Source organism: Hyperolius riggenbachi, chromosome 4, assembly GCF_040937935.1.
Source record: "Hyperolius riggenbachi isolate aHypRig1 chromosome 4, aHypRig1.pri, whole genome shotgun sequence".
NCBI lineage: Eukaryota > Metazoa > Chordata > Amphibia > Anura > Hyperoliidae > Hyperolius > Hyperolius riggenbachi.
In genome coordinates, this window is record NC_090649.1 from 37330708 (window position 1) to 37402796 (window position 72089).

Genomic DNA, 72089 nt, shown 5'->3' on the forward strand with positions numbered 1-72089 from the left:
CCCGCTGGGCTTCAAATACCACCTTATGCCGATGATACCCAAATCTATCTCCACACCCCCGATCTCTCCCCCTCCACTATGGACAAGGTCTCCTCCTGCCTATCAACCATCTCCTCCTGGATGTCAGCTAGGTTCCTGAAGCTTAACCTGGATAAAACTGAGCTCATAATTTTCCCGCCCACTCTGCACCACCCCTCCCAGATATTCACATCACTATCAACAGCACTACCATCGGCCCTACCTCCCAGGCCCGCTGCCTAGGCATCACCCTAGACTCTGCCCTCTCCTTCAGCCCACACATCCACAATGTTACCAGAACCTGCAACTTTCACCTTCAAAACATCTCCAAAATCCACCCATTTCTGACCCTGGACACTACCAAGCTTCTTATCCATGCCCTCATCATATCCCGCCTTGACTACTGCAATGCCGTACTATCTGGCCTCCCCTTAAAACGCATTGAACCCCTTCAATCAGTCATGAATGCAGCAGCTAGACTCATCCATCTTTCCCACCGCTCTGCTTCCATTTTTCCCCTATGTAAAGCCCTACACTGGCTCCCTCTCAGCTTCAGGATCAGTTTTAAGGTATTTTGCCTTACCTACAAATCTGTGCACAAGACCTGCCCAACTACATTTCAGAGCTCGGAAATGAACAGCGCTACTTAAAAACAGGCAAGTGCCTACCTGCAAAAGAGTGCAAGCACCACTTGTGGGATATAATACACACCGAGCATACACATGACCTGTCTACCACTGGAGGAGGATGTTAGTTTCCTGTAACAGCTTGCATGCAACCTATTAAGTACTCGTCCCTCCCACTGCGAAGAAGTCGATCCTCCATGGGAGGGGCCTAACACTAACTAAATCCTAACCTATGTATATGCATAGCCTGGGTGCGGCTAATCAAATAAAATTGAAAATTGTGCAAAAGGTGGATCAGCGCAACACCAGGCCCCCTTCGAATGGCCTCCAATCAGAGGTGCACTGAGCCCCCCCAGAAACTACAAACGCACCTTGAACCCAAACAGAAGCTCTGCATATACACCAAAAGCATGGCTGTCAAGTGGGAGCAGCTGACCAAAAACGAATTAAATTAGTACATAGCAAGGAAATGAACAGCGCTACTTAAAAACAGGCAAGTGCCTACCTGCAAAAGAGTGCAAGCCCCACTTGTGGGATATAATACACACCGAGCATACACATGACCTGTCTACCACTGGAGGAGGATGTTAGTTTCCTGTAACAGCTTGCATGCAACCTATTAAGTACTCATCCCTCCCACTGCGAAGAAGTCGATCCTCCATGGGAGGGACCTAACACTAACTAAATCCTAACCTATGTATATGCATAGCCTGGGTGCGGCTAATCAAATAAAATCGAAAATTGAACATTGCGCAAAAGGTGGATCAGCGCAACACCGGGCCGCCTCCGAATGGCCTCCAATCAGAGGTGCGCTGAGCCCCCCCAGAAACTACAAACGCACCTTGAACCCAAACAGAAGCTCTGCATATACACCAAAAGCATGGCTGTTAAGTGGGAGCAGCTGACCAAAAACGAAATAAATTAGTACATAGCAAGGAAATGAACAGCGCTACTTAAAAACAGGCAAGTGCCCACCTGCAAAAGAGTGCAAGCTCCACTTGTGGGATATAATACACACCTTTTGCGCAATGTTCAATTTTCAATTTTATTTGATTAGCCGCACCCAGGCTATGCATATACATAGGTTAGGATTTAGTTAGTGTTAGGCCCCTCCCATGGAGGATCGACTTCTTCGCAGTGGGAGGGACGAGTACTTAATAGGTTGCATGCAAGCTGTTACAGGAAACCAACATCCTCCAGTCGTAGACAGGTCATGTGTATGCTCGGTGTGTATTATATCCCACAAGTGGGGCTTGCACTCTTTTGCAGGTGGGCACTTGCCTGTTTTTAAGTAGCGCTGTTCATTTCCTTGCTATGTACTAATTTATTTCGTTTTTGGTCAGCTGCTTCCACTTAACAGCCATGCTTTTGGTGTATATGCAGAGCTTCTGTTTGGGTTCAAGGTGCGTTTGTAGTTTCTGGGGGGGCTCAGCGCACCTCTGATTGGAGGCCATTCTGAGGCGGCCTGGTGTTGCGCTGATCCACCTTTTGCGCAATGTTCAATTTTCGATTTTATTTGATTAGCCGCACCCAGGCTATGCATATACATAGGTTAGGATTTAGTTAGTGTTAGGCCCCTCCCATGGAGGATCGACTTCTTCGCAGTGGGAGGGACGAGTACTTAATAGGTTGCATGCAAGCTGTTACAGGAAACCAACATCCTCCAGTCGTAGACAGGTCATGTGTATGCTCGGTGTGTATTATCTCCCACAAGTGGGGCTTGCACTCTTTTGCAGGTGGGCACTTGCCTGTTTTTAAGTAGCGCTGTTCATTTCCTTGCTATGTACTAATTTATTTCGTTTTTGGTCAGCTGCTCCCACTTAACAGCCATGCTTTTGGTGTATATGCAGAGCTTCTGTTTGGGTTCAAGGTGCGTTTGTAGTTTCTGGGGGGGCTCAGCGCACCTCTGATTGGAGGCCATTCTGAGGCGGCCTGGTGTTGCGCTGATCCACCTTTTGCGCAATGTTCAATTTTCGATTTTATTTGATTAGCCGCACCCAGGCTATGCATATACATAGGTTAGGATTTAGTTAGTGTTAGGTCCTCCCATGGAGGATCGACTTCTTCGCAGTGGGAGGGACGAGTACTTAATAGGTTGCATGCAAGCTGTTACAGGAAACTAACATCCTCCTCCAGTGGTAGACAGGTCATGTGTATGCTCGGTGTGTATTATATCTAGTGTTGGGCGAACACCTGGATGTTCGGGTTCGCGAACGTTCGCCGAACATGGCCGCGATGTTCGGGTGTTCGCGCCAAACTCCGAACATAATGGAAGTCAATGGGGACCCGAACTTTCGTGCTTTGTAAAGCTTCCTTACATGCTACATACCCCAAATTTGCAGGGTATGTGCACCTTGGGAGTGGGTACAAAAGGAAAAAAAATATTTGAAAAAGAGCTTATAGTTTTTGAGAAAATTGATTGTAAAGTTTCAAAGGAAAAACTGTCTTTTAAATGCGGAAAATGTCATTTTTCTTTGCACAGGTAACATGCTTTTTGTCGCCATGCAGTCATAAATGTAATACAGATAAGAGGTTCCGTAAAAAGGGACCGGAAACGCTAACCCAGCAGCAGCACACGTGATGGAACAGGAGGAGGCGCAGGAGGAGAAGGCCACGCTTTGAGACACAACAACCCAGGCCTTGCATGAGGACAAGAAGCGTGCGGATAGCAATGCATTTTTCCGCCATGCAGTCATAAATGTAATACAGATAAGAGGTTCCGTAAAAAGGGACCGGCAACGCTAACCCAGCAGCAGCACACGTGATGGAACAGGACTCTTGCAGCAGTGGGTTCTGCAGCAGACTCATCTGTACTGCTGCTATCCCGACAGCAAGGTTGTACTCGATAATCCGGGTCTGTGTCCACATCGTCCAAAACCTCCCCTTCCATCTCCTCATCTGTGACTGTGTGTGTGTGCAGTGGACTAGAGCTCCCCAGAACACCCTCTGCGCATCTCACTCTCATGTCTTCAAGATGTTCTTGGTGGACCTCCTGCAATTCAAATTCCACATTGCTCAGGGATTTGGGTGTCTTCGTCCTCGCCTTGCATTTCAGTGCGTGGTGCATTTACCTCGCACAATGGTTGTGAATCCGGGCACAACATTTCTGGCTGTTCCATTGCTTGTGGGGGTAGGAGTGGGAATAGCTCCTCCGAAGAGGCCATTGTGTCCGGAAATAATTGTTCGGACTGGTTATTCGGCCATTGTGTGCATGGTGTAGCTGCTGGTTGTGTCACCTTTGTGCCCACTGGCTCCTTGTAACTGGCAGAGGACCTCGTGCGTGACAACAAGGATGTGCTGGTGCTGCTGCTGCTTAACCCGCTGCTGGACGCTTGAGAGGTCATCCAATTCATTATCCGTTCCTGCTCTTGTGGATCAGTGAGGGTTGTTTGTCTGGCACACATGGGTGGTATTGAGTGGGTTTTCTTAGGTGCTCCACTGCGGCCTCTACGTGAACCGTCAAGGGAAACACCTCTTCCCTTGCCCCTCCCTCTTTCACTGGATTTCTTCATTATGGTTGTACTGATCATTCCCAGCAGTACACGCACACTGACTGGCAGTACAGTGGCAATAGACAATGCTATATAGTATGTTATAAACTGGTGATGGACGGAAGTACTACTGATCCCAGCAGTACAGTGGCAATAGAAGACAATGCTATATACTATGTTATACACTGGTGATGGACGGAAGTACTACTGATCCCAGCAGTACAAACTGACTGGCAGTACAGTGGCAATAGAAGACAGTGCTATATACTATATTATACACTGGTGATAGACGGAAGTACTACTGATCCCAGCAGTACAGTGGCAATAGAAGACAGTGCTATATACTATGTTATACACTGGTGATGGACAGAAGTACTACTGATTCCAGCAGTACAGTGGCAATAGAAGACAATGCTATATACTATATTATACACTGGTGATGGACGGAAGTACTACTGATCCAAGCAGTACACGCTGACTGGCAGTACAGTGGCAATAGAAGACAATGCTATATACTATGCTATATACTGGTGACGTACGGAAGTACTACTGATCCCAGCAGTACAAGCTGACTGGCAGTACAGTGGTAATAGAAGACAATGCTATATACTATGTTATACACTGGTGATGGACGGAAGTACTACTGATCCCAGCAGTACAGTGGCAATAGAAGACAGTGCTATATACTATGTTATACACTGGTGATGGACGGAAGTACTACTGATTCCAGCAGTACAGTGGCAATAGAAGACAGTGCTATATACTATGTTATACACTGGTGATGGACGGAAGTACTACTGATTCCAGCAGTACAGTGGCAATAGAAGACAGTGCTATATACTATATTATACACTGGTGATGGACGGAAGTACTACTGATCCCAGCAGTACAGTGGCAATAGAAGACAGTGCTATATACTATATTATACACTGGTGATGGACGGAAGTACTACTGATCCCAGCAGTACAGTGGCAATAGAAGACAGTGCTATATACTATGTTATACACTGGTGATGGACGGAAGTACTACTGATCCCAGCAGTACAGTGGCAATAGAAGACAGTGCTATATACTATGTTATACACTGGTGATGGACGGAAGTACTACTGATTCCAGCAGTACATTGGCAATAGAAGACAGTGCTATATACTATATTATACACTGGTGATGGACGGAAGTACTACTGATCCCAGCAGTACAGTGGCAATAGAAGACAGTGCTATATACTATGTTATACACTGGTGAAAAACGGAAGTACTACTGATCCCAGCAGTACAAGCTGACTGGCAGTACAGTGGCAATATAAGACAATGCTATATACTATGTTATACACTGGTGATGGACGGAAGTACTACTGATCCCAGCAGTACAGTGGCAATAGAAGACAATGCTATATACTATATTATACACTGGTGATGGACGGAAGTACTACTGATCCCAGCAGTACAAGCTGACTGGCAGTACAGTGGCAATAGAAGACAATGCTATATACTATGTTATACACTGGTGATGAACGGAAGTACTACTGATCCCAGCAGTACAGTGGCAATAGAAGACAATGCTATATAGTATATTATACACTGGTGATGGACGGAAGTACTACTGATTCCAGCAGTACAGTGGCAATAGAAGACAGTGCTATATACTATGTTATACACTAGTGATGGACGGAAGTACTACTGATCCCAGCAGTACAGTGGCAATAGAAGACAATGCTATATAGTATATATATAGTATATTATACACTGGTGATGGACGGATGTACTACTGATCCCAGCAGTACACGCTGACTGGCAGTACAGTAGCAATAGAAGACAGTGCTATATACTATATTATACACTGGTGACGTACGGAAGTACTACTGATCCCAGCAGTACAAGCTGACTGGCAGTACAGTGGCAATAGAAGACAATGCTATATACTATGCTATATACTGGTGATGGACGGAAGTACTACTGATCCCAGCAGTAAACGCACGCTGAGCTGACTGGCACTACAGTGCAGTGGCAAATATAGTATAGGAGGCTGGGGGGCCCTGGCTAGCCTAGCTGGTGAGAGAGAGTCTAACCTGCCTGCCTACCCAAAGCTAAACCCAAACGCTAGTGGCGGAGAAATGACGCGGTTCAGGTATTTATTTACCCGAACCACGTGACCCGCTCGGCCAATCGCAGCGCGAGCCGCGTGTTCGTGCCCGAACCACGTGACCCGCTCGGCCAATCACAGCGTGAACCAAACGTTCGGGGAACGTTCGGCCATGCGCTGTCAGGCGGAACATACGTTCGACCGCATGGCCGAACACATGGCCGAACACCACGAGGTGTCCGGCGAAGCCCGAATCGAACTCGAACAGCCCGAAATCCGGGCGAACCCCAACAGTGGCGAACACTGTTCATCCAACACTAATTATATCCCACAAGTGGGGCTTGCACTCTTTTGCAGGTAGGCACTTGCCTGTTTTTAAGTAGCGCTGTTCATTTCCTTGCTATGTACTAATTTATTTCATTTTTTGGTCAGCTGCTCCCACTTAACAGCCATGCTTTTGGTGTATATGCAGAGCTTCTGTTTGGGTTCAAGGTGCGTTTGTAGTTTCTGGGGGGGCTCAGTGCACCTCTGATTGGAGGCCATTCGGAGGCAGCCTGGTGTTGCGCTGATCCACCTTTTGCGCAATGTTCAATTTTCGATTTTATTTGATTAGCCGCACCCAGGCTATGCATATACATAGGTTAGGATTTAGTTAGTGTTAGGCCCCTCCCATGGAGGATCGACTTCTTCGCAGTGGGAGGGACGAGGACTTAATAGGTTGCATGCAAGCTGTTACAGGAAACTAACATCCTCCTCTAGTGGTAGACAGGTCATGTGTATGCTCGGTGTGTATTATATACCACAAGTGGGGCTTGCACTCTTTTGCAGGTAGGCACTTGCCTGTTTTTAAGTAGCGCTGTTCATTTTCTTGCTATGTACTAATTTATTTCGTTTTTGGTCAGCTGCTCCCACTTAACAGCCATGCTTTTGGTGTATATGCAGAGCTTCTGTTTGGGTTCAAGGTGCGTTTGTAGTTTCTGGGGCCGTTCAGCCCACCTGTGATTGGAGGCCATTCGGAGGCGGCCTGGTGTTGCGCTGATCCACCTTTTGCCCAATGTTACATTTCAGAGCTCGTCAACAGATATATGCCTGCCCGTCCCCACCGCTCCTCCAATGATCTCCGCCTGACATCCCCATGCATTTCTCATTCCCATGCACGCTTACAAGACTTCTCAAGAGCTGCCCCCACCCTATGGAACTCCCTTCCACTCCCCCTCAGACTCGCTCCTTTCTTCAACACCTTTGAGCAAGCCCTCAAAACACATTTCTTTAAAATGACCTACCCCACATCTACCACACTCTAGCTCTCTCAGTCAATCACCTTTTCCATAGTCCTACCTTATGTGCCCCCCCCACCCTTTAGATTGTAAGCCTTTGGCAGGGCCTCACCCCTCCCTTAATGTGTCCTTCTTAATTTTACTACCCCAGCAATGACACCATTCTCATGGACTAACTCGTACTTGTTTCGCCAAACTTGTACAAAATTACTGCGCCCCACGCATAAACTCAATACATATAAATAGGGGATCGCAACTAATATAGAGACATCTACTCCAATGCAAGCATAAATCAATTACTTGTTGCGCATACACAGTCCAATCTCCGGCCGAGATATGACACCCTATAAAAAAGCAGAAAGAGAGCGCACATAGTGCTCAGCACTGTCTATGTACTGTACAATAAGCACTGCGTGCTGCACTCCAGAGGGATGTGCCTTCACCACTGGGACAGTAAAGAGACTCCCCCCTTCGTGAATCCACTCACTGACTGGCTACTTGATTCATTGCATATCTCACACACTGTAGCATCACCATCCATCGGCTAGGTATTCCAAACGATATCTTTATTAAAAGTAGGCAGTGACAACCATCAGAGGGAACAAACTCCAAGCCCTGGCCGCGGACACAGGGCAATCCATCCTCACTGGGTCTGCCAACACTTCCTGGATTCTCAGCATGCTGCCTGGCTCCACTGGGTCTCTGTAAAATGCATTTTATACCCTGATTGTATGTATAACCTTGTGCTATTTTGTATAACCGTTTGCTACCTCTCTGTCTGTCACCCCTTGTTGCATTGTATGCATCCCTATTTATTGTCCAGCACTGCGTAATATGTTGGCGCTTTATAAATACAATAAATAATAATAATAGAGACCTGTCCCAAATTGGCTACTGCACGAGTCAATGGGGACGTGGACCTGTTCGCCCACAGAGTAGTCAAGCGAACGGGCACGTTTTCCACCAAAAACTTGTGGAGTGCTGGGATGGCGTTCCTGGAAAAATAGTGGCGACTTGGGATTTGCCACTCGGGGATGCCAAATTGGAGCAGCGTCCGCATATCGCTCCCCTCCTGCACCAGGGAGTAGGGAAGGAGCTGTGATGCCATGGCCCGGGCCAGCAAGCCATTTAATTTCCAGATGCGCCTGTGGCTTGGAGGCAGAGGCTTGGTCAGACCCTGAAAGGTGAAGCTCAGCAGGGTCTGACGACGATGTGATGCAAGGTAAACAGAGGAGAATGACGACTGGCTGCCAACCTCAATGTCTGTGTCCTGAGTAGCCGAAGTGGAATAGCACTTGCATGCTATTGCTGCTGTGGCGGGGGATTCACGACCCTAAGGGAGGGATGATGCTGCTGCGGTGGTGTGCCTTGTGCTCTCCCCTGCTTGCAGTGCCTGCATCCTCTTGAACTCAGCATACTGAGGGCAGTGGGAGCTCTTCAGGTGGCCCTGGAGGGATGAGGTGAGGTACCCATTAGTGTTGGGCGAACACCTGGATGTTCGGGTTCGCGAACGTTCGCCGGACATGGCCGCGATGTTCGGGTGTACGCGCCGAACTCCGAACATAATGGAAGTCAATGGGGACCCGAACTTTCGTGCTTTGTAAAGCTTCCTTACATGCTACATACCCCAAATTTGCAGGGCATGTGCACCTTGGGAGTGGGTACAAGAGGAAAAAAAATATTTGAAAAAGAGCTTATAGTTTTTGAGAAAATTGATTGTAAAGTTTCAAAGGAAAAATTGTCTTTTAAATGTGGAAAATGTCATGTTTCTTTGCACAGGTAACATGCTTTTTACCGCCATGCAGTCATAAATGTAATACAGATAAGAGGTTCCAGGAAAAGGGACCGGTAACGCTAACCCAGCAGCAGCACATGTGATGGAACAGGAGGAGGGCGGCGCAGGAGGAGAAGGCCACGCTTTGAGACACAACAACCCAGGCCTTGCATGAGGACAAGAAGCGTGCGGATAGCAATGCCTTTTGCCGCCATGCAGTCATAAATGTAATACAGATGAGAGGTTCAGTAAACAGGGACCGGAAACGCTAACCCAGCAGCAGCACACGTGATGGAACAGGAGGAGGCGCAGGAGGAGAAGGCCACGCTTTGAGACACAACAACCCAGGCCTTGCATGAGGACAAGAAGCGTGCGGATAGCAATGCCTTTTGCCGCCATGCAGTCATAAATGTAATACAGATAAGAGGTTCTGTAAAAAGGGACCGGCAACGCTAACCCAGCAGCAGCACACGTGATGGAACAGGAGGAGGCGCAGGAGGAGAAGGCCACGCTTTGAGACACAACAACCCAGGCCTTGCATGAGAACAAGAAGCATGCGGATAGCAATGCCTTTTGCCGCCATGCAGTCATAAATGTAATACAGATGAGAGGTTCAATAAACAGAGTCCGGCAACGCTAACCCAGCAGCAGCACACGTGATGGAACAGGAGGAGGCGTAGGAGGAGAAGGCCACGCTTTGAGACACAACAACCCAGGCCTTGCATGAGGACAAGAAGCGTGCGGATAGCAATGCATTTTGCCGCCATGCAGTCATAAATGTAATACAGATGAGAGGTTCAATAAACAGGGACCGGCAACGCTAACCCAGCAGCAGCACACGTGATGGAACAGGAGGAGGGCGGCGCAGGAGGAGAAGGCCACGCTTTGAGACACAACAACCCAGGCCTTGCATGAGGACAAGAAGCGTGCGGATAGCAATGCATTTTGCCGCCATGCAGTCATAAATGTAATACAGATGAGAGGTTCCGTAAAATGGGACCGGCAACGCTAACCCAGCAGTAGTGTTGGGCGAACAGTGTTCGCCACTGTTCGGGTTCTGCAGAACATCACCCTGTTCGGGTGATGTTCGAGTTCGGCCGAACACCTGATGGTGTTCGGCCAAACCGTTTGGGTTCGCCCGAACTACTAAATGCCCAGCCGAACCCTGTTCGGCCGAATACCGCCCCCCTATGGGGTCGCAGGCATAAGGGGGGAGCATGCCCCGATTGCGGGGGGGGTCGGAAATTCCCCCCACCCCCTCCACTAGCGCTCCCCCCTCTGCCCGCTCTCCCATAAAAAAGTTGGCGTAAAGTTAAATATTACCGGTGGTGGCTGCTGCAGTGGCTGGCTGGCAGTGGTGTGAATGAGGAGGAGGAGTCCGAGTATGACGCGTTGAGGCCGGGCAGCGGGCGGTTCAGCGGTAGTACCCTTGTGGTACTTCCGCCCTTTCTCTGACCTCACGTCCTCTGCGTCACGCATACCCTCGTATGCATCATCACGTAGAGGACGTGAGGTCAGAGAAAGGGCGGAAGTACCACAAGGGTACTACCGCTGAACCGCCCGCTGCCCGGCCTCAACGCGTCATACTCGGACTCCTTCTCCTAGTCCTCACTCACACCACTGCCAGCCAGCCACTACAGCAGCCACCACCGGTAATATTTAACTTTACGCCAACTTTTTTATGGGGAAGCGGGCAGAGGGGGGAGCGCTAGCGGAGGGGGTGGGGGGAATTTCCGACCCCCCCCCCGCGATCGGGGCATGCTCCCCCCTTATGCCTGCGACCCCATAGGGGGGCCATATTGCGTCATGTTCGGGTCCCCATTGACTTGCATTGAGTTCGGGGTTCGGGCCGAACATGCCGAACATCTGGCCCATGTTCGGCCTGTTCGGCCCGAACCCGAACATCCAGGTGTTCGCCCATCACAACCCAGCAGCAGCACACATGATGGAACAGGAGGAGGACGGCGCAGGAGGAAAAGGCCACGCTTTGAGACACAACAACCCAGGCCTTGCATGAGGACAAGAAGCGTGCGAATAGCAATGCATTTTGCCGCCATGCAGTCATAAATGTAATACAGATAAGAGGTTCAATAAACAGGGACCGGAAACGCTAACCCATCACAGATGTTCACTGTTCATGTTACTTGGTTGGGGTCCGGGAGTGTTGCGTAGTCGTTTCCAATCCAGGATTGATTCATTTTAATTGGAGTCAGACGGTCTGCATTTTCTGTAGAGAGGCGGATACGCCGATCTGTGACGATGCCTCCGGCAGCACTGAAACAGCGTTCTGACATAACGCTGGCTGCCGGGCAAGCCAGCACCTCTATTGCGTACATTGCCAGTTCGTGCCAGGTGTGTAGCTTAGAGACCCAATAGTTGAAGGGTGCAGATGGATTGTTCAACACGGCTACGCCATCTGACATGTAGTCCTTGACCATCTTCTGCAGGCGAGCGGTGTTGTAGGTGGAACTGGGCGATTGCTGTTCTGTGGGCTGCTGCATGGGTGTCAGAAAATGTTGCCACTCCAAGGACACTGCCGATACCATTCCCTTGTGGGCACTAGCTGCAGCTTGCGTTCTTTGTTCCCCTCCTCGTCCTGGGTTTGCGGAAGTCAGTCTGTCGGCGTGGAACTGGCTAGAGGAGGAGGATGTCAATCTCCTCTCTAATGTCTCCACAAGGGCCTGCTGGTATTCTTCCATTTTGACCTGTCTGACAGTTTCTCCAATGAGTTTGGGAACATTGTCTTTGTACCGTGGATCCAGAAGGGTATAAACCCAGTAATCCACGTCGTCCAGAATTTGAACAACGCGCGGGTCGCGTTCAATGCAGTCTAGCATGAATTGAGCCATGCCTGCCACCTTCCTAACAGAATCCTCATCATGTTCTTCTGAGCTTGACGCACCCTCATCATCATCACCAGCATCACGCCGTCGCCCACCTTCTTCCTCGTCTTCTTCTGCTATCCATTCCCGCTGATTCATGGAAGTCCAACGTGCACCGCTCTGTCCCTCGGCAGTGGGGGCATCCAAGTCCTGCTCCAACTCCAGCTGTTCCTCGTCCTCTTCTTCAGCATAGCTGCCGGGAGGACCAGCGTTTCCTGAGGCAGATTGCGTGATGTTGGTATCATCATCACGCTGATCGTTGTCCTCTTGAGATTCCCCCACTTGCATCCTGACTGCGGCTTCCTTGATCTGCAGCATTGATTGTTTCAGCAAACACAGCAGTGGTATCGTAATGCTGAGTGAAGAGTTGTCACCGCTCACAAGCAACATGGATTGCTCAAAATTTTGGAGGACTTGGCAGAGGTCCAACATGGTGGCCAAATCAGATCCACAGAAGCTTGGTAGCTGTCCGGATGCGCCTCGGTATTGCGCCGTCATGTACTGGACCACTGCACTCTTCTGCTTGCAAAAGCGTGCTAGCATGTGCAGCGTCGAATTACAGCGCGTGGGTACGTCACACACCAAGCGATGGTTCGGTAGATTGAACCGCTCCTGCATCTTGGTGAGTCCCTCCGAAGCGGTACTGGACTTTCAGAAATATTTGGCCACTCGTCACACCTTCAGCAGAAGATCTGCCACGCCTGGGTATGTCCTCAGGAACCGCTGAACAACTAGGTTCATAACGTGTGCCAGGCAAGGGATGTGTCTCAGCTTAGCCAACTTTAAAGCGCGAATGAGATTGCTCCCATTGTCACACACAACCATGCCTGGTTTCAGGTCCAGCGGTGCCAGCCACAAATCGGTCTGTTCCTTGATTCCCTTCCAAATTTCTTCACCTGTGTGCTGCTTATCTCCAAGGCAGATCAGCTTCAGTAAGGCTTGCTGACACATGGCAACAGCTGTGCTGCACTGCTTCCACGACCCTATTGCTGGGTTACCGATGCCGGATGAGGTACCGCTTTGAGAGGCGTTGGAGGAGAAGGAGTCAGAGTCGAGGTAGGTGCTGCTGTTATCTCTGAGGGACGCCGGTCCAGCAGTTTGCGGCGTGGGCAACACCCGCGCCGTAGCCGGTGAGGAGTCGCTGCCAGGCTCCACAAGGTTCACCCAGTGCGCCGTCAGGGAGATGTATCGACCCTGTCCCTGGCCAAAGGCACTCGTCCAGGTGTCTGTGGTGAAGTGAACCTTGCAGGCATCGGCATTTTTCAAGCTTCTGGTTATTTTGCTAACCACGTGCTCATGTAACGCTGGCACTGCAGACCGCGCAAAATAGTATCGGCTGGGAACCACGTAACGTGGGATGGCCAGCGCCATCATGCGCTTAAAGCTGTTTGTCTCCACCACGCGATATAGCAGCATTTCGCAGGCCACAAACTTGGCTATGCTGGCTGTTAGTGCCACGGCCCGGGGGTCATTTTCTGGCAATTTTCTCTTGCGCTCTAACATCTCCAAGACAGACAACTGAACCGTAGGATCGCACACCGAAGGACAGTTGGTTGTTGTTGTCGTGGTCGTTGAAGACTGGGAAACATCGAGGACTGTTGCGGAAACTGACATCGTCGTCTACTACGGATGTTTGTGTACCACGTAATGGCTGGGCTGCTGCTGAGGAGGGTCTGGTGACAACGGAGGCAGTGTTGCTGGGGGCTGGAAGCGAGCCGCTACCCTGGCCTTGCGTGTTTGACCACAGAGTGCTATGTTTGGCTACCATGTGGCGGCGCATGCTGGTGGTGGAGAGGTTGTTGATATTTTTCCCCCTGCTCAGTCGGGTCCTGCACACCTTGCAAATCACCATGGTAACATCCTCCCTGCAGTCAGCGAAGAAAGCCCATACTTTTGAGCTCCTGCTTTGCTGGCGAGTTTCTTTCGTGCCTCTTTGGCGTCTCACTTCTACGGCTATGCCTGTTGTGTCCGAAATACCCCGCCCCCGCCTACTTTGTGGCACACGGCGAACTCTTGCAGCAGTGGGTTCTGCAGCAGACTCATCTGTACTGCTGCTATCCCGACAGCGAGGTTGTACTCGATAATCCGGGTCTGTGTCCACATCGTCCAAAACCTCCTCTTCCATCTCCTCATCTGTGACTGTGTGTGTGTGCAGTGGACTAGAGCTCCCCAGAACACCCTCTGCGCACCTCACTCCCATGTCTTCAAGATGTTCTTGGTGGACCTCCTGCAATTCAAATTCCTGCGCACATTGCTCAGGGATTTGGGTGTCTTCGTCCTCGCCTTGCATTTCAGTGCGTGGTGCATTTACCTCGCACAATGGTTGTGAATCCGGGCACAACATTTCTGGCTGTTCCATTGTTTGTGGGGGTAGGAGTGGGAATAGCTCCTCCGAAGAGGCCATTATGTCCGGAAATAATTGTTCGGACTGGTTATTCGGCCATTGTGTGCATGGTGTAGCTGCTGGTTGTGTCACCTTTGTGCCCACTGGCTCCTTGTAACTGGCAGAGGACCTCGTGCGTGACAACAAGGATGTGCTGGTGCTGCTGCTGCTTAACCCGCTGCTGGACTCTTGAGAGGTCATCCAATTCATTATCCGTTCCTGCTCTTGTGGATCAGTGAGGGTTGTTTGTCTGGCACACATGGGTGGTATTGAGTGGGTTTTCTTAGGTGCTCCACTGCGGCCTCTACGTGAACTGTCAGGGGAAACACCTCTTCCCTTGCCCCTCCCTCTTTCACTGGATTTCTTCATTATGGTTGTACTGATCCCAGCAGTACACGCACACTGACTGGCAGTACAGTGGCAATAGACAATGCTATATAGTATGTTATACACAAGTGATGGACGGAAGTACTACTGATCCCAGCAGTACAGTGGCAATAGAAGACAATGCTATATACTATGTTATACACTAGTGATGGACGGAAGTACTACTGATCCCAGCAGTACAGTGGCAATAGAAGACAATGCTATATACTATATTATACACTGGTGATGGACGGAAGTACTACTGATCCCAGCAGTACAAGCTGACTGGCAGTACAGTGGAAATAGAAGACAATGCTATATACTATGTTATACACTGGTGATGGACGGAAGTACTATTGATCCCAGCAGTACAGTGGCAATAGAAGACAGTGCTATATACTATGTTATACACTGGTGATGGACGGAAGTACTACTGATTCCAGCAGTACAGTGGCAATAGAAGACAGTGCTATATACTATATTATACACTGGTGATGGACGGAAGTACTACTGATCCCAGCAGTACAGTGGCAATAGAAGACAATGCTATATACTATGTTATACACTGGTGATGGACGGAAGTACTACTGATCCCAGCAGTACAAGCTGACTGGCAGTACAGTGGCAATAGAAGACAATGCTATCTATATATATAATAGACTAAGTGCCTCAACCTTCAAACAAGAAGAAGAAGTACTTTGCATGAGAAAATGTATGCGTGCTCAAACACCAAGTTTAAGGCCTCTTTTCCACGGACTGTTGAGCTGTTTGCTCAGCAAGCAGTTACCAGGCAGCAGTGAGCAGATACCAGGCAGCAACAAGCAGTTACCAGGCAGCAGCAAGCAGTTATCAGGCAGCAGTGAGCAGATACCAGGCAGCAGCAAGCAGTTACCAGGCAGCAGTGAGCAGATACCAGGCAGCAACAAGCAGTTACCAGGCAGCAGCAAGCCGTTACCAGGTAGCAGTGAGCAGATACCAGGCAGCAACAAGCAGTTACCAGGCAGCAACAAGCAGTTATCAGACAGCAGCAAGCAGTTACCAGGCAGCAGCGAGCAGATACCAGGCAGCAACAAGCAGTTACCAGGCAGCAGTGAGCAGATACCAGGCAGCAGCAAGCAGTTACCAGGCAGCAGCAAGCAGTTACCAGGCAGCAGCAAGCAGTTACCAGGCAGCAGCAAGCAGTTACCAGGCAGCAGCAAGCAGTTACCAGGCAGCAGCGAGCAGTTACCAGGCAGCAGCGAGCAGTTACCAGGCAGCAGCAAGCAGTTGTGAGAGTTTGAGAGCCATTTCACTGCCTATTCACAGTCCATGGAAAAGAGGCCTTACCCTAGCAAGTCTGACATTGCAAATCTGGCCTAATTGGCTATTCATGAGGCAATGCTCATGCAAATGCATGCACAAACCATTACCACAAAGCAGTCACCCTGCTACATGCTACATTAGCACTATCCGGCTTAGTGCACACCAGAGCGGTTCGGCAGCGTTTTGCGATCCACTTGCGGCTGCGGATACGCTTGGGTAATGTATTTCAATGGGCTGGTGCACACCAGAGCGGGAGGCGTTTTGCTGAAACGCATACTCCCGAGGTGAGGCATTTTTTGGATTGCGGAGGCGTTTCTGCCTCCAATGTAAAGTATAGGAAAACCGCAAACCGCTCTGAAAAATGGCAGTTCAGAGCGGTTTTGCAGGCGTTTTTGTTACAGAAGCTGTTCAGTAACAGCTTTACTGTAACAATATATGAAATCTACTACACCAAAAACGCTTTACAAAACCGCAAAATGCTAGGTGAAATGCTACAGAAAAATAAGAAAAAGCGTTTCAAAATCTGCTAGCATTTTGCGGATCTGCTAGCAGTTTTTGGTGTGCTCCAGGGCTCCAGGAGCGCCACGGGGAGGATTCCCAATGCCCCCTTTTTATACAACTGGGGGGACCGCAGGGTCTCAGGCTCTCTCACTGCCTGGAAACCACAGCTGCACCCCGGAGGGGGAGGCTGGGTGGCGTGGACGACCCCCCCCCCAAGTGTGGCCAGCGCCGGGGAGAGCCGTCTGCACCCACCTCCCAATATTAAAAACAGGCACTTACCTTAACGTCCATTGCGTTCTGCTACATGCGCATTAATTTGGGGGCACCACATGAGAAAGGAGAGAAGCATGGGTCACCCCGAGCTTTAGCGCTCAGGGCTGGCTCACATACAGCACTCCAGAGGGGGAGGGGGAGGACAGGCGCACTCACTCCAGGGTTCACACCACCGGAGCAAGCCATCCACCACCTGCCTCCAAAGGATACAAACTGCACAAAATGCTTTCCATGAGAAAATGAATGCGCATGTAGCAGAACCCAATGGACGTTAAGGTAAGTGGCTGTTTTTTTAATATTAGGAGGTGGGTGCGGACGGCTCTCCCCAGCGCTGGCCACGCTTGGGGGGGTGGCTGCGCCACCCAGCCTCCCACTCCGGGGTGCCGCTGTGGTTCCCAGGCAGCGAGAGAGCACTTTGCAGTATTGCTTTTTTGACCCTGCATAGTTTGGCATGCGAAAGCAAATGCATATTTGCATGAGCATTGCCTCATGAATAGCCAATTAGGCCAGATTTGGAAAGCCAGACTTGCTAGGGTTAAACTTGGTGTTTGAGCACGCAAAATTTTTCTCATGGAAAGCATTTTTTGCAATTGTATCCTTTGGAGGCAGGTGGTGGATGGCTTGCTCTGGTGGTGTGAGCCCTGGAGTGAGTTGTCTGCGCCTGTCCTCCCCCCACCCCGGAGTGTTGTATGTGAGCCAGCCCTGAGCTCTAAAGCTCGGGGTGACCCATGCTTCACTCCTTTCTCATGTGGTGCCCCCAAGTTAATGTGCAATGTTGTGCATGTTGCAGAACGCAATGGACGTTAAGGTAAGTGCCTGTTTTTATTATTGGGAGGTGGGTGCGGATGGCTCTCCCCGGCGCTGACCACACTTGGGGGGGGTGCAGCTGTGCCACCCAGCCTCCCCCTCTGGGGTGCCGCTGTGGTTCCCAGGCAGTAAGAGAGCCTGGGACCCCGCAGTCCCCCGGTTGTATGGGGGCATTCGGAATCCTCCCCGTGGCGCTCCTGGATAGTGCTAATGTAGCATGAACTAATACCCGCAGGGCGATCGCTTTGCGGTATTGGTTTTTGGACCCTGCATAGTTTGGCATGCGAAAGCAAATGCATATTTGCATGAGCATTGCCTCATGAATAGCCAATTAGGCCGGATTTGCAAAGCCAGACTTGCTAGGGTTAAACTTGGTGTTTGAGCACGCATACATTTTCTCATGGAAAGCCTACTTCTTCTTGCTTTAAGGTTGAGGCACGTACTCTATTAGATAGATAGATGCGGCGTATGCTACGACACGGGTTGGCTAGTATACTATGTTATACACTGGTGATGGACGGAAGTACTACTGATCCCAGCAGTACAGTGGCAATAGAAGACAGTGCTATATACTATGTTATACACTGGTGATGGACGGAAGTACTACTGATTCCAGCAGTACAGTGGCAATAGAAGACAGTGCTATATACTATGTTATACACTGGTGATGGACGGAAGTACTACTGATTCCAGCAGTACAGTGGCAATAGAAGACAGTGCTATATACTATGTTATACACTGGTGATGGACGGAAGTACTACTGATTCCAGCAGTACAGTGGCAATAGAAGACAGTGCTATATACTATGTTATACACTGGTGATGGACGGAAGTACTACTGATCCCAGCAGTACAGTGGCAATAGAAGACAGTGCTATATACTATGTTATACACTAGTGATGGACGGAAGTACTACTGATTCCAGCAGTACAGTGGCAATAGAAGACAGTGCTATATACTATGTTATACACTGGTGATGGACGGAAGTACTACTGATCCCAGCAGTACAGTGGCAATAGAAGACAATGCTATATACTATGTTATACACTGGTGATGGACGGAAGTACTACTGATCCCAGCAGTACAAGCTGACTGGCAGTACAGTGGCAATAGAAGACAATGCTATATACTATGTTATACACTGGTGATGGACGGAAGTACTACTGATCCCAGCAGTACAGTGGCAATAGAAGACAGTGCTATATACTATGTTATACACTGGTGATGGACGGAAGTACTACTGATTCCAGCAGTACAGTGGCAATAGAAGATAGTGCTATATACTATGTTATACACTAGTGATGGACGGAAGTACTACTGATCCCAGCAGTACAGTGGCAATAGAAGACAATGCTATATAGTATATTATACACTGGTGATGGACGGATGTACTACTGATCCCAGCAGTACACGCTGACCGGCAGTACAGTGGCAATAGAAGACAATGCTATATACTATGCTATATACTGGTGATGGACGGAAGTACTACTGATCCCAGCAGTAAACGCACGCTGAGCTGACTGGCACTACAGTGCAGTGGCAAATATAGTATAGGAGGCTGGGGGGCCCTGGCTAGCCTAGCTGGTGAGAGAGAGTCTAACCTGCCTGCCTACCCAAAGCTAAACCCAAACGCAAGTGGCGGAGAAATGACGCGGTTCGGGTATTTATTTACCCGAACCACGTGACCCGCTCGGCCAATCGCAGCGCGAGCCGCGTGTTCGTGCCCGAACCACGTGACCCGCTCGGCCAATCACAGCGCGAACCAAACGTTCGGGGAACGCAGTAAGAGAGCCTGGGACCCCGCAGTCCCCCGGTTGTATAGGGGCATTCGGAATCCTCCCCGTGGCGCTCCTGGATAGTGCTAATGTAGCATGAACTAATACCCGCAGGGCGATCGCTTTGCGGTATTGGTTTTTGGACCCTGCATAGTTTGGCATGCGAAAGCAAATGCATATTTGCATGAGCATTGCCTCATGAATAGCCAATTAGGCCGGATTTGCAAAGCCAGACTTGCTAGGGTTAAACTTGGTGTTTGAGCACGCATACATTTTCTCATGGAAAGCCTACTTCTTCTTGCTTTAAGGTTGAGGCACGTACTCTATTAGATAGATAGATGCGGCGTATGCTACGACACGGGTTGGCTAGTATACTATGTTATACACTGGTGATGGACGGAAGTACTACTGATCCCAGCAGTACAGTGGCAATAGAAGACAGTGCTATATACTATGTTATACACTGGTGATGGACGGAAGTACTACTGATTCCAGCAGTACAGTGGCAATAGAAGACAGTGCTATATACTATGTTATACACTGGTGATGGACGGAAGTACTACTGATCCCAGCAGTACAGTGGCAATAGAAGACAGTGCTATATACTATGTTATACACTAGTGATGGACGGAAGTACTACTGATTCCAGCAGTACAGTGGCAATAGAAGACAGTGCTATATACTATGTTATACACTGGTGATGGACGGAAGTACTACTGATCCCAGCAGTACAGTGGCAATAGAAGACAATGCTATATACTATGTTATACACTGGTGATGGACGGAAGTACTACTGATCCCAGCAGTACAAGCTGACTGGCAGTACAGTGGCAATAGAAGACAATGCTATATACTATGTTATACACTGGTGATGGACGGAAGTACTACTGATCCCAGCAGTACAGTGGCAATAGAAGACAGTGCTATATACTATGTTATACACTGGTGATGGACGGAAGTACTACTGATTCCAGCAGTACAGTGGCAATAGAAGATAGTGCTATATACTATGTTATACACTAGTGATGGACGGAAGTACTACTGATCCCAGCAGTACAGTGGCAATAGAAGACAATGCTATATAGTATATTATACACTGGTGATGGACGGATGTACTACTGATCCCAGCAGTACACGCTGACCGGCAGTACAGTGGCAATAGAAGACAATGCTATATACTATGCTATATACTGGTGATGGACGGAAGTACTACTGATCCCAGCAGTAAACGCACGCTGAGCTGACTGGCACTACAGTGCAGTGGCAAATATAGTATAGGAGGCTGGGGGGCCCTGGCTAGCCTAGCTGGTGAGAGAGAGTCTAACCTGCCTGCCTACCCAAAGCTAAACCCAAACGCAAGTGGCGGAGAAATGACGCGGTTCGGGTATTTATTTACCCGAACCACGTGACCCGCTCGGCCAATCGCAGCGCGAGCCGCGTGTTCGTGCCCGAACCACGTGACCCGCTTGGCCAATCACAGCGCGAACCAAACGTTCGGGGAACGTTCGGCCATGCGCTGTCAGGCCGAACATACGTTCGACCGCATGGCCGAACACATGGCCGAACACCACGAGGTGTCCGGCGAAGCCCGAATCGAACTCGAACAGCCCGAAATCCGGGCGAACTCGAACAGTGGCGAACACTGTTCGCCCAACACTAGTACCCATCTTGGACATATTTTTTCCACGGCTCAATTTTTTTCTGCATAAATTACAGACCACCAGTGGTGCTCAGCAGAGCTCGAATATTCGAGTAGCTCGAATATTCGAGCTCTTTCTCAGCTATTCGAGCTCGGTATTCGAGCTCCGAATAGCTAGAGCTATTCGAATGGGGTATTTGAGTACACTCGAATAGCCCATTCACTATTCGAGCTATTCGAGCAAAACGGCGCTATTCGAGCTCGGTACCGAGCTCGAATAGCGTCATAGCCCAGATTAATGTCCTTAGAGCCAATCAGAGGGCTCCCAGGCCCTCTGACGGCAGCCAATCACAGAGGGGGACCCTGGCCAGCCCCTACCCTATAAATAGCGGCCGCCATGTTAGGTTTCTCCGTGCTTGCCTGAGACTTGTACAGAGAGAGAGTTGCTCCTTTGTGCTTTGGCTTAGCAAGAGCTCTATTGTGGTCATTTACCTAGCGTTTTTGCTCACATACACCTCCTATATACACCTATATTGTTGTTAGTTAGATAGACATTGTATTTTAGTTAGTAGCTTTTGTGTTACATAGACAGAGACACAGCTGCTGCAGGCTTACACAGCTTTAGGCCTCAGGGCCTGCCTGTGTGGGCAGCTGTTCTCTCCTGTCCTCTGTTAGTATATTTCTCTCATCTATACCAGTATTTCTGCTGCTGTCCTTTACTACTGATTGATTCTGTATTTAGTATTGTAGTTAGGCTAGCCTAGGACACTCACTGTCACTGTTCATAGGCTAAGGCTAAGGCTACTAGCTCCTGCGTGTGTGCACTCACAGTCTTGTACACACACACTCTATTTCCTTCTGATTAGTGATTGATTATTGTAATTAGTTAGTTACTTACTGTTACTACTTGTTACTCTTACTGTACTAGGAGTCTAGGACACTCAGTCACTGTTCATCGGCTACTAGCTCCTGCGTGTGTGCACTCAGTGTCTGATTACACACTACACACACTCTATTTCCTTCTGATTACTGATTGATTATTGTAATTAGTTAGTTACTTACTGTTACTACTTATTACTCTTAGTGTACTAGGAGTCTAGGACACTCAGTCACTGTTCATAGGCTACTAGCTCCTGCGTGTGTGCACTCACTGTCTGAGTACACACTACACACACTCTATTTCCTTCTGATTACTGATTGATTATTGTAATTAGTTAGTTACTTACTGTTACTACTTGTTACTCTTACTGTACTAGGAGTCTAGGACACTCAGTCACTGTTCATAGGCTACTAGCTCCTGCGTGTGTGCACTCACTGTCTGAGTACACACTACACACACTCTATTTCCTTCTGATTACTGATTGATTATTGTAATTAGTTAGTTACTTACTGTTACTACTTGTTACTCTTACTGTACTAGGAGTCTAGGACACTCAGTCACTGTTCATAGGCTACTAGCTCCTGCGTGTGTGCACTCACTGTCTGAGTACACACTACACACACTCTATTTCCTTCTGATTAGTGATTGATTATTGTAATTAGTTAGTTACTTACTGTTACTACTTGTTACTCTTAGTGTACTAGGAGTCTAGGACACTCAGTCACTGTTCATCGGCTACTAGCTCCTGCGTGTGTGCACTCAGTGTCTGATTACACACTACACACACTCTATTTCCTTCTGATTACTGATTGATTATTGTAATTAGTTAGTTACTTACTGTTACTACTTGTTACTCTTAGTGTACTAGGAGTCTAGGACACTCAGTCACTGTTCATAGGCTACTAGCTCCTGCGTGTGTGCACTCACTGTCTGAGTACACACTACACACACTCTATTTCCTTCTGATTACTGATTGATTATTGTAATTAGTTAGTTACTTACTGTTACTACTTGTTACTCTTACTGTACTAGGAGTCTAGGACACTCAGTCACTGTTCATAGGCTACTAGCTCCTGCGTGTGTGCACTCACTGTCTGAGTACACACTACACACACTCTATTTCCTTCTGATTACTGATTGATTATTGTAATTAGTTAGTTACTTACTGTTACTACTTGTTACTCTTACTGTACTAGGAGTCTAGGACACTCAGTCACTGTTCATAGGCTACTAGCTCCTGCGTGTGTGCACTCACTGTCTGAGTACACACTACACACACTCTATTTCCTTCTGATTACTGATTGATTATTGTAATTAGTTAGTTACTTACTGTTACTACTTGTTACTCTTAGTGTACTAGGAGTCTAGGACACTCAGTCACTGTTCATAGGCTACTAGCTCCTGCGTGTGTGCACTCACTGTCTGAGTACACACTACACACACTCTATTTCCTTCTGATTACTGATTGATTATTGTAATTAGTTAGTTACTTACTGTTACTACTTGTTACTCTTACTGTACTAGGAGTCTAGGACACTCAGTCACTGTTCATAGGCTACTAGCTCCTGCGTGTGTGCACTCACTGTCTGAGTACACACTACACACACTCTATTTCCTTCTGATTACTGATTGATTATTGTAATTAGTTAGTTACTTACTGTTACTACTTGTTACTCTTACTGTACTAGGAGTCTAGGACACTCAGTCACTGTTCATAGGCTACTAGCTCCTGCGTGTGTGCACTCACTGTCTGAGTACACACTACACACACTCTATTTCCTTCTGATTACTGATTGATTATTGTAATTAGTTAGTTACTTACTGTTACTACTTGTTACTCTTAGTGTACTAGGAGTCTAGGACACTCAGTCACTGTTCATAGGCTACTAGCTCCTGCGTGTGTGCACTCACTGTCTGAGTACACACTACACACACTCTATTTCCTTCTGATTACTGATTGATTATTGTAATTAGTTAGTTACTTACTGTTACTACTTGTTACTCTTACTGTACTAGGAGTCTAGGACACTCAGTCACTGTTCATAGGCTACTAGCTCCTGCGTGTGTGCACTCACTGTCTGTGTACACACACTACACACACTCTATTTCCTTCTGATAACTGATTGTTTATTGTAATTAGTTAGTTGTACTTCCTGACTGTTACTACTTACTTACTGTACTAGGGACACTCACTCAGTCACCTCACCCACCAACCCACTCCATTAAAGTACCCCACTTTTCACCCGCCCTTTTAAAAAACTTTTGTCTATACGCCCAAAACATCGAAGATGTCTGGAAGTGGCAGCCAGCGCGGTTTGGGCAAGGGGAAGGGCAGCAAGGGAATCAGGAGGAGAGGGAGCAGCATTGTGGCAGGCCGCGGCCGCGCCACCATGCACAGTTCCGCAGCAGCAGCAGCAGCGTCAGTGGCTAACATTCCTCCCATAGCCACTGGCCGTGGACGCCTTGGGCGCCGCCCAGCAGGAGCATCTGCAACTCACGCTGCAGAGACACAGCAGCAGCAGCGTGTAGCACCTGCTCCGATTTTCCTCCAGCCGGGTCGGAAACGTCCCATTGAGGAAAAGCATGCAGACACTGTGGTGCAACTCATGACGGAGGATGAGCAGCCCGCCATCAGCTCTGCATCCGAGGCCTCCACCCTCACCACCACCACCCCTGTTCGCAGCAGCCGCCCAGCAGGGTCTGGGGAGGAGGCCAGTTCACCGTCACTCGCCGACCTGTCATTCAGCAGTCTTTTGACCCCAGGCATCATGAGTAAATTGTCTGCTGTTGTTGGCGATCTTGAGGAGGAGATGCTGATGGGCACTTTGGGGGATGAGGGATTGGACAGCAAGACTGTGGCGACAGTCAAGCAGCCCATCCATGCATCAGGAGAGGAGTTTGGGGGGTCATCATCCCAGCAGGACATGTTTCAGGAGGGGGAGGATGATGATGACCCGGTGACAGACAGAGACTGGGTGCCACCACCTCCAGGGGATGTCGTCCTCAGCAGCTCTGAGGAGGAGGAGGAGGAGGAGGATGCGCTTGTGGGCCTTGCAAGGAGGCGCATCATTGCAAGCATTGGCAGCAGTAGGCAGGTCCCACAGCCAGCTGGTGTCTCAGGCTCAGCAGCAGCAGCATCTGCCAGTACCACCACCAGCCGCACCCAAGCCCCCCCCCCCCCAACCACCACAGGGAGACAGGCAGCAGCGCTTCCATGCCGTAGGGGGATGTTTCTGTCACCAATCTGGCGATATTTCACCATGCCCACTGTGTACAGCAAGTACGCCACTTGCAACCACTGTCAGCGGAAGTTGAGCAGAGGTGCAGACCCCTTAAAGTTCAGCACCAGCTCGCTCATCAACCACCTTGCTGCGAAACATTTCCACCAGCATGAGGAGTTCCAGAGGCTGAAGGCATCTGGTGCTGGCAGTGGCACCACACCCATCACTGCACAGCCTTCAGCAGCAGCAGCAGCAGCAACAGCAGCCACCCGCCCTCCTGCTCCTCCAGCAGCACCAGCAGGAGTGCGGAAACGCACTGCTCCTCCCCCCTCTGCAACTCCTGCCGCCGACACTGAGGCCTGTTCTGGCAGCCAGTCCTCAGTGGCCTCCTCCGCTGTGTCTGCTGATTCCCGTGCCAGCAAAAGGCCACGCCAGAGCCTTTTGAGCGAGTCCTTCCAGGGGGTGGTTAGGGCTCTGCCTCCCAGCAGCCGTCGCGTGCGGCAGCTGAACGGCTTGCTGGCACGGGCCATGTGCTCCCAACTCCTGCCGTACACGCTCGTGCAGGAGGGGAGCGACATTCGTGCGCTGCTTGCTTGCGCAGCCCCAGACTGGCAGCTCCCCAGCAGACACTTTTTCTCCCGCAAGGCCATTCCTGCACTGCACCGCTTTGTGATGGCCAATGTGGAGAGAGGGCTGGAGCACGCGGTTGGTGAAAGGGTCCACGTCACCATGGACTCCTGGAGCAGCCGCTTCGGGACAGGCCGCTACCTGTCCTTCACTGTCCACTGGGTCAGCTTGGTGGAAGGGGTGAGGATGGGAGAGCAGCAGCGGGCACAGCAGCAGCAGCAACACAGTGGGTGGTGCCACCCCGCAGGGTCAGGGGAACTGCAGCAGGTTCCTCCGATCCTCTGCCATCCTCCGGCACACCTGGCCAAACCCCCCGCCTCAGCAGCAGCGTGAAGGCCCGCCACTGCCAAGCGCTGCTGCACTTGGTCAGCCTTGGGAAGACCAAGCTGACGGCAACCCATGTGTTGGCCAAACTCCAGGAGCAGGAGAGGATTTGGCTGACCCCCAGAGGCCTCAGAGTCGGAAAGGTGGTGGCCGACAATGGGGCCAATTTGGTTGCCGCAATAGACAGGGGAAACCTGACCCACATCCCCTGTCTTGCCCATGTGCTGAACCTGGTGGTGCAAAAGTTCTTGCGCACCTACCAGGGGATGGGCGAACTGCTGGAAACGGCAAGGAACGTTGTGCGTCACTTCCGGCGCTCGGCTGCAGCCTGTGCGAGCCTGGAAGACGTGCAAAAGGAGCTGGATCTGCCATGCCATCGGCTGATCCTTGACGTTCCGACTCGCTGGAACTCCACCCTGGCGATGTTGGAGCGTCTGGTTGAACAGAAGCACGCTGTCAACCAGTACCTTGCCCTGGCCACTGTTTCCGCCGCTCAGAGAAGGGACAAGACCAGCAACATCCCGTCCATCGTCCCCGATGATGACTGGAGGCACATGCAGCAGGTGTGCTTAGTGCTGGCTCCCTTTCTGCAGGCCACTAACATGGTGAGCAGGGACCATGCTATGGTCTGCGAGTGGGTGCCCCTGGTTTGTCAGCTGAACAGGGCCCTCGATGCTTTGCTGGAACAGGGAGCGGCAGCCTTGGACCAGAAGGAGCGGCAAGCAGCTGCACAGTCCACCTCTGAGGGGGAGGAGGAGGAGGACTTGGTGGAGGTCCCTGACCTTGCTGCTGATGAGGGGGAGCAGCACAGTGCAGCTGAGTTGGTGCGGGGGTGGAGAGAGGATGAGGCTGACGAGGCAGAGGAGGAGGATGAGGACAGCAGCACTGCCGTCGATGTGCCAGCAGACGTGGCCCGCCTCTTCCCAATGGCAGCGCACATGCTGACGTGCCTGCGCAGGGACCCCAGGGTGATCCAGATGAAGCAGAGGGAGGACATCTGGATCAGCATGATGTTGGACCCACGCCTCAAGGGGAAGTTGAGCCAGTTCCTGCCGCCTGCAGGAGGAGACCCAGCGCAACAAATAAGGAGCTTGCAGCAGGCCCTTGTTGAGCGCTTGGAGGAAGCCTTCCCCCAGCCTTCCACCCCCACTGTCCAGCAGCCAGCACAGAGGCAGCAGCAGGTGCCTGCATCCAGCAGCAGCAAGCGCCCCACAGACCTGCTGTCTCTCAGCCACGAGCTCTACAGGACTGTAGAGGCTCCGGCAGCAGTGACTAGAGAGGAGGTGCATGCAGCAGCATCCTCCTCCGGTCACAGCCAGCGCCTGACCCGCATGGTGGCTGACTACATGGGGTCCTACAGCGGGCTTGACAGCGATGCCCCTGTTGATCCCATGGAGTATTGGGTCAAGCGCCTGGAGATCTGGAGCGAGCTGGCGCAGTACGCCCTGGAAGTGCTGTCCTGCCCCCCTTCCAGCGTGCTGTCCGAGCGCTGCTTCAGTGCAGCTGGTGGCGTGGTCACCGAGAAACGCTCACGTCTGTCTCACAAGTCTGTGGACAGACTGACGTTTCTCAAGATGAACCAGGCGTGGGTGGAAGGCGAGTTCCTGGCCCCTGTTGTCGGCGAGAGGGGGACATGAACTGGCTAAGAACCATCGTTAATGTGCCTTACCACCCTTTACCACCTCCTGGCTCCTGCTCACTAAGCCAGCCTGGTTCACTTTGACTATTACGTCGCCTGCAGCCACACATTTTACACCTACAGTGGGCTGCTGTGTGCTGCTGCTGCTGTCTGTCTGTGTTTCCCACCGCCAGGGTACACAGATTTACCTTCTGCTGCCACTCTGCCACCAGCTATTACGTCAAACAATAGCTATATATCTGTGTAATTTCTTTTACAAACAAAACCAAAAAACCATTAAAAAAAAAAAAGGTTTAATTTTTCTGAGGTGCCCGGGTTGAAAACTGTGTTGTCCCAGTTGTGTATTGGACACAATGTGGGCTGCACGACCGCTGTCTGGGACCTCCTGTTGTGTTTATTTACGGCCTGGTATCACCGCTAGGTACCAGGGCTATTATGTCACGCTGTCTACCTGCTGCCACACTCACACTACTCCTCCATTACTCCTGCTGCTGCTGTCTGTCTGTGTTTCCCACCGCCAGGGTACACAGATTTACCTTCTGCTGCCACTCTGCCACCAGCTATTACGTCAAAAAATAGCTATATATCTGTGTAATTGGTTGTAAAACCAAAACTACAAAACCATTACAAAAAAAGGTTTAATTTTTCTGAGGTGCCCGGGTTGAAAACTGTGTTGTCCCAGTTGTGTATTGGACACAATGTGGGCTGCATGACCGCTGTCTGGGACCTCCTGTTGTGTTTATTTACGGCCTGGTATCACCGCTAGGTACCAGGGCTATTATGTCACGCTGTCTACCTGCTGCCACACTCACACTACTCCTCCATTACTCCTGCTGCTGCTGTCTGTCTGTGTTTCCCACTGCCAGGGTACACAGAATTACCTTCTGCTGCCACACTGCCACCAGCTATTACATCAAACAATAGCTGCTCACATAATTACTCCTCCATTCCTCCTCCTGCTGCTGCTGCTGTCTGTCTGTGTTTCCCACCGCCAGGGTACACAGATTTACCTTCTGCTGCCACTCTGCCACCAGCTATTACGTCAAAAAATAGCTATATATCTGTGTAATTGGTTGTAAAACCAAAACTACAAAACCATTACAAAAAAAGGTTTAATTTTTCTGAGGTGCCCGGGTTGAAAACTGTGTTGTCCCAGTTGTGTATTGGACACAATGTGGGCTGCACGACCGCTGTCTGGGACCTCCTGTTGTGTTTATTTACGGCCTGGTATCACCGCTAGGTACCAGGGCTATTATGTCACGCTGTCTACCTGCTGCCACACTCACACTACTCCTCCATTACTCCTGCTGCTGCTGTCTGTCTGTGTTTCCCACTGCCAGGGTACACAGAATTACCTTCTGCTGCCACACTGCCACCAGCTATTACGTCAAACAATAGCTGCTCACATAATTACTCCTCCATTCCTCCTCCTGCTGCTGCTGCTGTCTGTCTGTGTTTCCCACCGCCAGGGTACACAGATTTACCTTCTGCTGCCACTCTGCCACCAGCTATTACGTCAAAAAATAGCTATATATCTGTGTAATTGGTTGTAAAACCAAAACTACAAAACCATTACAAAAAAAGGTTTAATTTTTCTGAGGTGCCCGGGTTGAAAACTGTGTTGTCCCAGTTGTGTATTGGACACAATGTGGGCTGCACGACCGCTGTCTGGGACCTCCTGTTGTGTTTATTTACGCCCTGGTATCACCGCTAGGTACCAGGGCTATTATGTCACGCTGCCTACCTGCTGCCACACTCACACTACTCCTCCATTACTCCTGCTGCTGCTGTCTGTCTGTGTTTCCCACTGCCAGGGTACACAGAATTACCTTCTGCTGCCACACTGCCACCAGCTATTACGTCAAACAATAGCTGCTCACATAATTACTCCTCCTTTCCTCCTCCTGCTGCTGCTGCTGTCTGTCTGTGTTTCCCACCGCCAGGGTACACAGATTTACCTTCTGCTGCCACTCTGCCACCAGCTATTACGTCAAAAAATAGCTATATATCTGTGTAATTGGTTGTAAAACCAAAACTACAAAACCATTACAAAAAAAGGTTTAATTTTTCTGAGGTGCCCGGGTTGAAAACTGTGTTGTCCCAGTTGTGTATTGGACACAATGTGGGCTGCACGACCGCTGTCTGGGACCTCCTGTTGTGTTTATTTACGGCCTGGTATCACCGCTAGGTACCAGGGCTATTATGTCACGCTGTCTACCTGCTGCCACACTCACACTACTCCTCCATTACTCCTGCTGCTGCTGTCTGTCTGTGTTTCCCACTGCCAGGGTACACAGAATTACCTTCTGCTGCCACACTGCCACCAGCTATTACGTCAAACAATAGCTGCTCACATAATTACTCCTCCATTCCTCCTCCTGCTGCTGCTGCTGTCTGTCTGTGTTTCCCACCGCCAGGGTACACAGATTTACCTTCTGCTGCCACTCTGCCACCAGCTATTACGTCAAAAAATAGCTATATATCTGTGTAATTGGTAGTAAAACCAAAACTACAAAACCATTACAAAAAAAGGTTTAATTTTTCTGAGGTGCCCGGGTTGAAAACTGTGTTGTCCCAGTTGTGTATTGGACACAATGTGGGCTGCACGACCGCTGTCTGGGACCTCCTGTTGTGTTTATTTACAGCCCTGGTATCACCGCTAGGTACCAGGGCTATTATGTCACGCTGCCTGCCTCATTGACTGCATGCTGCCACACACTCATCCTCCTCCTCCTGCTGCTGAATTTACCTCCTGCTGTCTGTGTGTTTCCACTGCCAGGGAGCACATACAATGGCGCTTCCAACATGCGTGCGCCACCAGCTATTTGTTGTTACGCTCAAAAATAGCTGCATTTCTTTAAAAAAAAAAAATGAAAAGAGAAATAAGTGAAGAAGAAGAAGACGATATAGGAGAAGATGAAGAAGAAGAAGATGAAGAAGAAGAAGATGAAGAAGAAGAAGAAGAAGAAGAAGAAGAAGAAGAAGAAGAAGAAGAAGAAGAAGAAGAAGAAGAAGAAGAAGAAGAAGAAGAAGAAGAAGAAGAAGATGATGAAGAAGATGAAGAAGATGAAGATGAAGAAGAAGAAGAAGATGATGAAGAAGATGAAGAAGATGAAGATGAAGAAGAAGAAGAAGAAGATGAAGAAGATGAAGATGAAGAAGAAGAAGAAGAAGAAGAAGAAGATGAAGAAGATGAAGAAGATGAAGATGAAGAAGAAGATGAAGAAGATGAAGAAGAAGAAGATGAAGAAGATGAAGATGAAGAAGATGAAGAAGAAGATGAAGATGAAGAAGATGAAGAAGAAGATGAAGAAGATGAAGATGAAGAAGATGAAGAAGAAGAAGATGATGAAGAAGAAGATGATGAAGAAGAAGAAGAAGAAGAAGACAATATAGAAGAAGAAGAAGAAGAAGATATAGAAGAAGAAGAAGAAGATAAAGAAGAAGAAGAAGAAGAAGTATATACAGTACTGAACAAAATTCTGGACACAACTTCTCTTTTCACCTTTTTTTTTTTAAAGGAACATCCCCACATAATCACTTGCTGTTGTTACTTGGAAAAAAATATGTTTCTTGCATCATTCACCCTCAAAACAAGTGTTGGGAAGCTATTTAAGGCCAATTCGAATAGTCAGCTCGAATAATGAGCTCGAATACCGACTCGAATAGTGAGCTCGAAGTCCAAGGTCGAATCGAATAGTAAAATTTATTCGACTCGAATATTCGACTGACCTCGAATAATTTACTATTCGAATTCGACCAAACTCGAATTTTAAAAAGGGGTATTTGAGCACGTCCTGGCTTGACACCTCAAAAAAAGTTCCATACCGGTAACTTCAATTTACTGTGGCACTGGATTCTACCACTAGCAGAGGGTGCATTGGAAAAATCTTCTTGTTTATTGACTTCTAAATCATTCCAACTTGAGGCTATGTCAATATATGCAGCAGCGATAGATTGCCGCTAGTGATGGGCGAACACCTGGATGTTCGGGCCGAACAGGCCGAACATGGGCCAGATGTTCGGCATGTTCGGCCCGAACCCCGTACTCAGTGCAAGTCAATGGGGACCCGAACATGCCGCAATATGGCCCCCCTATGGGGTCACAGGCATAAGGGGGGAGCATGCCCCGATCGCGGGGGGGGTCAGAAATTCCCCCCACCCCCTCCGCTAGCGCTCCCCCCTCTGCCCGCTTCCCCATAAAAAAGTTGGCGTAAAGTTAAATATTACCGGTGGTGGCTGCTGCAGTGGCTGGCTGGCAGTGGTGTGAGTGAGGACTAGGAGAAGGAGTCCGAGTATGACGCGTTGAGGCCGGGCAGCGGGCGGTTCAGCGGTAGTACCCTTGTGGTACTTCCGCCCTTTCTCTGACCTCACGTCCTCTACGTGATGACGCATACGAGGGTACGCGTGACGCGTACCCTCGTATGCGTCATCACGTAGAGGACATGAGGTCAGAGAAAGGGCGGAAGTACCACAAGGGTACTACCGCTGAACCGCCCGCTGCCCGGCCTCAACGTGTCATACTCGGACTCCTCCTCCTCATTCACACCACTGCCAGCCAGCCACTGCAGCAGCCACCACCGGTAATATTTAACTTTACGCCAACTTTTTTATGGGGGAGCGGGCAGAGGTGGGAGCGCTAGCGGAGGGGGTGGGGGGAATTTCCGACCCCCTCCCGCAATTTGGGCATGCTCCCCCCTTATGCCTGCGACCCCATAGGGGGGCGGTATTCGGCCGAACAGGGCCCTGTTCGGCCGGGCATTTAGTAGTTCGGGCGAACCCGAACGGTTTGGCCGAACACCATCAGGTGTTCGGCCGAACTCGAACATCACCCGAACAGGGTGATGTTCTGCAGAACCCGAACAGTGGCGAACACTGTTCGCCCAACACTAATTGCCGCCTCCCTCCACCTGTTGGGCAGTGTTTAAGCAACTTAGAATGACTGATGGCCTCCGCTTTCTCCCTCCCCTCTGCGGCTGATTGGCTGATAGAAATGTGATTTTGTATGCTGTGTTTGCACAATGCATTTGTACCCTTTGCACTGTGCACTTTTCTCCTCTGATGAAGGCTCCAATTAAGGGGGGTAGAATATGTTAGATTGGTTGGGGATCTAATGTGAATAGTAGCATATCTATTTATTCAAGGGAACAGGGTCTGGTTTCACTATTCAATTCACTTTATTGTCATTGTGTAACACAACGAAATTACTTTTCATGACAGCCCCACGGTGCATATAGGGAACATAGTGATAGTAACAAGGAAGAGAAGAAATTATACAAGTATGCCAGGTATTACAGATGTTTAAACAATTTGTACACAGTGTTAATTATTTCAGAGAGGATTCAGAGTTTATCAAGTTTATGGCGGATGGGAAAAAGCTGTCTTTCAGTCTGTTTGTGTGTGTGTGGGTTGATCTAAAATGTTTACCTGATAGAAAGAGCTCAAACAAGGCATTTCCAGGGTGAGTGTTGTCCTTGATAATGTTTTTGGCCCTTCTCACGCTGCGAGTATTATACAAAAGTTCCAGTGGTGGTAGTTCAGTGCCAATAATGGCTTCTGCTGTTTTAACAACTCGCTGCAGGGCTTCTCTAGTAGCCTTCGTGCAGCTGTTGTACCAGGCCATCATGCAATTGGTCAGAACGCTTTCTATAGTGCATCTGTAGAAATTAACCAGCAGCTTCTGTGGGAGGTTAGCGCTCCTTAGTTTTCTCAGAAAGTAGAGGCGTTGTTGTGCTTTGCCAGTTAGAGCTAAAGCAATAGAAAAAGTAGCATGATTAAGGATTTTTACTTTTTGAAAAGCATGCTTATATACCATAGCTGGGATTTGAACCCAGGACACAGTGGGTAGTAGGTACCTGTCTTACCCTCTAGACCATGAACCACACTAGAAGAGAGCACCAATGTGGGTAGCATGAAGCCGCTGCGTCTGTGCGCGCCGCCATCATACTTGGTCTGGGCTGCAGATGATGGTTCTTGTGCTGCAGATGATGGTTCTTGTGCTGCAGATGATGTTGATCTCCAGAAGGGAGAGAGAGCAGAGGGATGTTACCTGCTTCACAGCCAGACAAGATATTATTTGAAGTGTACATACAAAAGTGACCTTATTACGTACATTTGACCCTGCACTTGAGAGGATACAATTGTTCTCTAGGAAATTGTTTGATATTTTTAATAACAATTCATTAAAGTGATGTTTTAATACTTAGCAGCTATTTCAATAGGGCTAATTTATGTGTGTTATGATCGCTGCTGCAGCAGGGATTGCTGGCAGTAGTAGTGCTGCAGCTCAGGCAGTTCTGATCTCTTTCCATGCAAGCTGCATAGCTTTGTCTGCCTTTCCCTGCTGTCAGCTTGTGACTGATTATCATTCACCTGTGTGGGAATCTGCATGTCTGCTCCCATTGGATGACCTCAGTATAAAGATCTGCTTCCTGCAGGGTTTCCTCGGGCTATCATAGTTTCAGTGTAAGCTAGTCTTGCTGTTGCTCAGCCCCAGACCGTGTTTCTTGTTCTAAAGATACTTTGCTGGTTTTGCATCATATATTGGTTCATTGCCCATATATATGCATACCAGCACGTTTATTATTTTCCTTGTATTCGTGTTACGTTGATACATCAGTGATGCTGATATATACGTACACAAACTGTTTATATCCTGTGTTCAGTTAGTCAGTTCCAGCACGGTTTGGTGGTTGCGCGTATCGTGATCACCCGTGCTGAGCTAGTTATCCTGTTCCTGGTCCTGTTTGTGGATTGCGTTCATCTCTGCGAAGAGATAGCGAATCCTTCTGAATCCTGTCCTGTTTCCGTTTGTGGATTGCGTTCATCTCTGCGAAGAGATAGCGAATCCTTCTGAGTCCTGTTCCCTGTATTGCTCCAGTTCTAGTCAGTGTTCCTGCTTATGTCATATATCGGTTCATTGCCGATATATACATATGTTAGTCAGACGTTACAAATAGTTTCATTGATAGCTGTAATTGTAATACGCTAGGAAAACATACTTATTGTATATTTATCTGTGTTATGTTCATCTATCTTGATCCTGCTATTTCCTGACTATCCTGTCCTGTCTTTGTGAGGCACGCCATCGCTGCAAACACATTGACTGCCTCATTCCAGTCTGTCTTGTTGTGGACGCTTGCTGTCACTAAGTAGTGGCTAGTTAAGCAAGCGTTCATTCTGTCTACCTGTCCTGATCTCCTCAGTTCTGGTTTATGCGCTCAGCGCTACTTTGCGCTGAGAGGTTTTCACGAAAATATTGTTTGTGGCTGTTCGGATCTGCATCGGCTCTGTGTGCCACAATCTCCTATTGGAGTCAGTCCTCCCCTCCACTAAACTGGGGATATCCTGATTCCTTGTGCTGGTGTGTGTACCCCCTTCACGTCAGCTTATGCATCGCGTGCTGACCGTGGAGAATACACCTCCAAGCGTGACATTATGATAGCCCCATTACCAATCCCCATTGTGGGGGGGATTTCCAGAAATTATGACACTGTTTGTCAGGGGTCCTGCTCCTTTAAGAAATTTGAAAAGCTTGGTCCTGAAGTTACAGACAAATTTATATCAGAATTGGTTAAAGTTCTGGCCAATCCCGATTTTCGGGCTTCTGCAATTTCTACCTGGTCTGATTGGATCATTTGTGCTCTTTTTAAGGGCAAACTTTTTGATTGGGCAATCGATGTCTTAGATCACACTCAGTTTAGACAAAGTCCTTTGCAATTTATAGCTTTTGTAATTCACAATTGGTTGCGCATAGATCCATTGCCTTTTCCTCTTAATGAACTCCTGGCAGCAAGCCAATCAGCTGCTCCTTCAATTGCTTGCAAAAATGATCAGCAAGCAGAGAGTGTTACTGATAATTTTCCTGCAGCTTTGAATAAATCACCAAAAACAGCAGGGTCTAAGGCAAAACGCAAATGTTCTAAGAAACGTGTCCAATCTGCAGAATCGTTATCTTTAGCGACTGCGCATCAGACCTGCAATGAGATTCTGCCATTAACAGATAATGAAATGCAATTGTCTTTCAGGGGAGTTAAATGGACTTATGAAACTACTAATGAACCTTCATCACTGGCTAGGGAAAATAAAGATTTTTGTTTAAAAGAATTATCTGAGTATGATTATGAGGATATATTACAGAGTATTGAACAAATCAATCTATTCGTGCAGCAAGGAAAATTTGCATACACTACAGTCCAACACTTGCTACAGGTATTGGAGATCCTTAGGAATAAGAAATCTGCCAATCACCTGCTAAATAACCCAATGCATGTTTCTGCCATAACCACATTTGCAAACTGTGATCAGCCTGTTAAGTATGCTTGGAATCCTCCATTTGAGAAAGGAGAGATGGAAGCCCTGGTCAATGAATGGAAGAATGATTCAAGTTCATTTTGTCAATTTTACAGTGCAAAGAGTGAATTAGTAGTGAATGCATGCATTAAGTCTGCCTATAACCTAATAAAAACTGGTGTGTGTGGGTATGACTTTGTGGCTCCATTGATCGATGTGTGGAAAATGATTTTGGACGATTTTTATGCGATTCAATCAGTTGATACCAGGGAAGACACACTGTTAATTGGAGATTGTCCCACTTCTCCAGTTACTGAGTCCCTGCCTTGTCTTGTGAATGTTCCTGTAACTCCACCCTGTACCATGGATAACTCAGTGTTACTTCCCAGTAGTGATGGGCGAACACCTGGATGTTCGGGTTCGGGAAAGTTCGCCGAAGATGACCAAGATGTTCGGCATGTTCGGGCCGAACCCCGAACTTTCCGAACATCCAGCTTTTGGGGGCCATATGGGGTCGCAGGCATAAGGGGGGAGCATGCCCCGATCGCGGGGGGGGGGTCGGAAATTCCCCCCACCCCCTCCGCTAGCGCTCCCCCCTCTGCCTGCTTCCCCATTCAAAAGTTTAAGCAAAGTACCTGTAGTGGATGGCCTGGCAGTGGGCGGCACTGTGGAGTGAGGAGGAGGAGTCCGGAGAGTGACGAGTTGAGGGAGGCCGGGCAGCGGGCGGTTCAGCGGAAGTACCCTTGTGGTACTTCCGCCCTTTCTCTGACCTCACGCCCGCTGCCCGGCCTCCCTCAACTCGTCACTCTCCGGACTCCTCCTCCTCACTCCACAGTGCCGCCCACTGCCAGGCCATCCACTACAGGTACTTTGCTTAAACTTTTGAATGGGGAAGCGGGCAGAGGGGGGAGCGCTAGCGGAGGGGGTGGGGGGAATTTCCGACCCCCCCCCCCCCGCGATCGGGGCATGCTCCCCCCTTATGCCTGCGACCCCATAGGGGGGCAGTATTCGGCCGAACAGGGCCCTGTTCGGCCGAACAGGGGCCCTGTTCGGCCCTGTTCGGCGGCCATTAGAAGTTCGGGGCGAACCCGAACTTAAAAGGCCGAACACCATCAGGTGTTCGGCCGAACGCGAACATCACCCGAACAGGGTGATGTTCTGCAGAACCCGAACAGTGGCGAACACTGTTCGCCCAACACTACTTCCCAGTAAAACAGAAGCCACTGATACTTTCTTAACCTTGCCCTGCACAAATTTCTCAGCAGAGAATCCAGAGGTCCTGCTGACTTCTGAGTCCAGCCTAGCTAGTACTCATGAGTCTTTGTTCAGTGAAACAGACACCAGAAAAATCTTGCCTGCCTCTGTAAACACTTCTGCAGAAATTACTTGTGTTAATAAAGTTCAACTCCTGTCTGATCCAGCAGATGCCAATAGATGCACTACATCAGTTTCCGAGTCCCAGCAATCCTGTCCAGAAACCTTAGAACCCCAGCATCTGAATTTTCCAATTTTACAATTGAATGGTGATTCAGATGCGCAAACATTGTGTTTTGATCTTCCTGTTTCTACACCTCGCTCTAGTTTCGTGAATAACTCAAAGCGTCTGCTATGTGAATCCGAAATCGCAGAATTATTACCGTGTTCAGAAAATGTTCCAGTAAATTTGCCCTGTACCATGAATTGTGCAGTAGATCTCTCCAATGAAACTCAGGTCACAGAGTCATTGTGCTGTCCAGCAGGTGCTTCCATGGTTTTGCCCTGCAATATGGACTGTCCAGTGATCCTGTCCAGTGAAGCTGTGGTTGCAGAGTCTTATGCTTCACCCAGTACTTTGGATACTTCAAACCCTCTAGCAGAGGAGTCTGAGGCACTGCTTACCTCAGTTGGTGTTGCAGTAATATTCACTTGTTTAGCAGCTGTTTTGGAATTACAGTCTGCTCTAATAAAACTTGATGAATTTCTGCCCAGTGAAGCAGAAGCCATTGAAATATTGTCCTCGTCAGCAAGTGTGTTAGATACCTTGTCCTGTACACAGTCTGATTTAACCAATGTTGTTGAGTCCCTCTCCAGTGTTGTAACAGCCGAGGAACTCCAGCCCTGTCCTCTGAATGTTTCAGAAGTCTTGCCCTGTAACATGGATAATTCTGATTCTCTGGTCAAAATAATAGAAATCTCAGAATTTCAGTCCGGTCTGATGAGTGTTCCTGAAACCCAGCCCTGTATCCTCAAAGATTCTGGTTCTCTGGCCGTTGTGGCAGAGGTTCCAGAGTCCCCTTCCTGTCCAGGGAATTCCTCAGTTTTGCCTAGTCCAGTGGGGGCTGCTGCAATACTGACTTGTTCTGCAGCCCCTCATGAGCTCCAATCCAGTGTATTAGATGAGTCTCTGTCCAGTCCAGAGGTAGTTGTGGAGTCCCTATCTGGTTCAGTGCGTACATCAGAAGATTTGTCCTGTCTTGTTAGTGCCCCTGAATCTGATTTGTTACTGACTTTGCTGGAATCAGCGACATCTAAGTCTGATCCTGCATTCTCGTGTAAAAGTCCAGTAGTTGCGAAGTCTAGTCATGATGATTTTTTTTGGCCAGTCCTGGTTTTGGTCCTGTCTTGGCTGACCCTGAGGCTCACAGTTCCTTGACATGCCCAGAGGTTTCTCTTGTGCCAGTGTGCCCAGATGTTCTTTGTGTGCCAGAATGCCCAAGTGTGTCTAAGGTGTTAGCGTGCTCTGATGCTTCCTTAGTGGGAACATGTTCTGATGTTGCCAGTCTGCCTGCATGCCCAGAGATGGTTCTGGTCCCTGAAAGCCCTGATCTTGATGTTTGTCCTTGTGGCCCTGACTCGGGAATTGCCCTAGGTTACATAGGGGTTCTTGATAGTTCTCCATGTGAGCCTAAGGGGCATTCTGACCTATGGGGATCTCTTTGGAGCTTCAAGGTGTTCTGGGAGATCTCTGAGGAAACTTGTCCTGGTGCCTTGGACTGGTTCAACAGTGGGTTTTGTGTTGGTAAAGACAGTCCCGGTGGGCATTGCAAAGGCTTTGGCGTTTTTGAACGGTTCCTGGAAGGCGGTGGGTATCGCTCAGGGAGTTTCGGAGGGCTTTCTTCTGGAAATCATGGTTCTGATGGGTGTCACACTGGGGCTTGTAGTACTGATGGGCATGGTTCTGTAGGTTCTGGTTCTGATGGGTCCAGTCTTGTGGGGCCTGATTCTGGAATTTGGTCTTGCCGGCCGGGTTGTCTCAGTCATCATGAATTATCAGACAGACTGTTTTGTTGAGAATTTCAGTTTTGAAAAGCGTCTGGAATCCGCTTTTAAGGGGGGGGGGGGGGGGGTACTGTTATGATCGCTGCTGCAGCAGGGATTGCTGGCAGTAGTAGTGCTGCAGCTCAGGCAGTTCTGATCTCTTTCCATGCAAGCTGCATAGCTTTGTCTGCCTTTCCCTGCTGTCAGCTTGTGACTGATTATCATTCACCTGTGTGGGAATCTGCATGTCTGCTCCCATTGGATGACCTCAGTATAAAGATCTGCTTCCTGCAGGGTTTCCTCGGGCTATCATAGTTTCAGTGTAAGCTAGTCTTGCTGTTGCTCAGCCCCAGACCGTGTTTCTTGTTTTAAAGATACTTTGCTGGTTTTGCATCATATATTGGTTAATTGCCCATATATATGCATACCAGCACGTTTATTATTTTCCTTGTATTCGTGCTACGTTGATACATCAGTGACGCTGATATATACGTACACGAACTGTTTATATCCTGTGTTCAGTTAGTCAGTTCCAGCACGTTTTGGTGGTTGCGCGTATCGTGATCACCCGTGCTGAGCTAGTTATCCTGTTCCTGGTCCTGTTTGTGGATTGCATTCATCTCTGCGAAGAGATAGCGAATCCTTCTGAATCCTGTCCTGTTTCCGTTTGTGGATTGCGTTCATCTCTGCGAAGAGATAGCGAATCCTTCTGAGTCCTGTTCCCTGTATTGCTCCAGTTCTAGTCAGTGTTCCTGCTTATGTTATATATCGGTTCATTGCCGATATATACATATGTTAGTCAGACGTTACAAATAGTTTCATTGATAGCTGTAATTGTAATACGCTAGGAAAACATACTTATTGTATATTTATCTGTGTTACATTCATCTATCTTGATCCTGCTATTTCCTGACTATCCTGTCCTGTCTTTGTGAGGCACGCCATCGCTGCAAACGCATTGGCTGCCTCATTCCAGTCTGTCTTGTTGTGGACGCTTGCTGTCACTAAGTAGTGGCTAGTTAAGCAAGCGTTCATTCTGTCTACCTGTCCTGATCTCCTCAGTTCTGGTTTATGCGCTCAGCGCTACTTTGCGCTGAGACGTTTTCACGAAAGTATTGTTTGTGGCTGTTCGGATCTGCATCGGCTCTGTGCGCCACAATCTCCTATTGGAGTCAGTCCTCCCCTCCACTAAACTGGGGATATCCTGATTCCTTGTGCTGGTGTGTGTACCCCCTTCACGTCAGCTTATGCATCGCGTGCTGACCGTGGAGAATACACCTCCAAGCGTGACAATGTGTTTAAATGAAAGTTCAGGATTTGTGGTTTCTAATATGTCCTTCCTGCTCAAGTTTAGAAGCATTTTTGTCTCGTTTCTGGTTTCAAATACTCATAATATGCCCCCTAAAAACCTTTCCAGAGTTCTCATAGCAGACAACGTATAATTGCCTGAATTTTCCATCTAAAAAGTTATAAATTTACTCGAAAGAAATATGTACTTGCCCTGGCTAAAGCATATTTGTATTCCATAGAAGGGCAGTAGAAAATCATCCCCACAATGGAATCATGTGTCATCTCTAATGAACAGTATCAGAGCTGTGGAGTTGGAGTCAGAGCAATTTTGGGTACCTGGAGTCGGAGGTTTCATAAACTGAGGAGTCAGTGGTGGATGATTTTTGTACCAACTTCACAGCCCTGGTAAGTATTAGACTAAGGAGTCGGAGTCAAGGAATCAGAGTAATTTTGGGTTAACAGGAGCCAGAGTCAGAGACGGTGGTTTCATAAACTGAGGAGTCAGAGTCGGATGATTTTTGAACCAATTCCACAACCCTGAACAGTATTAATAATAATAATCCGAACATTTGTATAGCGCTTTTCTCCTGTCGGACTCAAAGCGCTCATGAGCTGCAGCCACTGGGACGCGCTCAAGAGGCCACCCTGCAGTGTTAGGGAGTCTTGCCTTGAACTCCTTAATGAATAGGTACTTGACCCAGAGTATGTATGTTTTCCAATACTTTATTGATGTTGGCAATGGGACAAATCATTTAGAAGAAGATGGTTTCATTATTGCCTCATGAAACAGCATGCAAATCTTGAAATCTTTTAAACAGGCAGGCATGCGCCGGGGAGCACGCCGCCCCCATGGCCACACCCCTTCGCTGTCTGTAATAGCGATCCTCAAACAGAATAAAAAATGTTTTTAAGAACAAATTTCAGCATCTCCAACACAAATTCATTATGCATAGCTAGATCTACATAGTACCTCTCTAAGAACATCTTGATTGCCTTCAAGTCTACTCGATTAGGAATTGAAATATACAAGGATTCTACATCCAGACCAACGAGAATTGATTTTTCAGGCAAAAGCAAACCATTAATTTTATTCAAAAAATCCATAGTATCTAAGACAAAGGATGGGAGTTTTTTGTTAATTGGTTCAAGTTTTTGATCTATCCATTGTCCAATTTTTTTCCATTGGGCTACCCATAGCAGAAATTACAGGCCTCCCCGGGGGATTAGCCTTGTCTTTATGTACCTTTGGGAGGATATATATTGTAGGTATCACATATTCCTCAACTTTTAATGCTTTCAATTCATTCTCTGTGAGCACCTGATCCAGGTATCCACATTGTAGCTTATAATTAAGACGCTTAATTAAGCCCGGGAAGGGATTAACTCTAATTTTGTCATAACAATCAGCGTTATTAAGCTGTCTATATACCTCATCAATGTACATTTTCCTAGGCATAATCACAATGTTCCCCCCTTCATCACTTTTTTTAATTATAATTTCCTCATTGCTATTCAGTTTTTTCAAGAACCGGCGCTCCGCATGGGTAAGATTACTTGGGGCCTGAATTTTATCCTTCCAGTGTCGAATCTCGTCTTTGACCAATTCATTGAACAAAGACAGGGATCTATTTTGTTGTATGGAGGGGATAAATACAGACTTTGGTTTTATTTTTATACGGGCGGGTAATGTTTCAATTAAACCCAGCTCCTCTTCCTCCAACCCCTCTATCCGCTCAAAATCATCATTATCAGTGAAGCCTGCATCATCACTCCTAGAGAATGTCACCTCTGAATCATACATACTTCTCAATAAAACTTTTCTTAAGTATAGATGAAGGTCCTTGTACACTTCAAAATCACCCACCTCCCGTATGGGACAGAAAGTGAGTCCCCTATTTAATAGGGATAAATCATTAGCGTCAAGGACCACATTAGACAGATTTATGACATTCTCCGATCGGGAAATATCAGGCTCCACTACAGATACATATATCTGTTCATTCTGCTGTTGATTTTAGGCTTCTGTTGATGATGCAGGCTTCACTGCTATTGATGATTTTGAGTGGATAGAGGGGTTGGAGGAAGAGGAGCTGGGTTTATTGAAACATTACCCGCCCATACAAAAATAAAACCAAAGTCTGTATTTATCCCCTCCATACAACAAAATAGATCCCTGTCTTTGTTCAATGAATTGGTCAAAGACGAGATTCGACACTGGAAGGATAAAATTCAGGCCCCGAGTAATCTTACCCATATGGAGCGTCGGTCCTTGAAAAAAACTGAATAGCAATGAGGAAATTATGATTAAAAAAGTGATAAAGGGGGGAACATTGTGATTATGCCTAGGAAAATGTACATTGATGAGGTATATAGACAGCTTAATAACGCTGATTGTTATGAGAAAATTAGAGTTAATCCCTTCCTGGGCTTAATTGAGCGTCTTAATTATAAGCTTCAATGTGGATACCTGGATCAGGTGCTCACAGAGAATGCATTGAAAGCATTAAAAGTTGAGGAATATGTGATACCTACAATATATATCCTCCCAAAGGTACATAAAGACAAGGTTAATCCCCCGGGGAGGCCTATAATTTCTGCTATGGGTAGCCCAATGGAAAAAATTGGACAATGAATAGATCAAAAACTTAAACCAATTAACAAAAAACTCCCATCCTTTGTCTTAGATACTATGGATTTTTTGAATAAAATTAATGGTTTGCTTTTTCCTGAAAAATCAATTCTCGTTGGTCTGGATGTAGAATCCTTGTATACTTCAATTCCTAATCGAGTAGGCTTGAAGGCAATCAAGATGTTCTTAGAGAGGTACTATGTAGATCTAGATATGCATAATGAATTTGTGTTGGAGATGCTGAAATTTGTTTTTGAAAACAATTTTTATTTTGTTTGAGGATCGCTATTACAGACAGCGAAGGGGTGTGGCCATGGGGGCGGCGTGCTCCCTGGCGTATGCCTGCCTACACTTGGGTGCTTGGGAGGAGGAGGTAGTGTGGGAGGATAGTGCGTTTCGGGAGCATGCCGCCCTCTGGCTTCTATATGTGGACGATGTCTTCTTGGTATGGACTGGTACTGAGGCGGAATTGGTGTCTTTTATTGAGAGACTTAATTGAGATGATTATAATATTTCTCTGATGTATAAATACTCTGAGACGCAGCTTCAGTTTCTCGATGTGGATGTGAGGAGGGATAGAAATAATCTCATTACGTCCACATACAGAAAAGAGACAGCTAGGAATTTGTTGCTACACTATGAAAGTGCTCACCATCCTTCGCAGATACGGGCGGTCCCAGTGGGACAGTTCATGCATATTCGCAGGAACTGCTTCACTTTGGGGGAGTTTAAGAAAGAAGTCAAACAATTGAAGGAGAGGCTAAAATTGAGAGGGTATCCAAACGGTCTCATATAATCTGCATATCATAGAGCCCTAAATACAGACAGAGATAGCCTACTTGTGAAAAAAGCTGTTGGTACAGATCAGGAAGTAGAAGGCCCAAGAATGATCACCCCATATGGCCCACATTGGCCTCTGTTAATGGAAACTATGAATAGATATTGGCATGTCTTGACAAGAGATGAAAAAATCGCAAAAATAGTGGGGACAAAACCCAGGATTACTGCAAAACGCAATAAAAATCTGTCAAATTCTTTGCTTTGTTCTGAGTTACAATCGGGGAGGGGGTCCTGTTGGTTAAAACCAAAATGGGGAATGTATAAATGCAAGAAATGTTCGATCTGTGAATATGTTAGTGAGGAAAATATTTTTAGGAATGCAGATAATACTAAAGAATATGAACTACATGCCCACATTGACTGTAATAGTGAGTTTGTAATTTATCACTTGACCTGCCCATGTTTGAAACATTACGTGGGGAAAACCACTAGGGCACTAAAAGTGCGTATACAAGAACATATCAGGTGCATTTTGGAACATAAAAAACCTAAAGAGGAGAGGAAAAGAAAGCCAACTCCTGTATCCATGCATTCTGAAAAATTCCATGGGTCGGATCCTGCCGGACTGAGGCTCAGGGGTATTTATAGATTGATGCAAAATTTGAGACATTTTGACTTTGATACACAGCTTACTAAAAAAGAAAGTTATTGGATTTATGCCCTGGAGACCCTGAGTCCTGCAGGCTTAAACTCAGATATGAACCTAAACTTTTTTTGTAGAAAGGATTTTTGCATAATTAATTTTAAATTTTTATTTTTTGGAAGCGGGGGTATGTTTCTACCAATTAATGGTGACTTCGTGTTGGAATGTAGGAGATGTTTTTTGTAGTGGAGACATTGGCCATTGTGAAAGAAATGGGAGTGAATGGGCAAAATGAATATTACTGAAGGGTGGGTATTCTTCCCCTTCTTTGTATGCTCTGTGGAGGAGATATGATTCTTTGAAAAGCAGAAATTAAAATAACTGTGCGAGAAGTGAAATGGAGTGCAATCTAAAATATGTCCACAAGATGGCACTGGAAGCTAGTTATAATGGAAAAAGATCTTTAAATGAAGCTATCGCTTGAAAAAATCCTGATAAAAATGTGATGTCATACAAAAAACGGCCACAAAGATGTCACCAAGGAGATTGCCGAGGGAATACCACATGACTAGTGTTGGGCGAACAGTGTTCGCCGTTCGCCACTGTTCGGGTTCTGCAGAACATCACCCTGTTCGGGTGATGTTCGAGTTCGGCCGAACACCTGGTGGTGTTCGGCCAAACGTTCGGCCACATGGCCGAACTAAGAGCGCATGGCCGAACGTTCCCCGAACGTTCGGCTAGCGCTGTGATTGGCCGAATGGGTCACGTGGTTCGGAACCGAACGCGCTCTGATTGGCCGAACTGTCACGTGGTTCGGGTAAATAAATACCCGAACCACGTCATATCTCCGCCATTTATCTGTGGGTTTAGCTTTGGGTAGGCAGGCAGGGTAGTTCGCGCTCCAGCCACGCTAGCCAGGGTCCCCCCAGTCATTGTGTCGCTGCTGGGAATAGTAGTACACCGCTCGCTCAGCCACACTATATAGCATTCTGTTTACTGCCACTCTGTGTACCTCGCTCAGCCACACTATATAGCATTCTGTTTACTGTTCTGTGTCTGCTGGGAATAGTAGTACACCGCTCGCTCAGCCACACTATATAACATTCTGTTTACTGCCACTCTGTGTACTTCGCTCAGCCACACTATATAGCATTCTGTTTACTGTTCTGTGTCTGCTGGGAATAGTAGTACACCGCTCGCTCAGCCACACTATATAGCATTCTGTTTACTGCCACTCTGTGTACCTCGCTCAGCCACACTATATAGCATTCTGTTTACTGTTCTGTGTCTGCTGGGAATAGTAGTACACCGCTCGCTCAGCCACACTATATAGAATTCTGTTTACTGCCACTCTGTGTACCTCGCTCAGCCACACTATATAGCATTCTGTTTACTGTTCTGTGTCTGTTGGGAATAGTAGTACACCGCTCGCTCAGCCACACTATATAGCATTCTGTTTACTGCCACTCTGTACCTCGCTCAGCCACACAATATAGCATTCTGTTTACTGTTCTGTGTCTGCTGGGAATAGTAGTACACCGCTCGCTCAGCCACACTATATAGCATTCTGTTTACTGCCACTCTGTGTACCTCGCTCAGCCACACAATATAGCATTCTGTTTACTGTTCTGTGTCTGCTGGGAATAGTAGTACACCGCTCGCTCAGCCACACTATATAGCATTCTGTTTACTGCCACTCTGTGTACCTCGCTCAGCCACACAATATAGCATTCTGTTTACTGTTCTGTGTCTGCTGGGAATAGTAGTACACCGCTCGCTCAGCCACACTATATAGCATTCTGTTTACTGCCACTCTGTGTACCTCGCTCAGCCACACTATATAGCATTCTGTTTACTGTTCTGTGTCTGCTGGGAATAGTAGTACACCGTTTGCTCAGCCACACTATATAGCATTCTGTTTACTGCCACTCTGTGTACCTCGCTCAGCCACACTATATAGCATTCTGTTTACTGTTCTGTGTCTGCTGGGAATAGTAGTACACCGCTCGCTCAGCCACACTATATAGCATTCTGTTTACTGCCACTCTGTGTACCTCGCTCAGCCACACTATATAGCATTCTGTTTACTGTTCTGTGTCTGCTGGGAATAGTAGTACACCGCTCGCTCAGCCACACTATATAGCATTGTGTTTACTGCCACTCTATGTCTGCTGGGAATAGTAGTACACCGCTCGCTCAGCCACACTATATAGCATTCTGTTTACTGTTCTGTGTCTGCTGGGAAGAGTAGTACACAGCTCGCTCAGCCACACTATATAGCATTCTGTTTACTGCCACTCTGTGTACCTCGCTCAGCCACACTATATAGCATTCTGTTTACTGTTCTGTGTCTGCTGGGAATAGTAGTACACCGCTCGCTCAGCCACACTATATAGCATTCTGTTTACTGCCACTCTGTGTACCTCGCTCAGCCACACTATATAGCATTCTGTTTACTGTTCTGTGTCTGCTGGGAATAGTAGTACACCGCTCGCTCAGCCACACTATATAGCATTCTGTTTACTGCCACTCTGTGTACCTCGCTCAGCCACATTATATAGCATTCTGTTTACTGTTCTGTGTCTGCTGGGAATAGTAGTACACCGCTCGCTCAGCCACACTATATAGCATTCTGTTTACTGCCACTCTGTGTACCTCGCTCAGCCACACTATATAGCATTCTGTTTACTGTTCTGTGTCTGCTGGGAATAGTAGTACACCGCTCACTCAGCCACACTATATAGCATTCTGTTTACTGCCACTCTGTACCTCGCTCAGCCACACAATATAGCATTCTGTTTACTGTTCTGTGTCTGCTGGGAATAGTAGTACACCGCTCGCTCAGCCACACTATATAGCATTCTGTTTACTGCCACTCTGTGTACCTCGCTCAGCCACACAATATAGCATTCTGTTTACTGTTCTGTGTCTGCTGGGAATAGTAGTACACCGCTCGCTCAGCCACACTATATAGCATTCTGTTTACTGCCACTCTGTGTACCTCGCTCAGCCACACTATATAGCATTCTGTTTACTGTTCTGTGTCTGCTGGGAATAGTAGTACACCGCTCGCTCAGCCACACTATATAGCATTCTGTTTACTGCCACTCTGTGTACCTCGCTCAGCCACACTATATAGCATTCTGTTTACTGTTCTGTGTCTGCTGGGAATAGTAGTACACCGCTCGCTCAGCCACACTATATAGCATTCTGTTTACTGCCACTCTGTGTACCTCGCTCAGCCACACTATATAGCATTCTGTTTACTGTTCTGTGTCTGCTGGGAATAGTAGTACACCGCTCGCTCAGCCACACTATATAGCATTGTGTTTACTGCCACTCTGTGTACCTCGCTCAGCCACACTATATAGCATTCTGTTTACTGTTCTGTGTCTGCTGGGAATAGTAGTACACCGTTTGCTCAGCCACACTATATAGCATTCTGTTTACTGCCACTCTGTGTACCTCGCTCAGCCACACTATATAGCAGTCTGTTTACTGTTCTGTGTCTGCTGGGAATAGTAGTACACCGCTCGCTCAGCCACACTATATAGCATTCTGTTTACTGCCACTCTGTGTACCTCGCTCAGCCACACTATATAGCATTCTGTTTACTGTTCTGTGTCTGCTGGGAATAGTAGTACACCGCTCGCTCAGCCACACTATATAGCATTGTGTTTACTGCCACTCTATGTCTGCTGGGAATAGTAGTACACCGCTCGCTCAGCCACACTATATAGCATTCTGTTTACTGTTCTGTGTCTGCTGGGAAGAGTAGTACACAGCTCGCTCAGCCACACTATATAGCATTCTGTTTACTGCCACTCTGTGTACCTCGCTCAGCCACACTATATAGCATTCTGTTTACTGTTCTGTGTCTGCTGGGAATAGTAGTACACCGCTCGCTCAGCCACACTATATAGCATTCTGTTTACTGCCACTCTGTGTACCTCGCTCAGCCACACTATATAGCATTCTGTTTACTGTTCTGTGTCTGCTGGGAATAGTAGTACACCGCTCGCTCAGCCACACTATATAGCATTCTGTTTACTGCCACTCTGTGTACCTCGCTCAGCCACACTATATAGCATTCTGTTTACTGTTCTGTGTCTGCTGGGAATAGTAGTACACCGCTCGCTCAGCCACACTATATAGCATTCTGTTTACTGCCACTCTGTGTACCTCGCTCAGCCACACTATATAGCATTCTGTTTACTGTTCTGTGTCTGCTGGGAATAGTAGTACACCGCTCACTCAGCCACACTATATAGCATTCTGTTTACTGCCACTCTGTACCTCGCTCAGCCACACAATATAGCATTCTGTTTACTGTTCTGTGTCTGCTGGGAATAGTAGTACACCGCTCGCTCAGCCACACTATATAGCATTCTGTTTACTGCCACTCTGTGTACCTCGCTCAGCCACACAATATAGCATTCTGTTTACTGTTCTGTGTCTGCTGGGAATAGTAGTACACCGCTCGCTCAGCCACACTATATAGCATTCTGTTTACTGCCACTCTGTGTACCTCGCTCAGCCACACTATATAGCATTCTGTTTACTGTTCTGTGTCTGCTGGGAATAGTAGTACACCGCTCGCTCAGCCACACTATATAGCATTCTGTTTACTGCCACTCTGTGTACCTCGCTCAGCCACACTATATAGCATTCTGTTTACTGTTCTGTGTCTGCTGGGAATAGTAGTACACCGCTCGCTCAGCCACACTATATAGCATTCTGTTTACTGCCACTCTGTGTACCTCGCTCAGCCACACTATATAGCATTCTGTTTACTGTTCTGTGTCTGCTGGGAATAGTAGTACACCGCTCGCTCAGCCACACTATATAGCATTGTGTTTACTGCCACTCTGTGTCTGCTGGGAATAGTAGTACACCGCTCGCTTAGCCACACTATATAGCATTCTGTTTACTGCCACTCTGTGTCTGCTGGGAATAGTAGTACACCGCTCGCTCAGCCACACTATATAGCATTCTGTTTACTGCCACTCTGTGTACCTCGCTCAGCCACACTATATAGCATTGTGTTTACTGCCACTTTGTGTCTGCTGGGAATAGTAGTACACCGCTCGCTCAGCCACACTATATAACATTGTGTTTACTGCCACTCTTTGTACCTTGCTCAGCCACACTATATAGCATTGTGTTTACTGCCACTCTGTGTCTGCTGGGAACAGTAGTACACTGCTCACCCGCCACTGTATAGCATTGTGCTCTGTGTCGCTGCTGGGAATAGTGGTACACCGCTCACCCGCCACTGTATAGCATTGTGCTCTGTGTCGCTGCTGGGAATAGTGGTACACCGCTCACCCACCACTGTATAGCATTTCTGTACTGCCACTGTACTGCTGCCAGTCAGCATGTACTTTAAGGATAAGTGAAATGAGGAAGAAATCCGGTGAAAGAGGGAGGGGCAAGGGAAGAGGTGTTTCCCCTGACGGTTCACGTACAGGCCACAGGGGAGCACCCAAGAAAACACACTCAATACCGCCCATGTTGTCCAGGACAACAACCCTCACAAATCCAAAAGAACAGGACCAGATAATTACTTGGATGACCTCTCAAGCGTCCAGCAGTGGGTTAAGCAGCACCAGCACATCACGCACGAGGTCCGAGTCCTCAGCCAGTTACAAGGAGCCAGTGGGCACAAAGCTGACACAACCGGCAGCGACACCACGCACACAACTGCCAGATAACCAGTCCGATGAATTACCTCAGGACACAATGGGGTATTCGCAGGAGCTATTCCCAGCCCAACAAACTTCCACCTTTCAAAGGAGGACTCGGAAACCCAAATCCCAGAGCAAGTTGGGCAGGAGGGGTTGCAATTGCAGGAGGACGGCCGACAAGATCTGGAAGACGACGTTGGAGTGAGCTGCGCAGAGGTTGTTCTGGGGAGCTCTACTCCACGGCGGCGGCCCCCCACAATGACATATGACGAGTTTGAGGAGATGGAAGAGGAGGATATGGACAATGTGGACATAGACCCAGATTTTGTTTGTGAACGAGAACATCACCGTCGTAGCAGCAGCACAGGTGAGTCTGTTGAAGAACCCACTGCTGCACGAGTTCGCCTTGTGCCACAAGGTAGGCGGCGCGCAATTTCAGGCACCACAAGCGTGGAAGTTCAAGTGAGAGGCAAAAGAGGCGCAAACAGAAATCGCCAGCAAGGCAGGTGCTCCAAAGTCTGGGCTTTCTTTGAAGACTGCACTGAGGATGGTACTATGGCGATTTGCAAGGTGTGCAAGACCCGCCTGAGCAGGGGGAAAAGTATTAACAACCTCTCCACCACCAGCATGAGCCGCCACATGCTATCCAAACATCCCACTCTGTGGGCAAACGCGGCAGGACAGGGTACCAGCAACACTGCCTCCCTTGGGGTCACCAGACTCACCACCAGACCCGCCTCAGCAGCAGCAGTAGCCCAGCCATTGCGTGGTTCACAACATTCACAAACATCAGACGCTGACACTGTCACTTTCCGGAGTAGTGCTCTTGAGGTCTCCCAGTGTTCATCAAACACAACAACCAACAGCCCTTCAGTGTGCAGCCCTACGATTCAGTTGTCTGTCTCGGAGATGTTTGATCGCAAGAGGAAATTGCCAGCAAATGACCCCTGGGCCGTGGCAGTAACAGCCAGCATAGCCAAGCTTCTGGCCTGCGAAATGCTGCCATATCGAGTGGTGGAGACAAACAGCTTTAAGCGCATGATGTCAGTGGCCATCCCACGTTACGTGGTTCCCAGCCGCTACCACTTTGCGCGCTCTGCAGTGCCTGAGTTGCATGAGCACGTGGTCAGCAAAATAACCCGAAGCTTGAAGAATGCCGTTGCCTGCAAGGTTCACCTCACCACTGACACCTGGACGAGTGCGTTCGGCCAGGGTCGATACATCTCCCTTACCGCGCACTGGGTGAACCTTGTGGAGCCTGGCAGCGATTCCTCACCTGCTACGGCGCGGGTGTTGCCCATGCCGCAAACAGCTGCACCGCCGTCCCTCCCACTGGATAACAACAGCAGCACCTACCTCTCTGACTCCTTCTCCTCCAACGCATCTCAAAGCTGTACCTCGTCCGGAAACGCTAACCCAGCAGCAGTAGGATCGTGGAAGCAGTGCAGCACAGCTGTTGGCATGCGTCAGCAAGCGTTGCTGAAGCTGATCTGCCTTGGGGATAAGCAGCACACAGGGGAGGAAATTTGGAGGGGAAGAAAGGAACAGACGGATTTGTGGCTGGCACCGCTGGACCTGAAACCGGGCATGGTTGTGTGTGATAATGGGAGTAATCTCATTCGCGCTTTAAGGTTGGCTAAGCTGACACACATCCCTTGCCTGGCGCACGTGATGAACCTAGTAGTTCAGCGGTTCCTGAGGACATACCCAGGCGTGGCCGATCTTCTGTTGAAGGTGCGACGAGTGGCCAAACATTGTAGAAATTCCAGTACTGCTTCGGGGGCACTCGCCAAGATTATTATTATTATTTAGTATTTATATAGCGCCGACATATTACGCAGCGCTGTACAGTGTATATATATATATCTTGTCACTATCTGTCCCTCAAAGGAGCTCACAATCTAATCCCTACCATTGCCATATGTCTATATTATGTAGTGTAAGTACTGTAGTCTAGGGCCAATTTTAGGGGGAGCCAATTAACTTATCCGTATGTTTTTGGAATGTGGGAGGAAACCGGAGTGCCCGGAGGAAACCCACGCAAACACGGAGAGAACATACAAACTCTTTGCAGATAGTGCCCTGGCTGGGATTCAAACCAGGGACCCAGCGCTGCAAGGCGAGAGAGCTAACCACTACGCCACCGTGCAGGAGCAGGAGCGCTTCAATCTCCCCCACCATCGCTTGCTGTGTGATGTCCCTACGCGCTGGAATTCGACGCTGCACATGCTAGCCCGCTTTTGCGAGCAGAAGAGTGCAGTGGTCCAGTACATGACGACGCAGTACCGAGGCGCATCCGGACAGCTGCCAAGCTTCTGTGGATCCGATTGGGCCAACATGTTGGACCTCTGCCAAGTCCTCCAAAATTTTGAGCAATCCACATTGCTTGTGAGCAGTGACAACTCTTCAGTCAGCATTACCATACCACTGCTGTGTTTACTGAAGAAGTCAATGTTGAAAATCAAGGAAACAGCTGTCATGATGCAACTGGGGGAATCTGAAGGAGAAAACGATCAGCGTGATGGTACCAACATCAGGCCATCCGCCTCAGGAAATGCTGGCCCCAGCAGCTATGACGAAGAAGAGGAGGAGGAACAGCTGGAGTTGGAGCAGGAATTTCATACCACCACTGACGAGGGCCAGAGCGGTGCACGTTGGACTTCCACAATTCAGCGCGAATGGTCAGCAGAAGCAGACCAGGAAGAAGGTGACGACTATGATGCATCACAACAACTATCACAACGCTCACAAGAGGATGATGAGGATTCTGGCAGGACTCTGGCACACATGGCTCAATTCATGCTAGACTGCATTGAACGCGACCCACGCATTGTGCGCATTCTGGACAACACCAATTACTGGGTTTATACCCTTCTGGCAGGGATGCTCGGATGTGCCTCATCCACGAATTCGGAAATCCGCATGGTTGCAAAAAAAAATCCGCATTCGGCCCCGCCGCATGCGGATTTTCGTCCGCGTCCACGCAACCACGCGGATTTTTTCCCGTGAATGGCGTAATCACGCGCGGATTCACGCCCGGAGGCGGATTTTCTTTTAACGTTAATAACAAAGCCCCCATACATGCTACAGTCCCCCAAATAGCATGGATTATCGAGGTGATAAGGGGCAACATAACTTCAACATAAAAAATTCCCCCCAAAAAAATTTTTCTAGAGAAAATGGATTTTAAAGTGAAATCAACACTTTAAATGGGGCTATTAATTGGTAATAAGTGGTTTTAAAAAGGGATATACGCGTTAAGCAGTCAAAGAGGTGAAGTTCCAATGGCACTTGGCGGCGAAGGTACCGCTGGAGAAGGATGAGTGGCTGACGGCAAAAAGGCTCCAGAGAGGTTTTTGTAATTTTTTTTTTGTTTTTTTGCAGCAATTAGCAATGACATTGCAGCAGAGTTGTCAGTGGACACGGGCAGTGTGAACGCAGAGTGCAGTGGTGGTAGCGACTGAGTCAGGAGAAGGACTATGCGGGCGGTCAGTTCAGCAGCACAGAAGGACCACGGCAACATACTGGTGGTAGTAGTAGCAGCACAGCGTCATAGTGCTGGCCAAAAAATTAAATGCACCCGGTGACCCGGGCAGTGTGAACGCAGAGTGTAGTAGCGACTGAGTCAGGAGGACAAAGCGGGCGGTCAGTTCAGCAGCAGCAGCACAGTAGTAGTAGCACAGCGTAATAGTGCTGGCCAAAAAATTAAATGCACCCGGCGACCCGGGCAGTGTGAACGCTGAGTGTAGTAGCGAATGAGTCAGGAGGACAAAGCGGGCGGTCAGTTCAGCAGCAGCAGCACAGTAGTAGTAGCACAGCGTCATAGTGCTGGCCAAAAAATTAAATGCACCCGGTGACCCGGGCAGTGTGAACGCAGAGTGTAGTAGCGACTGAGTCAGGAGGACAAAGCGGGCGGTCAGTTCAGCAGCTCAGAAGGAGGACCATGGCAACTTACTGGTAGTAGTACCATAACACCAAAAAATTAACCAAGGTAGGCACTAGGCAGGTAGTAAATGTCTTTATAAAGGCAGGCATAGTTAACAACAGCACATGCAGCAGCCACTTCATGTCCCCCTGTGTCCGACAATAGGGGCCAGGAACTCACCTTCCACCCAAGCCTGGTTGATTTTCAGGAAGGTGAGTTTGTCCACAGAGGCGTGGGAGAGCCGAGAGCGCTTCTCTGTGACCACGCCACCGGCCGCACTAAAGCATCTCTCTGAGAGGACACTGGAAGGAGGGCAGGATAGGAGTTCCAGGGCGTACTGGGAAAGCTCGCTCCAGATGTCCAGTCTCTTGACCCAGTACTCCAAGGGGTCCACGGGGCTGTCGGTGTCATTGAGCCCACTGGCCACAGTACAAGGTCACTGAAGGATGCAGTGGGCACAGCAGTGGGCACTGGATATACAACTAGGTCACTGAAGGATGCAGTGGGCACAGTACAAGGTCACTGAAGGATGCAGTGGGCACAGTACAAGGTCACTGAAGGATGCAGTGGCCACAGTACAAGGTCACTGAAGGATGCAGTGGGCACAGCAGTGGGCACTGGATATACAACTAGGTCACTGAAGGATGCAGTGGCCACAGTACAAGGTCACTGAAGGATGCAGTGGGCACAGCAGTGGGCACTGGATATACAACTAGGTCACTGAAGGATGCAGTGGGCACACAAGGATGTCACACTGTGTAACGAGATGCTCATATGCCAGCGAGCGAGCGAGCAGTGGGCACTGGGCACGGCACAAGGTCACTGACAGAATGAATGAACAGCGCTGGCAGAGAGTGGCGGCGCCGGTGGTGTGACTGGCTGCCTGCAAATAGTACAAGTGTATAACTGTCACTGGAATATACAAGTGAACACTGCAGCTGCACTAACCTGCCTGCCTGCACTCTACACACAGATAATCCCCACTCCCACTACACTGCAGCACTGAACCTGCCTGCACAGCACTACACACAGTTAAATAATCACTAGACTCCCACACTCCCACTACACTACACTGACTACAACTAACTACAGCAATCACTCACTGACTCAATTGTGTACAGTATAAGAACAGTGTTAGCAAAAAAAACGCTTTGTTTTTAACACAATAAATGCACTTGCTCAAACAACAATGGCCTGGAGATAATCCTCTCAGCACCACAGTCTAACAAGGACAGAGCTTTTCCATCATGGCCGCCGCTTTATATTCAGGAGGGGAGGGCATAGCTCCCCTCCTGTGATTGGTTGCTAGGGCCTGGCTGGGGCACTCTGATTGGCCTGCAATGTGTCACTTCCGCATAGTTTGACGCATTTCCGCAAACCACGACTTCAGCCCCGGGTTTCACGAGCGTGAATGCGGATTTCTGTCCGCATTCACGCGAAGCCGAAGTAGATTTTCGTGGTTGAAAATCTATTCACGGATTTTCGTGTCCGAGGCAGAATGCGTCAAAATGGTCGTGAATCCACGCGTAAGCGTGATCACGACCTGGCGGTGAGCACCACTGCCTTCTGGATCCACGGTACAAACACAATGTTCCAAAACTGCTTGAAGAAAGAGTCAGACAGGTCAAAATGGAAGAATACCAGCAGGCCCTTGTGGAGACTTTAGAGAGGAGATTGACAACCTCCCCCTCCTCTAGCCAGTTGTAAGCCGACAGACTGACTTCCGCAAACCCAGGACGACCAGGAGGGCAGCAAACAACACAAGCCGTAGCTAGTGCCCAAAAGGGAATGGTATCGGCAGTGTCCTTGGAGTGGGAAAATGTTATGACACCCATGCAGCAGCAGCCCACAGAACAGCAAGCATGCAGTTTCACCTCCAACACCGATCGCCTGGAGAAAATGGTCAAGGAGTACATGTCAGATGGCGTAGCTGTGTTGAACAATCCATCTGAACCCTTCAACTATTGGGTATCGAAGCTAGACACCTGGCACGAACTGGCAATGTACGCAATAGAGGTGCTTGCTTGCCCGGCAGCCATCGTTATGTCGGAACGCTGTTTCAGTGCTGCCGGAGGCATCGTCACAGATCGGCGTATCCGCCTCTCCACAGAAAATGCAGACCGTCTGACTCAAATTAAAATGAATCAATCCAGGATTGGAAACGACTACGCAACACTCCTGGACCCCAACCAAGTAACATGAACAATGACCATCTGTGATGGGTTAGCGTTTCCGGTCCCTGTTTATTGAACCTCTCATCTGTATTACATTTATGACTGCATGGTGGCAAAAAGCATTGCTATATCCGCACGCTATTTGTCCTCATGCAAGGCCTGGGATGTTGTGTCTCAAAAAGCGTGGCCTTCTCCTCCTGCGCCTCCTCCTGTTCCATCACATGTGCTGCTGCTGCTGCTGCTGCTGGGTTAGCGTTTCCGGTCCCTGTTTATTGAACCTCTCATCTTTATTACATTTATGACTGCATGGCGGAAAAAAGCATTGCTATATCCGCACGCTATTTGTCCTCATGCAAGGCCTGGGATTTTGTGTCTCAAAAAGCGTGGCCTTCTCCTCCTGCGCCTCCTCCTGTTCCATCACGTGTGCTGCTGCTGCTGCTGGATTAGCGTTTCCGGTCCCTGTTTATTGAACCTCTCATCTTTATTACATTTATGACTGCATGGCGGAAAAAAGCATTGCTATATCCGCACGCTATTTGTCCTCATGCAAGGCCTGGGATGTTGTGTCTCAAAAAGCGTAGCCTTCTCCTCCTGCGCCTCCTCCTGTTCCATCACGTGTGCTGCTGCTGCTGCTGCTGGGTTAGCGTTTCCGGTCCCTGTTTATTGAACCTCTCATCTTTATTACATTTATGACTGCATGGCGGCAAAAAGCATTGCTATATCCACACGCTATTTGTCCTCATGCAAGGCCTGGGATGCTGTGTCTCAAAAAGCGTGGCCTTCTCCTCCTGCGCCTCCTCCTGTTCCATCACGTGTTCTGCTGCTTGTGCTGGGTTAGCGTTACCGGTCCCTTTTCCTGGAACCTCTTCTCTGTATTACATTTATGACTGCATGGCGACAAAAAGCATTGCTATATCCACACGCTATTTGTCCTCATGCAAGGCCTGGGATGCTGTGTCTCAAAAAGCGTGGCCTTCTCCTCCTGCGCCTGCTCCTGTTCCATCACGTGTGCTGCTGCTGCTGCTGGGTTAGCGTTACCGGTCCCTGTTTATGGAACCTCTTCTCTGTATTACATGTATGACTGCATGGCGACAAAAAGCATGTTACCTGTGCAAAGAAACATGACATTTTCCACATTTAAAAGACAGTTTTTCCTTTGAAACTTTACAATCAATTTTCTCAAAAACTATAAGCTCTTTTTCAAATATTTTTTTTCCTCTTGTACCCACTACCAAGGTGCACATACCCTGCTAATTTGGGGTATGTAGCATGTAAGGAAGCTTTACAAAGCACGAAAGTTCGGGTCTCCATTGACTTCCATTATGTTCGGAGTTCGGCGCGAACACCCGAACATCGCGGCGATGTTCGGCGAACGTTTGCGAACCCGAACATCTAGGTGTTCGCCCAACACTACACATGACCAGGGGAAAGATTTGGATATAAGGAAGTGCAGCACAGATGTCACTATGCAGCATGTTCTGAGGAAGCCCCAAGATGGCGGGCAGTGTTGCCAACTCATCCCTTTAATTACTGACACATATGAATTATACAGGTTTTGTGGCTAGGTAGATGCAGTTAAGGCACTGATTGTGTGCAAATAGCCCCAGAACCTGTATAACTAAGATGTGTCAGTAATTAAAGGGATGAGTTGGCAACTCTGATGGCGGGGGGGTGAAATGCATTAACGGCCGCTGCAGGCGTGCGTTCTGGATCCTTACAAGCGACTCCCACGTGGCAGTACATGGATGGCTAGCAGTGGGCTGTGATGAGGAGGCCTGCTCTGCGAGGACAGTTTGCATCTAGGCTGGAGAAAGCCACTGCGCGTATTTCGCTTATAAGATGGTCCTCCATTATTTATACTACCGCAACCAGCGCTACAACTAAGAAAGGAACTGTATACTGAAGGTGCATGGCACTAACATTCTGGATTGCACATGGTAGAGTTGCTTGAGAAGTTGGATCGCAAAACAGGTCGTATGCCTTTTATTTTCTTTTTAACAAGCAGTATATGAAACTACCAGCAGTTAAACCCATAGTAAATGACTGATGGGCCTTGTTATACATGGATCTTGTGCTTTAAAAGTATTTTGAGGAAGCTACGGATCCTTTTATGCAAAAGGTCACATGTACATGGACTTTTGAGTCTCTGGACTGAATAGTGCACTATTTGTATTTTTCTGGCCAGTATTTTTTGAATCTAGTGATCACTAGCCCAGGACTTTATTTCTTATGAAGGGACTATTTGATTCATGTTGTACGCAAGTGTGACTGTGATGTATGGTGTTTCTCTATTGCTTATCTTAAGGCACATGGAATTTTACCCTTAATTGTTTTTGGGTTTTTTGCTCTATTTAACCACAATATGTTAGCTCATTAGTGCAATCATTTTTTCTCTATGAGTGCAGCTATACTGGTTCGGGGTCCAATTTGTTTTGATGCAATAAAATATGACTCCCTCCCTCCCTCAACTCGGGGAAGGGAGGGGATCAAGGGGGGGGGGGGGGGCAGAAGCCTGGGGGAGGCCACAGCTCTGGGGCCTGACCAGGGCTATTTTTAGGGTAGGAGAGGAGAGCAGGAGGGGGGCAGCGGGCACACATAGCAGTGGCAAGGGGGGCCCGACTCCCTCACCTCACCCCGGGTTTCCCTTTCAGCATTCCCCCTCCAGAAAAGACAGCAGTGCCAGAGGGCAGGGAGTCTCACCTCTTCCTGTCTCCAACACTGCTGACTCTACTTCCGCTAATCAGGAAGTAGAGTCATCGGCATTGAAGACAGAGAAGATAGGCAAACATCTTCTATGATAGATAGATAGATAGATAGATAGATAGATAGATAGATAGATAGATAGATAACTTTTATATTTGTTAACACCACAGACAGGGACTGTGGCAATTCCTTCTGAAAGTGTATTTAAACAATTTTCAAGGCAAGAAAAGCAATTTTTAAGTGTTCTTTAAAAGTTAATAATACATCTTGTCACATTGGGAATCCCTGCAGAAAATATATTAAAAGTGTTATAGGACTCCTCGCAAAATAGCTCCTCTCAATTCCTCAATATCTAATTTATGTTGGAGAGGCTGTGAATATATAGGAACCCTATTTCATACCCTATGTAGAGATGGCCCGAACCTCCACTTTTTGGTTCGCGAACCAGGTTCGCAAACCTCCGCAACCGTTCGCGAACTTGCGAATGTTCGCGAACTGCCATAGACTTCAATGGAGAGGCGAACTTTGAAAACTAAAAAAATTTATACTGGCCAGAAAAGTGATGTAAAAGATATTACAAGAGGTCTAACACCTGGAGGGGGGCATGGCGGAGTACGATACATGTCAATAGTCCCAGTAATTAATACATATTTGATACAAACCAGTGTTTTATGGTCACAATTCACATTGAATGCTTATACTACTTTTTTAAACCACCTTGCATCTCTCTCTCTCTCTCTCTCTCTCTCTCTCTCTCTCTCCTTCCTTCCTTCCTCTCCTCCGGAGGAGTATCTTGTCCTTCAGGGATTTGTAGGATGTCAAAAGCACGCTCACATACATTGGCCAGGAATTGAACCCAGGTCAACTGCTTGGAGGGCAGCTATGCTCACCACTGTACCACCAACAGTACAGGTTGAAGCCAACCTAGCTGGCCTGGGAAGGATAAAAAGCTAGGTGGCCATGCAACCATTCCTGCTAACCTAAAGCTTACTTGTGTCTTACAACACATTGGCTTAAGACTTTACCAAATTCAATGTTCCAATATGGGGAAGCTTCTCTATTTGCTGTTTCTTTTTAGTTCACTCATCTCTTCAACTACAAGAAAGGCCCAGGAGTAGTCTTAGCTACCGTAATATCTATGTTATGGCAGGGCCCTTATTACACGTTCTCTTACAGGGCTATGAAAACCATTTTGCCCTTGCGATAAAGCAATGTGCAAAAATGAAATCATGCCTTGCAGAGGTTGGTTTTCATCCATCAACCTCAGGGTTACGGGCCCAGCACACTTCCACTGCACCACTCTGCTTACATTTGTATACAATCTTCAAGTTTAAGAAGGGTACATTAGTTGAAATAGTTACACTACAATCTATGTTGCAGTGTAATAAAGGGGGTTCAAAAGAAAGTTTGTTTAAAAAAAAACAAAGTCCTCAGTAGACCGTTGTAGTGCTATAGCTTTTATGCACCATATTGTACTGATATTGCTATAGTGAGCCATCTTGAATGTGAATCTTTTCATTCAGATCTGTATATTGGTTCATTTGAGTCGTGTGGACTTCCTTAATACTTGTTTATTAGGAAACTAACACAGATGGGTCGATGAGTCATATGTTACTTAAAAAGCACTATTATAGGGAGTGCTTGCATATACAGAATGTACTAATCTGACCCAGGATTTAAGACTCTTCACTAATGAACTAATGGCCTCTTAGTGTATGAAGTTAGAGGACATTAGGATATTTTTTTAGGCTATAATGCATGACTATGACCTTATTAATAGGTCGTAAATCTAGTCTGGAGTGAATATCTAATTGTGCAGATGGGCGGATGGACATATGAAAAGGGGCTATAAATCTATCAGAAGTATGCTGACCGAGATATGGCCTAATGGGTGGAATGCCAGCTATTGTTACTTGATTCAGAAGTTGCTGATTGTCAAAAAGGGGGTGTTCTATCATACTCCATAGGCTAACATGGAGTCCCATGTTGGTCTATGGGATGAGGAGCTATAAAGCCCAGCTGCTATTTCCAGACAATCAGGACTCCTCTCAACTCGTAACTGGGCTGGCCACCTGGTTAAAGACTGACTGTATTTCCCGTCTGAGGAACTTCTAAACTATCGTGAGGGAAGAGTTGCTCTCTAGGACAGATAGAAGTTACTGCAACCTTGAGCGGGACACCTAGGAAACACAAGGTGATGTGATGTGTTTATAATTCTGATACTTATGTTATGTTATGCTGTTATTCTCTGTCTTCTTTCCAATAACTTGGTATTGTATGTCATATTCTGTATCAATAAACTTGTTAACCTTGTTACTTGTCTCTGATTTTGGAGGAATCTAAAAGAACCTGCAAGTGCTACATTTGTAAGTGGTGTCACTTTTTCTGTAGCAATACATTTTGGTGTAGTCGGCAGGATCCCTCATGTAACAGATACAAGTAATAAATACAATGTTTGGTAAGAAGTTAAAGACTGAGAAACCCAATGGGGAGAGTCTTGAGGCTATTATTCCGGGATGGGAGCAGTCGCCATTCCAGGAGATAGCGCAAGAGTGGGCGCTAGGTACAGGGTTGTGTGAATCCTGGACTGAGAAGATGGGCGTAGGGGACCCATATAACCTTTTGCTTTGGTTGCAGAAAGTGAAGGTAGAGGAGGGAAAGTTAATGCCAACCATATGTAGGCGAGGTTGGATAATTTTAACAGCCTGGCGTTCTGTACATCAACAGTTAATTGAAGCCAGGGAAGAGAATAATCAGATTAGGCAGCACCTTGCTAAAATACCAGTGGATAATACAGTGCTGCTAAAAAGTAAGGAGTTAATATCACAAAAGAAGACAGGGAATTCTTGCAAAAAAGGCATAGAAAGAAAAACGCAGTAAGGGCTAGAAAATTGCGCCCAGCGTTGTCCACGATTTTTGAAGAGGAATCATCAATGAGGGGTGGTGAAATTCTTCCCTCATATGATTTGGAGCTTGGAATAAAACAAAATATAAAGTTTTTGAACAATGAATGGAGTATTTTTCTAGCATACCGCTCTATTCATGACCAATTTAAGAAGGTTTCATCAGAAAAGACCCAGCTACTGGAGCTGATAAGGGAGCTAAATAGCCAACATAAAGAGCTAGAGCAACAGTACAGAGAATTAATGAAACAACATGCTGCTTTACAGGGTTGGTATAAAGATCCTCGGAACAGATATAGAAAACAATCTGTCCAAATGGTTAAATGTACTGTGAAGGACCAGGGTCTAGTACTAAGATATTAATAAACCTGAAGTATAGGATTGAAAATCAATGATGCCAAATATGTACAATATGTATTAAATGTATGTATTTAGAATTGAGATAATCAGCTATTGTATAATTGATAGGTTGCAAGTGGGAATTTAGGGGGGAGAAAACAGACTACCTCCATTAATTCTTCTGTCAGAATAGATGAATATATTGTTAGCCACATCTGAAAGGTACTTTTGAGTATTAATTAATGTTACGAGTGATGAAAATATTAGTAAATGATACAGGCAGCTATAAACCTTAGATCATAAACAGTAATCTAACGAGGTGTGGGATAGATTATAGTTTCTTTCCCCTACTTAACAGGCTGCAGGCAGCATTAAATGTATGGGTTCTGTAACTCTCCAGGGTATGGGACTACAGGTCACAGCAACAAATAGGGAGGGGGGAATTTGCTCTCCACAGTTGAGAATTATATGATGTTCTCATCAGAGCAGAAAACAATGATGCACTGTTAGTTAGAAGCTGTCCAGCAGACAGCGGATAAATATCAGCGTATGGCTGAAAGAGCTGCTGACTTGGCGTCTCAGAAAAATCTTAGAAAGAAAAAGAAAATCAATGTAAATAAAGTACATGCAGCTTTGAGAAGAGTTGGATAGTGAGCCTGAAATTGAGGCTAAGCTTATAGTGAGACAAAAAGGCATATTGCAAGGAACAAATGGTGTTGTAAATTCTCCAGAAGTAACAGTAACAGTGGAGGATTATACCCAACAGGGAATTTCAGATATTTTAGAAAGATTTAGACAAAAAGCCCAGCTAGGACCTGCCTGACTGGATTGCTGCAGGGTGCTGGTAGAAGATAATTTATATTTTTTAATGGGCAATAGCTAATTCAGCCAATGAATAGGAAAAATAACTGATGTTTGTTGTGAAACTGATTCATGTGTTCAAACTTGTTTTTTCTAATGCATATCATTGTTTTTTCCAGAGATCTAAGGGAATGATAAGTTATATAAATAGAAGTTGTTTGGTAATGTATATAAAATGATTGCATTGTTAAACTGCAAATAGTTGTATTATAACACCCTGTGGATATGGGGGTGCACACCCGTATCCACACTTCTGGGGTAATGGAGTGATGTTTTTTGGAATATTTTTGATATATGCCATGGCTGTAAAAATTGACGGTTGCGCCTGCGAGTTTCACTTGCTCGTATGTTGATATTAAGATGCTCTTTTTGTTGTTTGAGTTTTCAGATGATCTTAAAGTGAGGAACCTTCCTTCTACTGTCAGAGGGAAAGCTTAAAGACACAGATAAATAAAAAGTAAAAAGAAACGTTTCTATGTGTGTACTGAACAGCGCTGAAATGGATCCTTCTAAATAGACAGAAGATAAAATCCCGGGTAAAATAAGTAAAAACTAGCAACCAGAGAACTTTTCCTTCAGTTATTTCAAGGAAAAACAGCCGGCTAGAGAACTTCTCTTTCAAATACTTAAAGGGGAAAAGCTCCCAACTGATGTTGCTTCTAGAACATGAACTTGAATCCTACTACAATAATTTCCAGAAGAGGTGTTTTCAGTAATACCGTGATGAAACTGACTTTTTTTTTTTTTTCCCTTTTTAAAAGACACTCGCAGTAAAATACGCAAAGTATAGAGTGTTGATGCAAAAGATAATTGTTTGATATGAAATAATGATTTTTGTAAGATAATTGGGATGTGCTGTGCATTTACTATGCAATAAGAGTGTGATTTGCATTAGTAAGTGTAACATATGCAAAATGCTGAAAGGGTTAAGGGTGGTTTAACAATGTTTGCTGCAATTTGCATTAGTAAGTGTAACATATGCGAAATACTGAAAGGGTTATGTTTGGTTTAATAATAATTGCTGTGATGAATTGAGATGTAGTATAATAGGGTTATACTAAGATATAGTAATTATTTGATGGGTTTGATATGGGATAAGGTTTGAGGGTGGTATGGTTTGGGTAATCCACCTCACAGGTTTCGTTTGAAGGTTAAGAATGTTCAATGTTCAAACTATTGTGTTTAGTTATGGGGATCCTTAAAATGGGTATTATGTATTAAGCTTACTTACGTACAGGTAAATGGGCTGATTATGACATCATTTATAAAGGGGATAAATGAGTGCTTAAATTGATTGTAAACAATTCAATGTTTTACTTAGACAGGAAAAAAAAAAAGGACATTATAAATGGTATCAAAATAATTTGTATGTTGAGGAATTAAATAAATGAGTAAATTAGCATTGATAATATCAATACGTTTTGCTATAACATAGCAGATGAAAGGAGGAAGGTTTATTAATTGATAAAGGTTTTTAAATTAAGAATAAAAAGGCACTTAAACTAGAAGAAGAAAGATGAAGGTCTTTAAAATAGATTAATTGACCACACTTGTCCTAGTGTTGGCCGAATCATAACCACTATGGGTTAAAAGTTTTTTTGTTTTTTTTCCCTTTCCCTCTTTCCTTATCTGAACGCCAGCAGGTAATGATGATTGCATAATGCAAAGGTGCAAAAGTATCATAGATATGATAAAGTCTAAAGGAGAGCAAAGCCCCTGGTGTCAATTACTTGTAAATAAATGGATAATGAAAGTTTGTTTAAAAATCCAACACGGACGGTTGGTGAACCTTTTTGGGAAAACTCAATCTGTAATGAGTTGCAAAGTTGCGCTTAAAGTTTGTTTAAAAATCCAACACGGACGGTTGGTGAACCTTTTTGGGAAAACTCAATCTGTAATGAGTGGCAAAGGTGCGCTTAAAAGAAAGTCCAATGTAGACAGTTGGTGAGCCTTTTTGTGAGCCTTTAACTTGTGTAACCCGGCCTGGTTACCGAAGATCTGCCTGGTTCACAAATAATAACCTACCATCTTAGGAGCTGTTGCTCAGGGGGCGGCATTCAGTTGTTGTCATAAATATGCAGGGAGAAGAGTGGTCATGCATTGCCAGCTGGTTAAAAGGAAAAATAGCAGAGGGATACTGTTGTTTAAAGTTTAGTTTTTTGATAAGTGCCTGCTGTGGTTATGTGAAGGTGTTCTGTCAATACAGTACAATATGTGAAACCTAAAATAGTTTAGTAGGTAGGTTTAAAATTAAATGATAAAATAATTGATTGTTAAAAAGGATTTAATTAATGAGAGTTTAGATTGTTCTTGATAATAAGAAATAACTAAATCCAATTAACAAATTAGCCTATATTACAGTTAATAGCTATTAGAGCTATTATGTAAAATAGGTAATTGCAAGGATGTGCCCCTACTCATCAGTAGGTGTGTTGAGATTCATGGACCTTGGGGGTCAAGGGGTGGAGAATGTTTGGCCACAGCAGTGCCCTCTTGATAATGGTGCCAAGGGTCAAGCTATGTCCACCTGTACCCTCAATGTCCAGTAACTGCTGCTATATTCATAAATACTGTTTGTAAAAACTGGTTAACTGAACTAACATTAAGTGTTACTTTAAGGTTCATAGGTTCTACTATAACAAAGGATTATGGGAATGACTATAGATCATTTATTCTTGAAGCATAATTTGGGCTATACATTTTTTGAAGGGATGTGTTGTTTTAATCTTAATAGTCATTCAAGGGATGTTAACTCACATATTCAAGCTCTGCATTACATAGTCACAGATGTTGAACAGGATGTCTACCAAGGGTGGAGGGATTGGTTATTTCTGTGGTTATCTGTGATCTGGGGGGTTTTAGAGACCGTTTTTGGGGAATTGCAACAATCATTATGTGTTTTGCAATTCAGTGTATTCCCTCTCTACTGCATATGGTGGTAGAAACCTGTCAATATCTGTGTAGGAATCAGGAAACAAACTAGAGAAGTTGAATAGAACTCTCATAGAACTTACAGGCATTGAATAGAAAAGATTCAAGGGTGGAATGTAGTGCTATAGCTTTTATGCACCATATTGTACTGATATTGCTATAGTGAGCCATCTTGAATGTGAATCTTTTCATTCAGATCTGTATATTGGTTCATTTGAGTCGGGTGGACTTCCTTAATACTTGTTTATTAGGAAACTAACACAGATGGGTCGATGAGTCATATGTTACTTAAAAAGCACTATTATAGGGAGTGCTTGCATATACAGAATGTACTAATCTGACCCAGGATTTAAGACTCTTCACTAATGAACTAATGGCCTCTTAGTGTATGAAGTTAGAGGACATTAGGATATTTTTTTAGGCTATAATGCATGACTATGACCTTATTAATAGGTCGTAAATCTAGTCTGGAGTGAATATCTAATTGTGCAGATGGGCGGATGGACATATGAAAAGGGGCTATAAATCTATCAGAAGTATGCTGACCGAAATATGGCCTAATGGGTGGAATGCCAGCTATTGTTACTTGATTCAGAAGTTGCTGATTGTCAAAAAGGGGGTGTTCTATCATACTCCATAGGCTAACATGGAGTCCCATGTTGGTCTATGGGATGAGGAGCTATAAAGCCCAGCTGCTATTTCCAGACAATCAGGACTCCTCTCAACTCGTAACTGGGCTGGCCACCTGGTTAAAGACTGACTGTATTTCCCGTCTGAGGAACTTCTAAACTATCGTGAGGGAAGAGTTGCTCTCTAGGACAGATAGAAGTTACTGCAACCTTGAGCGGGACACCTAGGAAACACAAGGTGATGTGATGTGTTTATAATTCTGATACTTATGTTATGTTATGCTGTTATTCTCTGTCTTCTTTCCAATAACTTGGTATTGTATGTCATATTCTGTATCAATAAACTTGTTAACCTTGTTACTTGTCTCTGATTTTGGAGGAATCTAAAAGAACCTGCAAGTGCTACATTTGTAAGTGGTGTCACTTTTTCTGTAGCAATACATTTTGGCGTAGTCGGCAGGATCCCTCATGTAACAGATACAAGTAATAAATACAATGTTTGGTAAGAAGTTAAAGACTGAGAAACCCAATGGGGAGAGCCTTGAGGCTATTATTCCGGGATGGGAGCAGTCGCCATTCCAGGAGATAGCGCAAGAGTGGGCGCTAGGTACAGGGTTGTGTGAATCCTGGACTGAGAAGATGGGCGTAGGGGACCCATATAACCTTTTGCTTTGGTTGCAGAAAGTGAAGGTAGAGGAGGGAAAGTTAATGCCAACCATATGTAGGCGAGGTTGGATAATTTTAACAGCCTGGTGTTCTGTACATCAACAGTTAATTGAAGCCAGGGAAGAGAATAATCAGATTAGGCAGCACCTTGCTAAAATACCAGTGGATAATACAGTGCTGCTAAAAAGTAAGGAGTTAATATCACAAAAGAAGACAGGGAATTCTACAGTTGTTCCTGTCTTGCAAAAAAGGCATAGAAAGAAAAACGCAGTAAGGGCTAGAAAATTGCGCCCAGCGTTGTCCACGATTTTTGAAGAGGAATCATCAATGAGGGGTGGTGAAATTCTTCCCTCATATGATTTGGAGCTTGGAATAAAACAAAATATAAAGTTTTTGAACAATGAATGGAGTATTTTTCTAGCATACCGCTCTATTCATGACCAATTTAAGAAGGTTTCATCAGAAAAGACCCAGCTACTGGAGCTGATAAGGGAGCTAAATAGCCAACATAAAGAGCTAGAGCAACAGTACAGAGAATTAATGAAGCAACATGCTGCTTTACAGGGTTGGTATCAAGATCCTCGGAACAGATATAGAAAACAATCTGTCCAAATGGTTAAATGTACTGTGAAGGACCAGGGTCTAGTACTAAGATATTAATAAACCTGAAGTATAGGATTGAAAATCAATGATGCCAAATATGTACAATATGTATTAAATGTATGTATTTAGAATTGAGATAATCAGCTATTGTATAATTGATAGGTTGCAAGTGGGAATTTAGGGGGGAGAAAACAGACTACCTCCATTAATTCTTCTGTCAGAATAGATGAATATATTGTTAGCCACATCTGAAAGGTACTTTTGAGTATTAATTAATGTTACGAGTGATGAAAATATTAGTAAATGATACAGGCAGCTATAAACCTTAGATCATAAACAGTAATCTAACGAGGTGTGGGATAGATTATAGTTTCTTTCCCCTACTTAACAGGCTGCAGGCAGCATTAAATGTATGGGTTCTGTAACTCTCCAGGGTATGGGACTACAGGTCACAGCAACAAATAGGGAGGGGGGAATTTGCTCTCCACAGTTGAGAATTATATGATGTTCTCATCAGAGCAGAAAACAATGATGCACTGTTAGTTAGAAGCTGTCCAGCAGACAGCGGATAAATATCAGCGTATGGCTGAAAGAGCTGCTGACTTGGCGTCTCAGAAAAATCTTAGAAAGAAAAAGAAAATCAATGTAAATAAAGTACATGCAGCTTTGAGAAGAGTTGGATAGTGAGCCTGAAATTGAGGCTAAGCTTATAGTGAGACAAAAAGGCATATTGCAAGGAACAAATGGTGTTGTAAATTCTCCAGAAGTAACAGTAACAGTGGAGGATTATACCCAACAGGGAATTTCAGATATTTTAGAAAGATTTAGACAAAAAGCCCAGCTAGGACCTGCCTGACTGGATTGCTGCAGGGTGCTGGTAGAAGATAATTTATATTTTTTAATGGGCAATAGCTAATTCAGCCAATGAATAGGAAAAATAACTGATGTTTGTTGTGAAACTGATTCATGTGTTCAAACTTGTTTTTTCTAATGCATATCATTGTTTTTTCCAGAGATCTAAGGGAATGATAAGTTATATAAATAGAAGTTGTTTGGTAATGTATATAAAATGATTGCATTGTTAAACTGCAAATAGTTGTATTATAACACCCTGTGGATATGGGGGTGCACACCCGTATCCACACTTCTGGGGTAATGGAGTGATGTTTTTTGGAATATTTTTGATATATGCCATGGCTGTAAAAATTGACGGTTGCGCCTGCGAGTTTCACTTGCTCGTATGTTGATATTAAGATGCTCTTTTTGTTGTTTGAGTTTTCAGATGATCTTAAAGTGAGGAACCTTCCTTCTACTGTCAGAGGGAAAGCTTAAAGACACAGATAAATAAAAAGTAAAAAGAAACGTTTCTATGTGTGTACTGAACAGCGCTGAAATGGATCCTTCTAAATAGACAGAAGATAAAATCCCGGGTAAAATAAGTAAAAACTAGCAACCAGAGAACTTTTCCTTCAGTTATTTCAAGGAAAAACAGCCGGCTAGAGAACTTCTCTTTCAAATACTTAAAGGGGAAAAGCTCCCAACTGATGTTGCTTCTAGAACATGAACTTGAATCCTACTACAATAATTTCCAGAAGAGGTGTTTTCAGTAATACCGTGATGAAACTGACTTTTTTTTTTTTTTTCCCTTTTTAAAAGACACTCGCAGTAAAATACGCAAAGTATAGAGTGTTGATGCAAAAGATAATTGTTTGATATGAAATAATGATTTTTGTAAGATAATTGGGATGTGCTGTGCATTTACTATGCAATAAGAGTGTGATTTGCATTAGTAAGTGTAACATATGCAAAATGCTGAAAGGGTTAAGGGTGGTTTAACAATGTTTGCTGCAATTTGCATTAGTAAGTGTAACATATGCGAAATACTGAAAGGGTTACGTTTGGTTTAATAATAATTGCTGTGATGAATTGAGATGTAGTATAATAGGGTTATACTAAGATATAGTAATTATTTGATGGGTTTGATATGGGATAAGGTTTGAGGGTGGTATGGTTTGGGTAATCCACCTCACAGGTTTCGTTTGAAGGTTAAGAATGTTCAATGTTCAAACTATTGTGTTTAGTTATGGGGATCCTTAAAATGGGTATTATGTATTAAGCTTACTTACGTACAGGTAAATGGGCTGATTATGACATCATTTATAAAGGGGATAAATGAGTGCTTAAATTGATTGTAAACAATTCAATGTTTTACTTAGACAGGAAAAAAAAAAGGACATTATAAATGGTATCAAAATAATTTGTATGTTGAGGAATTAAATAAATGAGTAAATTAGCATTGATAATATCAATACGTTTTGCTATAACATAGCAGATGAAAGGAGGAAGGTTTATTAATTGATAAAGGTTTTTAAATTAAGAATAAAAAGGCACTTAAACTAGAAGAAGAAAGATGAAGGTCTTTAAAATAGATTAATTGACCACACTTGTCCTAGTGTTGGCCGAATCATAACCACTATGGGTTAAAAGTTTTTTTTTTTTTTTTTTTCCCTTTCCCTCTTTCCTTATCTGAACGCCAGCAGGTAATGATGATTGCATAATGCAAAGGTGCAAAAGTATCATAGATATGATAAAGTCTAAAGGAGAGCAAAGCCCCTGGTGTCAATTACTTGTAAATAAATGGATAATGAAAGTTTGTTTAAAAATCCAACACGGACGGTTGGTGAACCTTTTTGGGAAAACTCAATCTGTAATGAGTTGCAAAGTTGCGCTTAAAGTTTGTTTAAAAATCCAACACGGACGGTTGGTGAACCTTTTTGGGAAAACTCAATCTGTAATGAGTGGCAAAGGTGCGCTTAAAAGAAAGTTCAATGTAGACAGTTGGTGAGCCTTTTTGTGAGCCTTTAACTTGTGTAACCCGGCCTGGTTACCGAAGATCTGCCTGGTTCACAAATAATAACCTACCATCTTAGGAGCTGTTGCTCAGGGGGCGGCATTCAGTTGTTGTCATAAATATGCAGGGAGAAGAGTGGTCATGCATTGCCAGCTGGTTAAAAGGAAAAATAGCAGAGGGATACTGTTGTTTAAAGTTTAGTTTTTTGATAAGTGCCTGCTGTGGTTATGTGAAGGTGTTCTGTCAATACAGTACAATATGTGAAACCTAAAATAGTTTAGTAGGTAGGTTTAAAATTAAATGATAAAATAATTGATTGTTAAAAAGGATTTAATTAATGAGAGTTTAGATTGTTCTTGATAATAAGAAATAACTAAATCCAATTAACAAATTAGCCTATATTACAGTTAATAGCTATTAGAGCTATTATGTAAAATAGGTAATTGCAAGGATGTGCCCCTACTCATCAGTAGGTGTGTTGAGATTCATGGACCTTGGGGGTCAAGGGGTGGAGAATGTTTGGCCACAGCAGTGCCCTCTTGATAATGGTGCCAAGGGTCAAGCTATGTCCACCTGTACCCTCAATGTCCAGTAACTGCTGCTATATTCATAAATACTGTTTGTAAAAACTGGTTAACTGAACTAACATTAAGTGTTACTTTAAGGTTCATAGGTTCTACTATAACAAAGGATTATGGGAATGACTATAGATCATTTATTCTTGAAGCATAATTTGGGCTATACATTTTTTGAAGGGATGTGTTGTTTTAATCTTAATAGTCATTCAAGGGATGTTAACTCACATATTCAAGCTCTGCATTACATAGTCACAGATGTTGAACAGGATGTCTACCAAGGGTGGAGGGATTGGTTATTTCTGTGGTTATCTGTGATCTGGGGGGTTTTAGAGACCGTTTTTGGGGAATTGCAACAATCATTATGTGTTTTGCAATTCAGTGTATTCCCTCTCTACTGCATATGGTGGTAGAAACCTGTCAATATCTGTGTCGACGCAGGAAACAAACTAGAGAAGTTGAATAGAACTCTCATAGAACTTACAG